The 67923-nt window shown below is 44.2% G+C and overlaps 2 protein-coding genes and 1 non-coding gene across 6 annotated transcripts; all 3 read left to right on the top strand.

Moving 5' to 3' along the window:
- The first annotated feature begins 1730 nt into the window (after nucleotides 1–1730).
- Nucleotides 1731–1803, top strand: trnaa-agc (transfer RNA alanine (anticodon AGC)). Its single transcript has one exon. It is a non-coding gene; the product is annotated as a tRNA-Ala (tRNA).
- Nucleotides 1804–4565: 2762 nt separating this feature from the next.
- LOC135561221 (uncharacterized) lies at nucleotides 4566–7320 on the top strand. Of its 4 annotated transcripts, none has more exons than XR_010459318.1 (5): nucleotides 4566–4692; nucleotides 5880–5987; nucleotides 6088–6261; nucleotides 6366–6467; nucleotides 6592–7319. XR_010459318.1 is itself a non-coding variant. In XM_065002463.1 (5 exons), the coding sequence occupies exons 1-5, from the start codon at nucleotides 5705–5707 to the stop codon at nucleotides 6954–6956; spliced, it is 765 nt and encodes a 254-aa protein (XP_064858535.1). In that variant the 5' UTR covers nucleotides 5411–5704; the 3' UTR covers nucleotides 6957–7320. The 4 variants fall into 4 exon arrangements, 1 of the variants encoding a protein (XP_064858535.1); XR_010459319.1 differs by having other exon boundaries at nucleotides 5900–5987; XM_065002463.1 differs by lacking the exon at nucleotides 4566–4692 and adding an exon at nucleotides 5411–5720 and having other exon boundaries at nucleotides 6592–7320.
- Nucleotides 7321–23463: 16143 nt separating this feature from the next.
- Nucleotides 23464–60639, top strand: pkd1b (polycystic kidney disease 1b). The gene is given in 40 exon segments (XM_065002311.1): nucleotides 23464–23607; nucleotides 28935–29016; nucleotides 29381–29561; nucleotides 30673–30887; nucleotides 31062–31180; nucleotides 31409–31556; nucleotides 40246–40428; nucleotides 40431–40529; nucleotides 40652–41421; nucleotides 41603–41734; nucleotides 41863–42038; nucleotides 42299–42435; nucleotides 44094–47806; nucleotides 47953–48111; nucleotides 49306–49443; nucleotides 49595–49880; nucleotides 49980–50214; nucleotides 50323–50473; nucleotides 50574–50711; nucleotides 50834–50978; nucleotides 51089–51995; nucleotides 52151–52403; nucleotides 52660–52855; nucleotides 53071–53238; nucleotides 53406–53555; nucleotides 53652–53862; nucleotides 54063–54186; nucleotides 54472–54624; nucleotides 54743–55067; nucleotides 55154–55259; nucleotides 55498–55709; nucleotides 55936–56138; nucleotides 56392–56589; nucleotides 56821–56957; nucleotides 57075–57275; nucleotides 58168–58342; nucleotides 58489–58776; nucleotides 58952–59086; nucleotides 59202–59516; nucleotides 59598–60639. Coding segments are annotated over 40 exon segments (12648 nt in total). The 3' UTR covers nucleotides 60438–60639.
- The last annotated feature ends 7284 nt before the right edge of the window (nucleotides 60640–67923 follow it).

Below are 67923 nucleotides of genomic sequence, written 5' to 3' on the forward strand. Positions count from 1 at the left end.
GATTATAATATCCTCTCGTTCTCACCCTCCTCGTCCATCAGTGTGGCATCCCTCAAGCTGGCCTTTTCCAAGATGGCGACTGCCTCCTCACACTGTCTTCATCTGCCATGGTACTCGCTGCCCATCAGAGAATGTTTGACGTTTTAATTAAGGATGAGGATGACCAGGCCTAAGGCAGACAGAGGATCAGGAGTTGCCTCCAGAGATGTGAGGAAACAACAAGAGTATATAATACAGTCATAACACAGTAATAAACAACACTTTCAGTTAAGCTTTAGCTTTACTTTAGCATTAGCCATGATCCTTTAGCATATGCCTATAGCAATGGTTCCCAACTTTTTCACTCAGGCCCCCCTTCCAGCATTGGGGTACATCCCGTGCCCCCCACAGTTTGGGAACCACTGGCCTATAAGACGATTCCACAGCTGCGTAGGCAGAAGATATTTTGGGTATCTCAGATTGTTCTGGCAATCCTCACATAATTTTAGCCACTTTTTAGACCTATACATGCCTCCTGTAAGACCCTATGATCCGTGAACCATACATGATACAGATGTCTTAGTGTCAGTATACTCCTTGTAGTGTGTTCTCAAATATGGAGTATGTCTAGATGAAATACACATTTTCACATTCATTTATTGAACATAAAAAGATATCTCAAAAATACATTTTATTAAATGTAGCTTATTTTCAGACATATTGTTTGGAATGTCAAAGTGTGCTTGCTCTCTGGTACTTTTAATGGCATGGCCCATTTTTATACATAAATGCATGTTATATTTCATTAACCAACCACAGCCCTCCTTTAGGATTGCACATTCAGCAAATCCCCAGCAGAGGGAGTTCCCTTTGAATTCATTTCCCATTCACTGTGGCAGTGCTCATAAAATGCCTCAGAACAAAATGAGCAGAAAGCCTACTCTGGAATTTGTTTACATCCTTGTTAGTGAGCATATGTTCTTTGCCAAGATAATTCATCCACCTGGCAGGTGTGGCATATCAAGAAGCGGTTTAAACAGCATGATCATTACATAGGTGCACCTTGTGCTTGGAACAATAAAAGGCCACTCTAAAATGTGCAGTTTTGTTATACAACACATTGCCACAGATGTCTCATGTTTGGAGGGAGCATGCAATTGGCATACTGACTGCAGGAATGTCCACCAGAGATGTTGCCAGATAATTGAATGTTCATTTCTCTACCATAAGCTGCCTGCAGCGTTGTTTTAGAGAATTTGGCAGTACATAAAATCAGCCTGAATCCCCAGTGGGTGGGCCTGGGTCCCCAGTCGGTGGGCCTATATCTTCACAGGCCCACCCATGGCTGCGCCCCTGCCCAGTCATGTGAAATCCATAAATTAGAGCCTAATAAATGTATTTCAATTTACTGATTTCCTTCTATGAACTGTAATTCAGTAAAATCTTTGATACGGATGCATGTTGCGTTCATATTGTTGTTCAGTATAGATATGATGGTTATTTTATCAATATTTTTGCACAAAGGCTTTTCCTCTGGCGTCACCGACACAAAAAGATCCCACCATCTCGAACGAACAAATATCTGTTGGCTTTTCATTTTTTTTTAACGAAATGTCCTGTTTCCATCACAGTTTTTTGTATATGAATGACTGTACTCGCATGAAAAGTGGTTGTAAACGAACTCAAATACCAGTTTTGTAAACATTTGCATGTGAGTTTAAGTAGTCTAAACTTCCTTATGGTTACAATATGGGGGATTAGCTCAGATGGTAGAGCGCTCGCTTAGCATGCGAGAGGTAGCGGGATCGATGCCCGCATCCTCCAATATTTATTTTCGCATTTACTAAGGAGGTTTCTGTGGTTTATTCAATGACAGTGTGTGTACATATCTAGTATTTGTGTAGTGGATATTTCTGTTCAATACAATAAGTACGGAATATTCTAAAGTTATTACTTGGAATATAATTGCATTGCCTTCAATGTTCTACAGCATGAATGTCCAACTGCTTTCATTGCTTTTGCTCTCGACTCTCTATCCCAGTAGAGGGCGGTATGTTCTCATCCAACTACATTAAATCTAAAATAACGATAGAACCTGTGCAATTTCGACCAATGTTGATCATTGTTCAGGCCTATATCAAGGCCTATATCAAGTGTATTTTCATAAACAGTTAGTTCATGATTAACCCATAAAAAATGTATGAAAATGTTAAATAATGTTTTAAAAATGTATGAAAAAAAAAAATCCAAGTAGAAGGAGAAAGGGAAGGAAAGAGGAGAAGTGCTACAAATTGGTCCCATTGCCATGGGTATGTCTCTCACCATTGCTATGCTGTCTGGAATGTTAAATACACACATGAACACACGCACACACACACTCCCACAGCTAAATTACACATTTGGTACAAATACAAACCAATTTAAGTTCTCGGAAAGGTCCTCTCTAAAATGAAGCTCGGACCTGTTTACATCAGGATGTAGGGATGTGGCCTAGTGGATTCAGTAGCCTAGGAAGAAGAGTTATAGGTTTCCACTGAAATTAGGGTAAAACTTCCTTTTAAATACAATGACAGAGAGTAATAGGATACGGCATGTGTCAAAATTGATTGATTGCTGACCTTATGACCTGATGACATGTACAGAATATGTGCCCCCGCCCCGCCCCCCCTGTTCGTGTGGTCATGTGTTAGAGGGTGTTTGAACTTTTGGGGCCCATGCCCCCCCCCCTCCACCCCCCAGTTTTATCTCCCTTATGGTTGTTATCTATGAAGCAGGAATGTCTGGGGCTATAGATAGCGCTGGGGCCTCAGCATTATAAATGTCCAGAACAAGCCATTTTTTAAGACCTGAATATTAAGCATCTAAAAATATGTCTACAAGGGGAATTCTCGGAGTGCTCTGTAGCTCATGTCACGAACCCAAAGCCAAAAGCTTGGAGGATATTTTGGTAGAGGCTCCCGAATGTTTTAACGGATTTCTGTGTACAAGCGAGGGCCATATTTCGTACATATTCAACCCGGAGGAATCTACGGTTAAGATATTCACAGACAGCGTGTCCCAACCCTTTTATCGTGCAGAACCCGAGCCTTTTTCTCTAGCGCTAAGGATGCGAGAATGGCTTAACCTCTTTAGTCGACCCTCTACTTTTTTGAACATTTTGTTAAAAATCGCGCAACATTTCAGCGCCCTGCTACTCATGCCAGGAATATAGTACGTTCATATGGTTAGAATGTGTGGATAGGAAACCCTCGGACGTTTTTAAAACTGGTTAAATCACGACTGTGGCTATTACATAACGTGCGTTACATCGGAAAGCGCAGGAAAACCTGATCACAGAAAATGGAAATAAATATCCTTGCGCCACTTCAAGCATTTGTTAACAGTGAGCCGAATTAGATAAGACCGAGCATTCAACTCCCACAGCATCCCCATGTTGTCTAGAGTCTTGTGAATTGAATCATCATTGATTCTTGGTTGAACCGAAAGAGGGGCACGACTTACCTCCGGTCTCCGCCCAGATCATTCCGGAAGAGCTCTCTCCTGAAATTTTTTCCAAGACGACAGCTAATGATATTTACATCGCCTACGGATGATTTTTTATCGCTTATTAACGTTTACTAATACCTAAAGTAGCATTACAAACGTATTTCGAAGTGTTTTGTGAAAGTTTATCGTCTACTTTTTGAATTTTAAAAAATGACGTTACGTTGTGAAATCGCTGTTTTTTTCGTTTATCACACAGTCTACATATAACGATATCTTGGCTTTATATGGCCCGATTTAATCGAAATAAAGACCCAATAGTGTTTATGGGACATCTAGGAGTGCCAACAAAGAAGATGGTGAAAGGTAATGACTGTTTTCTATTTTATTGTGCGGTTTGTGTAACGCCGAAATGCTAATTATTTTGTTTACGTCCCCTGCTGTGCTTTTCTGTTGTAGTGTATTGGTGCATGCTATCAGATAATAGCTTCTCATGCTGTCGCCGAAAAGCATTTTAAAAATCTGACTTGTTGCCTGGATTCACAACGAGTGTAGCTTTAATTTGATACCCTGCATGTGTATTTTAATGAACTTTTGAGTTTTAACTAATACTATTAGCATTTAGCGTAGCACATTTGCATTTCCAGAGCTCTAGTTGGGACGCAAGCGTCCCAAGTAGAGGCAAGAGGTTAAAATAAGGCTAGCTTTGTGTCAAATGGAACGTGCCCTGAGTGCTTCAAGGCTGCCAGGATATGCGTTGGAAGAACAAGTCTGTGGACGTCAGGATCTAATGGCCCTGAGAGTCACATCCATGGGTTATACCCCGGACTCCAGAGTGACAATTTTAGCATGTGAACAATTTGACAGGTCAAATGCTACGAAAACGGTCAGTCCATATGTATCCTCCAAAGCATGCAAGGATGTAAATTTTTTTCAAATAATGTTCCGTTTTAAATGGCGCGATTACCACATTTTCCGAACCCTGATGAATAAGCTGGACAGTCTTTTCGAAAATCGTGAACAATTACGGCGATGGCCTAGGTTATCGTTGAGACATACCCCGGAACAACATAGGTTATCGTTGAGACATACACCTGAACAACAACAAGTTCGAAGGCGGATCTTTCCCTGGCAGGAAAGTGGACAGAGCTTCGACGGAGCGCGGAAAAGACTTTGTGATGGGGAATTGGAAACGGATAATGTTCAGGGCTAACAGGACCCCATATATCTGTAAGAAATAGTTAAAATAAATGTTGAATTATAACGTGTGTTAAAATGTAGGTGTTAATTTTTGAAAATGTATACCCCCATTTAACTAAGGGGTAGCGCTCTTTTCTCTCAAGCTAGGGTCTGGCGCAGACAACTGTAAGATCTGAAAAAAAACATGTATTATTTTATAGTCTATTCCTACATTGGGTATGTTATGAACATTACGTTTTATTAAAGTTTGTAATAATGTACAAAGACCTGCATCCAAGTTTTTTTTATTTTTACATAAAACACGTGTGCTGCATGTTTAAATATTATTCAAATGGGTTACTTAATTCAAACATGTCTTAAAGGTTGTACGAAATATTTTGGAATTCAATAAAAGGAATGTTTAAAAACGGTATCTCACCCTTTAACTATGGGAAAAACCTATTTAACAACGTCTTCCAACTCTGTCGCGAAGTAAAATAGAATCAGAGTGTTTGTGTGTGTGTGGGGAGGGGTCTTGAGGCGGAGCAACAGGCGTGTGTGTGTGTGTGTGTGTGTGTGTGTGTGTGTGTGTGTGTGTGTGTGTGTGTGTGTGTGTGTGTGTGTGTGTGGGTGGTTGGTTGTGTGTGTAACATAAATCCTAAGGTTGGGGGGTCCCAGAACTCTTATCTGTAGAGAACCGTTTGAAACCAAGGTGTGCACTATCATGCATAAGGCATGTCGAGATATCAGCCGAACAGCGGGGTTAAACATAGATATCTCTAATCTGCGGCCCCCACACACCCCGTTTGCAGACAGAATGTCACGACATCCCCTCCTGTTGTTTGAATTCACAGCCTGTGTTCTCTAAACCAGACATACATGGGTTGGGGTGTAGCATACATCTCTCAAAAAAACTCATTCCGAACTTTTAGATAGTTAGGGACAGAACTATTTTTTAACGTTGTCAGCATTGCTTTAGCGCAAACATAAAGGCCCGAATATTGAGCTGCACGGACAGATTAAAATAATAATAATAATATTCGGAATAAGGGAATCTCGCATAATGGATATTTCTGGAGGTGAGTAAATGAAAAAAACATATTTTAAGATTTGTTTGAATATTATTGGAATATTAAACCCTAGTTATTTGGGTATTTCAGGCCAAAAGCCCAATATAGGTAAAAAAAAAAAAGTGTAGATATAGCGTATAACTGTTAACATTGTCTAATGGAATCTAGGATCCCCGACATTTACGCAGCTTTTACGCGATTTACCTGATCTGGAACATGATGGGGGTTCGCAGGAGCAAAAGTCTGGCAGACAATCACCAACGGCCTTTTTTCGTTGTAAGTCCTTATAATTAAACACATACCCAAGAAATATTTATATATAAACATTTTAAAAATAGGTTGTACTATTTTTTTAAACTATTTTATGTATTTACAGCCGACATACAGCCCTTTATGATAAAGGATGCGTTACGGACAGCTGACACGCAGGACTTTGATGCAATTCTACCGTTCACTGTGGCCCAAGTACACTGCTCAGAATCAAGCCCACCCGAAAACTACTGTTGGGCCGGGAACTTGCTGCTTCACGAGCCGGCGCTCCAGGGACAAGGTATGGGACCATTATACAGTTTTGTTATTAGTTATCAGCCTTTTTATTAGTTATAGATCTGTTGATAGCCTATGTTAAAACAAGGACAAATAATGTTTTTTCAGACTGCCCGGAGACAGACCCAGCAGAATCTGGAACGCTAGAGGGAAAAAGTCACACACCCCCGGTTTCGGCGATTCGTCACAACAAGCGCCAAAAAAGCCGAGGTATTTTAACTATGTACTGTTAATATATATTATTATAACGGAAAGGTATTTGACATTTGTATGTAGCTAACATATATATTTTTATATCTAATAACGTAATTATGTATGTATTATTTTCATTCAGACTCCGCACCGGCGAAAAACGGCACAGACGACCACATAAATCTAGAGCTGGGGGATTCCGGCGCCCCGAGCATTCCGAATGAAACACCCAAGAGACCTGTTTTTAATGACATGTCAGATGTTGATGACCAGCTATTCTGTGATGCGGCCAACCTTATAGACCCAGTCAATTCTACGCCCTCAATACCTGCAGCCGAACAAGAAAGGTTTTTCACATTATTTTCCAGGGCTTTGAAATCGAGGAATGTTTTGCTATACAAACGACTGGGGGATTTAATTGAGAGACAGTACAGAGACGATATGTTATTCTGGCATAGAACAATTCCACGCATGTTAAACAGCAACCCCATTAAAAAACGCAAATAAAGACGCTAAAATCATACATGTAACACCAACCATTACAGAAAGAAAAAAACGAACACTCTTAATTATCCAAAAATGGCAGAACTAACGCAACACGGGGAGACAGTTGAAAGCCTCTTATCCCAGATTCCAGACGAACTCCTAGAAGTTATAAGACGTATGAACGATTCAGGAACGTTAGATGAAAGCATATTAACACAGATTCCAGCCGAACTCTTAGAAATGATTAATCGTATGAACCAGTCAGGGGGGGGGGTTGAGGAAAACATGTTATCCCAGATTCCCGAAGCCCTCATAACCTTAATTAATCGTATGAACGCGAGTCAGACAATTTCGGCCCCGACAACCCCGACAGCGATAGAACAACCCGTAACGCCTAGGTCCGTATAGTCTGAAACGCCACAAGATGTTTTTGGGGAATTGGACAATTATCTAATAAATCTGGCTGCAGATGTTCAGGATAGACGTGTCAGGGTTGTGTACAGGAATAAATTCAACAATACAGAGATTCGACAGTTTTTCAATTTCCTATGTGTGAATCAGAATCTTGACTATGCTGTATTTTACATGATGATAATGGACACTCTGAATGACCTGTTAGAAACAGCAAGAGATTATGGCGAACCTCGTGATGTCTTACAGTTGGAAATATGTGGAGATAGCCTGCATAATTCAGTATCTCTTATTTTACCCAATGGCGAAGCAGATCTTGAACAATTTACAGCGCTGGTAGAACGCCTTGTTCAGTCAAATTTAGCCATCATAGCCGATCGAACCCTAGAGCTTGTAGTGCAAATAATACGTCAACCACAGGGGGGCGGTGGGCAGAGAAGGAAGCTTGATAGCCTAATGCAGTCAGAAATCATAAGCAATAAAAGGGCCTACCTCATAAACGTTCACAATCCCGATAATAAGCTATGTTTTGCAATAGGCCTAGCGCATTTACTTAACCCCGGATGTACTGATCTGACGGCATTGCAAAAAGCTAGAGAGATCCAAACGGCGGTGGGTCTCGGGATCCATGAAGGCGTGGCATTCTCAGACATTGTCAAATTTGAAAACCTTCTGAATATCAAGATTGTGGTTTTGTACCACAGTAGAGCTAATGCAGCTCTCTTGAAGTTCCAAAACACCCCCCAACCGCACCCCCAGATTCTGTACTTTTATGTGCAAAACGAATATTACTATGCCGTTACAAACGTCACGGCGTTCCTAGGGGCAACCTATGTGTGTAGATCCTGCCATACCGGCTACAGCCGAAAGGGGGGGCACTCGTGCCGTTATAACTGTTCTGTATGTCAGGATGCCGAGTGCCCTATGCAGACCCTAAACTTGACACCATGTGAGGATTGCCATCGCACATGTCGTTCGACCTACTGTTACGATAAACACAAAATTGAAACATGGCACCCTAAGGCCTGTAAATCTGTAAGCATTTGTGCCATTAACAAGAAATGCCCAAAATGTCATTGCAATTACAGCCTTAAAATAGATAGCCCTAAACCACATGTTTGTGGAATCCTACAGTGTCCAATCTGTAAAGGGGGTCTGAAAAGCAGAAATGCTGAAGTGGTTCAAGAAGTGCCACACGAGTGTTATATTCAGCCCTTGGCTGAAGATGAACCTTCAGAGAAATATGTGTTCTATGATTTTGAGACAAATCAACAATCGGGGGTCATTTGCCTATTTTTGTATCTACCATGACATTCACGGGGGAAAAGTGGTCTGCAGAAGGATCCAATTGTGCACTACTCTTTCTAAAACATTTTAGAAAACCACAGTACCGAAACTTTACGTTCATAGCGCACAATGCTAGAGCCTACGACTCGTACCTTCTTCTGAACCCCTTGATACAGCAAGGCATAGCGCCGAGGGTCCTAGCGCAAGGGAGTAAAATCCTGTGTTTTGTAGATCCCGCCTTCAACCAGAGATACATTGACAGTTTAAGCTTCTTACCCATGAGATTGGCTCAAATGCCAGAGGCCTTGGGTTTTGAAAACTCTGTGAAAGGCTGGTTCCCCCACTTCTTCACATCTGAGGAGAATCTACACTATATAGGATCATATCCCAGCCCAGAAATGTATGGGTGTGATCAAATGTCTCCCAAAGAGCGAGAGAGATTCATGACTTGGTATGAGACAGTAAGACATGGCACCTTTGATTTCCATAAAGAGATGGAATCATACTGTGACAATGATGTGGTTATACTTCGTGAAGGATGCCTCAGATTCAGAGAAGAGGTAATCAAAGATGCAGGTATTGACCCTTGGAGTTGTACAACGATTGCATCGGCATGCATGAAAACATACCGTACACACTATATGCCGACATCCTCTATAGCGATCCCCTCGCCTTACAACTACCGACGCCAGTTCAAGGCCTACTCTAGTGGGTCCATTCAATGGCTAGAGTATATGGCCCAGGATAAAGACATTTTTATTCAACATGCTTTGAATCGAGGGGAGAAGGCGTTTGGCTCTTACCATGTAGATGGCTACACCAAGATTGACGGGGTTGAGACCGTGTATGAGTACAACGGTTGTTTCTTCCATGGTTGCAAATCTTGCTTTGTGCCCCAGAACATATGTGTCCTAACCCAAAAGACTTTTGGGGAAATGTACCAAGAGTTTCAAGACAAAGTTGATTCGTTACAGGCTACTTACGGTCTAAAAGTGGTTGTTTTGTGGGAGCACGAATGGACAGCCCTCAAAAGTCTGATCCTCATGTTCAAGCATTCCTTTCCAGCTTTGACATCCCAGAACCTCTGGAGCCAAGACAGGCCTTGTATGGTGGCCGTACCAATGCTTTGACATTGAGGTATGTAGCGCAACCCGACGAGACAATAGGCTATGTAGATTTTACATCCCTTTATCCGCATGTAATGAGTTCCTCATGCTATCCTATAGGTCATCCTGAAATTATTCATCGTGATTTTGACTTACCTCAAAACTATTTTGGTCTGATCAAAGCAACAGTCTACCCTCCAAGGGGTTTGTTTATACCTGTGTTGCCTTACAGGGGCCCTCAAGGAAAACTTTTCTTTCCCCTTTGTCGCACCTGCAGTGAAAACATACAACAAACCCCATGTGATCACACAGATCAAGAAAGAGCACTGACAGGTGTATGGGTCACAGCTGAATTCTCTAAGGCTTTAGAGATGGGGTATCGTGTGGCCAAAATCTTTGAAGTATGGAACTTTCCAAAGAAATCAGACACTCTTTTTAAAGAGTACATCAAGACCTTCTTGAGATGTAAGCAAATGGCTTCAGGCTATCCTGCATCGGTCACAGATCAAGAAAGTAAAGACAGGTACATTCAAGACTATCATGACAGAGAAGGCATCCTTCTTGACCCTGACAGAATAGAGGTCAACAAAACCAAACGAAATGTGTCGAAATTGTACCTAAATTCGCTTTGGGGCAAATTAGCGCAGAGGTGTAATATGTTGACAACGTCGATTATTAAAGACCCTGAAGAATTTTTGGAATTCATTTTTCGGACCAATACGAAATTTCACATTTTCATTCTTGAGTCAAGACATTGCCTTGGTGCAATGGCGACGTAACAAGAAGTGGGTTCTACCCCGGGTAATGTAAATGTGTTTCTTGCAGCATTTACCACGGCCTATGGCCGACTTGAACTGTACAAGCTCATGGAGCAGCTTCAGAGGCGGGTACTTTACCACGACACAGACTCTGTGGTCTATGTAAGCAAACCAGGGGATTGGAGCCCCCACTCAGCAACTATCTGGGTGGCTTAACGAGCGAACTCGCAGAGGGTGACCATATCACAGAATGGTCATCCTGTGGGCCCAAAAGCTATGCTTTTAGAACGCTAAAGAATCACGTGGTATTGAAAGCCAAAGGAGTGACTCAAAACTATGAAAATGTCCAGCGTGTAAACTTGGAATCAATCACACGCTTGGTCGAGGGGTTCCTAAATGACAGGAATAGTGACTTGGAGATTTTGAGCTCCTACAAAAAGATTGTTAGGGATAAAAGGGCTTCCATCTGAGGAATGCCCCACTCATTAAAAGATTCAGGGTTGTCTATGACAAGAGAGTGCTTTTGCCTGACGGGACTACATTGCCCTATGGCTACTGACTTATGCTACAGGCCGCAGTGTGTCAGGCGTGACTCAAAAACTATGAAAAAAATACACCTCGTGTAAAAACTAGGAATCAATCACACGTTTGTTTGAGGGTGGTTCCTAAATGACAGGAATAGTGACTTTGAGATTTAGGAGCTCCTACAAAAGATTGTTGTGTATAATAAAGGGCTTCCATCTGAGGAAGGCCCCACTTACTAAAAGATTCAGGGTTGTCTATGACAAGAGACTGCTTTTGCCTGACTGGACCACATTACCCCTTTGGGTGTTGACTTATGCTACAAGCTACAGGGGTCTTAAAGCTTAAGATATAATGACTGCTGTAGAAGGTTTTGACCCCGGTTGCAACTACCATTTTCGGCCTTAATCGCAGGGCCTTGAATAGTGGTAAAACTTGTTTTGTAAAAAGTATTTTAGAGAATTCTGAACATGTGTTATCTCAAAAGCCTGATAATGTTGTGTGGTGTTATTCATGTTATCAACCTCTGTATGATGAATTGTTGAAGACAATAAAAATCAAGTTTGTTGAAGGAATACCTGATACCCTGTCTGATGATGAACTTTTACCTCCTCATAAAAACAATCTGTTGGTTTTGGACGATATGCTATTTGCAGGTAGCGAACATCCCGAAATTGCCCGAGCGTTTACCCAATATACGCATCATAGAAACCTGTCCGTGCTTTACTTGGTGCAGAATGTGTTTCACCAAGGTAAAAATATCCGCACCATCAGTTTGAACGCCAATTACATGGTTTTGTTCAAAAATCCTAGAGACAAACTACAAATTAACACTCTAGCTCAGCAGATGTACCCGGGAAGGAAATCCTACTTTATGGAGAGCTACGAGGACGCAACCCAAGCGCCATTTTCTTATTTAATCGTGGATTTAAAAGCAAATACTCCAGAACACCTGAGGCTACGAACCGGTCTGTTCCCGTGGGAGTGGCCGGCTGTGTACATTCCTAAAAAAAAGTAGCCGCTATGTCTCTGCGTTTAAAAAGAAACTTGCCCCTCTTGAGAAGCCTAGTTGGGGCTACATCTAATGAACGGAAGACCATCTTGGGTCACTGTTCTTCAGATCTCATATTATCCCTATGTGAGATTGCTTTGAATCTTCTCAAAGGACGCATTCCACTCACCCTGACACAATTGAAAAAATTAAAGAGACAAAAGACCTCGATCAAGCTCTTTGCCAATAAAAGGGTCAGTCTTCAAAAGAAACGACATAGCATACAACAGTCTGGCGGTTTTATTCTACCTTTACTAAGTATAGCCGTGCCCTTCATCACCAGCCTTATTGCAGCCCGACGTGGTGGTTGAACACATAGGGTGATGGCCAATAAAATGTATCTGGTGCCACAACAAGAGTTGGATAGACTTAAAAAAACAAATGCAGGGGCCCCCGAAAATATCAGACAAACAGCGGAAAATGATTTGGATACGGCCATGAAGGATATTTTGAATCAAAAAGGATTGAACCCCTATGATAAGGTCCAAAAATACACAAACCTCTTGCAAAGGTATTTGTCCTTGGTGAAACAAGGGAGAGAGAGACAGGCCATTTAACTATTTCCCTACAGGACCCTTTAAAAGATGACGAGCCTCGCGAGAGCCACGCCCCTGTAAGGCCGGTACCTGCGAGCTTACCATCTGAAGATCAAATGCCTGTTGAAGATAAAGTTATGCATGACTTGTTAACCCATGTTCCGGCACGTAACAGGAAAAATGTTAGCTACATTATGAACAAGCTAAAAGACTCAAATGGGGCAGCTACTTGGAATGACAAAGGAGAGTTTATCCTTCAGGGGGCTGTTGTCAAGGGTTCACATATACTTGACTTGCTTAAAAGTACCACATCTGCCCACAAGGTGGCTGATGACCGAAGACCTCCAGGGTGGCTTCAGTTTCTTAAGGCCCTGGCCATCCTCAACATACCCCTCTCGGGTGTACCCAACTATAAGATTCGGCAACAGATTCACTCTTTAAAACACAAACCGTCACCGAGATACAGCACCCCTAAAGATGCCCCAAAACCCTTGCATCCTTATGAAATGAATGACGATAACCCATTTACCCCCCTGAACGCCTCTGGACCTTTCCCTAATCCCGATCTCTCTGGGTGGTTAGCCTTTTGAATGACTTTTGAATGACTATGATTAAATTCAATAAATTTTATTTGAAAAATAAGCAATTTAACATTTGTGGCATTCTTGAAACATTTGGCGTGAGCATACGCCTTGATTACACGTTCTTAGAGGATACACATTTGAACACTTTTGATATTTTCTAACAAAACAAGCTACAACTTTATCATTACTTCTTAAATCATCCTTATAAAGAGACATAACATCTTCAAAAGAAACTCCCCGGGCTCTTTGGCATAGGTAGAATACACAGTGTTGACTGCATGTCGTTGAAAGGGTATCTTGCACCTGTTTGATATTGTAGTATATCTTTGAGCCATTTTTGGTCAGAAATTCTTTAATAGATTTGGGGAAATGTGAAAAACTGGGTGGGAAACCATAGGAATCAAAAAAAGTTGAGATTTTTCTTCCTCCTTCCTCTTCTAAGGTCACAGCTAGCCAATGTTCACCCGGCATGTTTTTAGGATGGGTATTGACAATAAACATTGCAGGCCGCACCTTCCATTTCTCCATAGGTAATTCATCACAAGCCAACACTCCGCAAAATTGTTTTCCAATCAGTCGGCTCATCAGCCCTTCCAACTCTTGGGTATTCATGTCTTTTGCTCAACGATCCTTAATAATAATCTACTAAAACCTGTCTTCGGCTATTCACCTCCAAGATTGAATCAGAGCAGGCATAAACAATCATGCTAACTGTACAGGCTAAAGGTGTACGGAAACGCATTTCCAGCCTGAGGTTACCTTGGGACACCACAGAAAGATTTCCTGAGGTGTCATCATCTGGGGATAAATTGAAAGCATACATTGTGTAACCCTCGGCAAAATCATTTCTGTCAATAGGTAAAGAGAGATCTTTTAGATGCCTCCCGGTAGCCAGGAATAGATTGTAAAATTCTCGCACAGATATGTTGTTATTAAATTGCGGTTGGAAAGCCTTAGCAGGGACCTGACGTCCGTCCTGACACAGAGCGACATACTCTGCATTGAAGTGTTGAAAATTTTTTTTATTTTTATTTAAGCTGCCCGTATTGGAGGCGTGATCAACCAAACCTATAACTACGTATCGCGGTAAATGGCCTAGAAATAGGTTTTCTTGACTGCAGATTCTGCTGCCCACAGGTATGCTAAAGGTTTTCATGGTAATTCTTTGGAGAGGGTAAAGGGCATTTCCTTTCAGCAAAGCCTGTGAGTGACCCAGACGAACTGCCGGAGATACCGATACTTTTTTAATAAAAAGCGTGGCCCCCAACACTTTTAAGCTAAAGTCCCCATCCGTTGCAGACATTAGGCAAAACTCATCCTTGGCCCTGGTTAATTTTAGTCTTAAATCAACCGCATTTAAGAGTAAACGTTCTTGAAAGAAAATGTCAGAGTGTATAGGGCCTAGCAGATTAAACTCTCGAGATTCTGCACAGTAGCGAGCCCGGGCGGCCAGGCCTTTATTTGCACCTGTGGATGGGTCTGTCGATTCCATAGAGCCTCCTGCAGTATCCTTGCTAAAAAGCCCTGCGCTGAATTGGGTCTTGAGAGTGTCTTCAGAGTAGTTGAGTAAGCATTCCATGATGGCACGGTAGGGGTATGTGGCACTGCTTTGACTGATTAGCCGTTCCCCCAAAGTCACATCCACTTGGGAGAAGATGGTGGCCACTGGGTAATTAATGAGACTCACTTTGGCATCGTTTGCAATATCAGTACCATCTCTTTTGGTTACTTTTAGACGCAAATGCACCAAGGTGTTGTTGAGGTCCAGATAGTTGTCACCGTGGCCTGGTATGAAAAACTCTATGGGGCCGTTGTCTGTAATGGCAGAGAGTGGGGCTATCTCCACATAACTGGACCTCTCTACTGAATGTTGGGTTAAGGGGGCCGTGAAAAGATCGAGCTCTGTTTTTATAGCTTCAGAGGACATGCGGTGTAAAAGAGCCATGGTGCTTGTTCTTTTAGAAAATACTTCCGAGTATTCTTTTTACCGTTTTTGGTCCAGACCTCCTCACTTTACCCCGTCTTTGACTAACTGAGTTTCTTTTAACCGTTAACCGCCGTTTTTAGGCTCAAGTCTTCGCCTTATACCTGGCGGTCTCTTTTCGGTCTTCGAGACAACATCATCAACCCCGAGCCTTCTTGACTCTCGACATCTGGTGACGCCCTTCTGTTTATCGCATTGGCGACAACCTCACTTACTATATTTTTGCTGCTGATTTTAAATGCGGTTTGGCTATGCTGAAGCCTCTCTTCATAAACGGTAAAACCATCCTAAAGAGATTACGAAATATCCCTCCGATCCCCGAACCATACATGGTGGGCGATCCATAATATCCTGGTAACCCATTAACCACTTGATCCACATAGTATGTGACATACCGGTTAGGGTCGAGATGTCGGTGTTCCATAATTTTAATTTAGATGTATTATGTATATAAAATATATAATACTAATATTATATATGTAGAGAGGTTTTGGTGGGTCTAAAGTGGAGTTTTACAATCGTTTTACCATAAGTAAATTCAATGTTTTCGTTCTGATCCGTTTTAAGCTCAACAAGAATGTTTTCAATATATTTCTTGCTTACAGGTACGTAGTGTGGCTTGTCGTAGGTGACAGTGACGATGTCCCCATCCTTTCCATCTATATGAACCGTTCTCAGGAGTGGCACACAGCTGTCTCCGACCCTTTGATAGGATATGATGTCGGTATACACAAATATGTTGTAAAATCCTGCATGTATATCCGCGGGGAATGGGAATAATTTATCTCTCACATACGTCCATGTATTGGGCCCCATCCCTAACATGTAGGCTAAATTACCACTGGTCTTTATCCCCCCGGAAGCATCTCCTGAGATTTGTACCCTTTTATTTATAGGGTTGTACATCAGGAATATTTCCATACTGTTCTGCGATAGCCGTTCATTCAACTCGGAGACGAGCCTTTCGACGGTTCTATAGAACCCTTTTTTAACCTTAATAAATTTAGCAGGTTCCGTTAACTTTTTGAAATAAAATTCCCGGTCCTTATCTTTGATATTATACCAGCTATGGGGGTATGTAATCTCGCTGAGCCCTACTTCCCAGGCCTCTGATAACTCTATAGGCTTTGGAAAATTGGTTGTATAATTAGAACTCTGATTATTACGATATATGTGTGCTGACGCATTACTGGGGAGAGTCAGGTAGAAGCCGCTGTGTTCCATTATGCCCTCCGGTGTATCATGCATGGGGGTTTAAATTAACCCCTGATGCCTCCACTACATCCTTCTCTAATACCCAGCTGTTGAATTTTAGCGGCCAGTTTTTCCAGCGGACCAGCACCCATTTTTGACCTTTCTCTCTCTTTTGATCTAGAATCTCCTCTACGTGAAACACCTTGTCTTTACCAACCGTTACCTTCTGTAATTCCTGCTCATAAAAAGATCCCGTTATAAGTTCCCCGTCATAATCTTTTAATATGTAGACCGGGGGTATGCGCGGCAGACATTCTGTAACCGTGAAAACCTCATCACTGTATCCTTGCACGTATTTTTATCGAAAACACCCCTCAACTTGGATATACGAACCAAGTCCCCACAATAAATTTAAAATGTATTTTTTTCTTACGGCGAAGAGGAGCAAACCATACAGATTTTTAAAGACTTGAAAAGAGTTTTCGAAGAGACTTCGGAGGGTTTCATCCTTATACTTTTATGATAACTATTGTTATACGCAATTACTAAATCTTGAACTATATCGATATATCTATGCGTGTTGTGCGCTGTAAAATAGCGCCACATCCTCTCCTTCAGAGTCCTGTTAAGCGTTCAACCACAGAAGCTTTCAAATCCGATCCTGTAGCAAAATGTACTATATTGTGCTTTTCATTAGTTTCTGAAAGGTCTTATTAAAAAATTATTTTCCGCCATCGGTCTGCACTTTCTTGGGGGCGCCTCCTTCCTTCAAGATAGAGGCAAATGCCCTGGTCACCTCAGCGCCGCTCTTATTCTTTAAGACCCGGACAAAAGCTATTTTAGAGAAAATATCTATGACCGTTAGCATGTAGCGGTTTCCTTCATTTTTATCTGCAAGGGCCTGCATGTCACATAGATCCGCCTGAAATTGGGACAATGGGTGTGTAGAAAAAACTCTATTTCTAGGAAAATGTTTTCTCACGGGTTTATGTAGAGTGTGCGCATCTTGTTCGGATAGCCACTCAGTGACTTTAGCATCGCTTAACCTGTGACCTGTTTCTTCGGCTAAAGCGCGCTGTAAACGCTCCTTACCACCATAAGACCCCGGGTTAGAGGGATTATAATAAATGTTTTTCAAAATCTGCTCTGCCATCCTTCTTGCCTCTCTGAGGTACAATAATGTCAATGAGCCACTTTCAAATAACAACAACATTTCATTTTCATTTTTGGGATTTTTATTTTCATGAAAACATTAGGTATTACGTATACAGACAATCCCTAATTCGTTGCAGGATACATGCCCCCCCTTTCTCTATGATCGAATCATGTAAAACCTTGTATATTTGGGTTAGATTAACAGGTTTGTTTCGCTGAATTTTTACAACAGACACATCCGCTATAAAAGTATATAAACAACAAATATGATACATGGTACAATTAAAGGGTGTTTCAAACAAATAAAGTAAAATCTTAGACAAGGTTGTTTCTAGTTCTTCAGAATCACCACCAAGCCGGGTTACCATTTGTGTCCATTGTAGAACCTCGCCAGCATGGCGTACATGAGTCATGATTTGGTCCATTTTCAAAACACGCTCTACATTAGCCCCGGAATTGGGGGTTTTGTAGAACGAGACATTGTTCACTTTATTTTCAATAATTTGATGCATAACACTTGTAAGTTCTCTCAAAAGAAAAAATGTATTTATTCTATCTAACATCGTATACATATAGTTGCTATTGCTCTACATCTAAATAACAAAAATGTCACTCGGGCTCTTGGGGTTTATTGAGCCAGAAAGCCAACACATCCGACACCACAGCCTCCCTGTATTTGTTATCCTCCACCAGGGTGTGTCGGATTTCTTTGAGTTTCTGGTGTATGTGAATTGCCTCCTTTAGCTCGTGTAGGAATGCTTCGGTTACCCTGTAACCCGCAAGGCCGTCCATTTATACGTTGTAATTTAACTCTGTGAAATACTCTTCCTGAGGTGTCCGGGGTACCTTCCCAACGGGTCTCGTAGCCTGTGAACAAGCTGTAACCCTTGGTGATACGGCTCAGTTCGGGACACAAAACCTGTCGAAAAACCGTCCAGTCTTCAACATCATAAGTCACGCCTAATTTCTGGTCAGTGATCAAACAGATGCCCCCAATGCTGTCCGTTAGACATCAACACTTCATCTTTCAGCGCCGTTGCGGGCGGTATCTGGGTTCTATACACGTTTAAAAACCGCTTTTTTGGTGCATCGTATATTGCGGCTGTATACTTTGCCCTTTCTCGATGTTTCAGACGCGGTCCTGCCTCCGATGCTACAGTCATCACAGCTTTGCCACTGATCGCAAAATCCATGTTTAAAAAATAGGGTTTACGGTTCTGGGTTTCGAAAGCCTTGTTCTGGACATTTATAATGCTGAGGCCCCAGCGCTATCTATAGCCCCAGACATTCCTGCTTCATAGATAACAACCATAAGGGAGATAAAACTGGGGGGTGGAGGGGGGGGGCATGGGCCCCAAAAGTTCAAACACCCTCTAACACATGACCACACGAACAGGGGGGGCGGGGCGGGGGCACATATTCTGTACATGTCATCAGGTCATAAGGTCAGCAATCAATCAATTTTGACACATGCCGTATCCTATTACTCTCTAATGACTTAACCTGACTAACAGGTTGTTACATCAATCTCATTTCAAATTGCATTGAAAATTCCACATAGAATAGTTAAAAATCTCACATAGAATCTACATGGAAACTGCAACACAATTCATGTCATGTGGTGTAAATACCTTGATCATGCAACATCAGATCCATGTCACGGTTTCATCATATTTTAGATGTTTTTTTGTGTGTTTTTTTGGGGCTTATTCTCACAATTAGATCACGGTCTGTTTTCATCCTATATTCAATAGTGTACAAAACATTAGGAACACCTGCTCTTTCCATGACGTAGACAACCAGGTGAATCCAGGTGAAAGTTATGATCCCTTATTGATGTAATTTGTTAAATTCACTTCAATCAGTGTAGATGAAGGGGAGGTGACAGGTTAAAGATGGATTTTTAAGCCTTGAGACAATTGAGACATGGATTGTGTATGTGTGCATTTCAGAGGGTGAATTTACGAAGACAAAATATTTAAGTACCTTTGAACGGGGTATGGTTCAATAAGGGATCATAACTTTCACCTGGATTCACCTGGCCTGGCGCACCTGTTTGAGTGTGTCAAGAACTGCAACGCTGCTGGATTTTTCACGCTCAACAGTTTCCCATGTGTATCAAGAATGGTCCACCACCCAAAGGACATCCAGCCAAGAGCAGGCCAGTTGTCAAAAATGGGTAATTGATGAAAGAGGACAAAGGAGGCTGACACAAATTTTGCAGAGCAAAATATGGGATACAGTTAGTCAACTTACAGTCCAGTACAACATTGGTGTCCAAAGACCCATAAAATAATCCATAACTCATCGTAACTTGACACGAATGGGGTGTCTTCTTTCAGCAAAAAGGTTGCAGTTGCCTAAGGAGCGAAAACACTGGACACTGGAGAAATTGAAAAACATTGCCTGGTCTGATGAATACCGATTCCTACTGTTTTACACTGGTGGGAGGACTAAGGTATGGAGAAAACCAGATGAGTTCATGCATCCATCATGCCGTGTATACACATTTCAGACTGGTGCTGGTGTGATGGTGTGGGGTGTATTTTCATGGCACACATTGGGCCCCTTGATAAAAGTGGAGAAACGTTTGAATGCCACAGGATATCTGAACATCACCGCCTATTAGGTACAACCCTTCATAGCAGCAGTGTATCCATCTGCGAATGGATTTCTTCAGCAGGATATTGCCCCATGGCACAAAGGCTAGGATAGTCCAGGAATGGTTCCACAAACATGACAGTGAATTCAGCTTAGTGCAGTGGCCTACCCTGTCACCAGATCTCAAGCCAACTGAGCATCTGTGGGCTGAGAAGGAACGAGCTAGAGATCCACTAGCAGCCAACTTGACACAACAGTGGGAAGCATTGGCTTCAACATAGGCCAGCATCCCTGTGGACCGCTTTCGACACTTTGTAGAGTCCATGCTCCAACGAATTTAAGCTGTTCAGAATTCAAAAGGGGGTGCAACTCAATATTAAATCAAATCAAATTGTATTAGTCACATGCGCCGAATACAACAGTGAAATGCTTACTTACGAGCCCCTAACCAACAATGCATTTCAAATTTTAAAAAATACGGATAAGAATAAGAAATTAAAGTAACAAGTAATTAAAGAGCAGCTGTCATGAAGAGGGCAGTCGTGAAGAAGGCACAACAAAACATATTCCCCCTCAGGAGACTGAAAAGATTTGGCATGGGTCCTCAGATCCTAAAAAGGTTCTACAGGTAAACCATCGTGGTTGCGTCACTGCTTGGTATGGCAACTGCTCGGCCTCCGACCGCAAGACACTACAGAGGGTAGTGCGAAGGGGCCAAGTACATCACTGGGGCCAAGCTTCCTGGTACAATGGTCATTTACAACATTAACAGTGTCTACACTGTATTTCTGATCAATTTGATGTTATTTTAATGGGTAAAAAATTTGCTTTTCTTTCAAATACAAGGACACAAGGATACAACTTTTGAACGGTAGTGTAAATAAAGAAAAACCTACACCGAACAACATGCAACAATTTCAATGATTTTACTGAGGTGCAGTTCATTTAGGAAATCAGTCAATTGAAATAAATTATTTAGGCCCTAATCTATGGATTTCACATGACTGGGAATACAGATATGCATCTGTTAGTCACAGATACCTTAAAAAAAAGGTAGGGGCGTGGATCAGAAAACCAGTCAGTATCTGGTGTGACCACCATTTTCCTCATGCAGAGATGATCAGACTGTTGATTGTGGCCTGTGGAATGTTGTCCAACTCCTCTTCAATGGCTGTGCGAAGTTGCTGGATATTGGTGGGAACTGGAACACGTTGTCTTACACATTGATCCAGAGCATCCCAAACATGCTCAATGGGGTGACATGTCTGGTGAGTATACAGGCAATGGAAGAACTGGGACATTTTCAGCTTCCAGGAATTGTGTACAGATCCTTGTGACACAAGGCTATTTTTATTATTATTTGATTTATTTCACCTTTATTTAACCAGGTAGGCTAGTTGAGAACAAGTTCTCATTTACAACTGTGACCTGGCCAAGATAAAGCAAAGCAGTGTGACACAAACAACAACACAGAGTTACACATGGAGTAAACAATAAACAAGCCAATAACACAATAAACAAGTCAATGACACAGTAGAAAAAATAAAGTTTATATACAGTGTGTGCAAAAGGCATGAGGAGGTTGGCAATAAATAGGCCATAGGAGTGAATAATTACAATTTAGCTGATTAACACGGAAGTGATAAATGAGCAGATGATGATGTGCAAGTAGGGATACTGGTGTGCAAAAGAGCAGAAAAGTAAATAAAATTAAAACAGTATGGGGATGAGGTAGGTAGATTGGGTGGGCTATCAGATGGACTATGTACAGCTGCAGCGATCAGTTAGCTGCTCAGATAGTTGATGTTTAAAGTTGGTGAGGGAAATAAAAGTCTCCAACTTCAGCGATTTTTGCAATTCGTTCCAGTCACTGGCAGCAGAAAACTGGAAGGAAAGGCGGCCAAATTAGGTGTTGGCTTTGGGGATGATCAGTGAGATATACTGTACCTGCTGGAACGTGTGCTACGGGTGGATGTTGTTATCTTGACCAGTGAACTGAGATAAAGCGGAGCTTTACCTAGCATAGACTTATAGATGACCTGGAGCCAGTGGGTCTGCCGACAAATATGTAGCGAGGGCCAGCCGATCATTACGCACACCTGCCTTCCCCCCGACACGTGCTTCAGAGATTATTGGACTAACCTGGACTCATTCACCTCTGTCATTACCTCCCCTATATCTGTCTGGTTCCCCACTCTGTTCCCTGCCTCAGCATTGATTGTCATATGTCCTTGTATAGCCGTGTGCTGACGCTGTTCATGTCTTGTTTCATGCCTGTTCCTGATTAAATATTTGACTCTCCATACCTGCTTCTCATCTCCGGCATCGGTCCTTACATCCCCTTGTTGAATTTGCGATTTACAACTTGTTGTGTAATGTTTATGTCCAATGGCTAATGAGCACCGTTACGTTTAATTTATCATTTCTCTTCATATGTCGAGGATTGACAAAGGATTTGCCAGTAGATTGTCAACTTGATTCATGGGCATGACTGCTTTTCTAGCTTGCTAGCTAAGATTTTGAAAGTATGATGTTGACATGATTGGTGGATATAATGTGATTTGATGTCATTTCATCTGTGGCCAATGACCTTGAGTCTTCTTGGATGAGCACTTCTCGTGTAAGTCTATGGCAGAACACTGAGCCAATCACGGCACAACTAGAGAACATTACCAACCCCTACGCTCTGTATTTTCTGCTGGCTGCCCCACCACCACAGAAAGCACTGAGCTAGGCTGAAACACCTGCATTTTGGAGCTGCCTTACTCAAGAAAGCAAAAAAGATACCATGTTTGTATGCGGCCCTATTAACTTTTTTTACATAGTTTGCAAACGTATATGTGACACGTATTAATGCCAAAACAACATGCAAAGCGTGGAAAAAATTAATAGATAAAAAAAAAAAAGATAAAAATGTTAAGCTAAACAAGGTTGGGCTCTGCCACTGTAAACAGCCATCCTTGGCTGTCAGAGCTGGAGAGGTGACTCTGTAAACATTCCCCACTTGACCTCTTCCAGGTATTTCTGCAGCTCACATGGGGCACTTCATGCCCTGTGAGGTTGACCCTTCTGGCTGGACAGTGACCTCAGACACAGTCTTCGATGCGAGGACGCTATATTTATGTAGCACTGTGGTCAAGATGCTTGCTGGATTAATCACGCTGGCATCTTCCTGGCATCCTGCTGCTCCACAGCTCTACTCTGATTTGCTGAAGTACAAATGACTCTACTTCCCTCATCAGTGGCTCCATCTCTGAGTGAAGTGCCATAGACACACTTGGATCCATCAGGCAACCTGCTGCAGGTGTTGGATGGAAGTTTGCTTCCAGAGGATACAGTATGCATGCTAAGTGCTCTCGCAGTGACTTCAGGAGGACCTGTGCCAACTGTTTTGGAACAGTAGTTGACAGCAAGTGTGCCTCAAGGTTGAGACGGCATGGCAACACATCAGACAGCGACTGTATGCTTGAGGTTCGTCATGCTGTCAGTTTAGGGCGGCAGGTAGCCTAGCGGTTTAGAGCATTGGGTAACCGAAAGGCCACTGGTTTAAATCCCCAAGCCAACTAGGTGAAAAATCTGTTGATGTGCCTGTGAGCAAGGTACTTAACTCTAATTGCTCTTGTAAGTCACTCTGGCTAAAAGTGTCTGCTAAATGACAAAAATTAAATTCTAAGTTAGTTGGTGTGGATTGTGAATGGCTTCAGCAACTTCACAAGCTGTTCTAGCATGGCCCAATCACGCTCTGTGTTCACCCATGGATTTCTTCCCTGGTAGCTAGTAATAGTGATGCACAAGCTAAGCCTATTTGAAACATTGGCATCTACTGTCAGTATTAAACTGCCAGATTCAGAAGCTTAAAAACGGAATTTAAAAAATAGCTTAACCCCGTTTGATTTTAGCCCAAAGTGATTTTTATTTTATTTGAGGTAGTTTTGTAGTTTTTAGTTTTTTCAGTCTTTCTAAATTATTTTTCAAATGTTTGTTTTTATTTTAGTTTCAGTTTTGGTTTACTATAATAATCTCGATCACCACTTTATGTCCCTCAGTGTAGCCGTGTCAATTTAGATAGATTCAGATGATGACAGGATGAGGCATTATTTTGATTATGCGAAACAGCTGCTGATGCACTTTGTTGACATGAGCAAGAGTGTCTATGGTGATACATTTGCAGTGTACAATGTACATGGTCTCACTCACTCGGCAGATGATGTTGCATTTCACAGCTGCTCACTCAATGACCTTAATTGCTTTGAGTTTGAAAACCATTTTCAGTGGCTTAAATGTGCCATCAAAAGCCCACTGAGGCAACTGTCCGTATCAAGCCAAGTGAAACACATTGTCAAGAACATCCAACCACACATCAAGAATAACATGTGAGATGGTTGCTTCCTCCTCCAGGACAAATACTGTCGATTTGTCCAAAGAAATAAGAAGCGATGGAAACCTTGTTTGTGTGATGTCATTCACCATCCTCAAACTGACAACGTCTTTCTTTCATGTGCCTCCAAAGACTTCAAAATCGCAGTTATTATAAAATATCCACAAATGCAGAAGATACATTATTTCTCCGGAGAACCTCATCAGCAAAGGCAATACATACAGATCCCTCTGTTGCACAGTTTTGCCAAATAAGATCAGATCTATTGGAATAGTTTGGTTTATATTATGTTGTCTAATAATGTCTATTCCCCCAGGTTCTAATCTCAGAAGATGTGGGCCAGAGCAGTGTGGGTGGAAAATAAGAAGCCAAATGTGTTACTCCAGAGCACTGGAACAAATACCAAACTGTGTGAAGGCCCCCAAATCAATATTACAAAGCAATAAAGGATTGGTCCTCACCTTCTCTAAAATTGAAGTCACTTCAGATTCTCAGGATAAAACTGACATCAGGTAAATAGCAGATACATTATACCTGAAAATGCAATAAGAAACTGCTGGTTGTTAAAGATGACTGTTAAATTTTTCGAACCCTCACCCTGCCATTCAGAATCAAAACAGTATTGTGAAGATGTCAATTTCCGAAGCCAGTGAAGTGGAGGAGAACTCCAAGAGAAAGCGAAGGAGAATTACATTCAAATCATGTAAAACTGGTATGTTTAAACACACATTGACAGTCTGCGTACATTCAATTTACTTGCCATGGTTTTAATCTGTATATTGTTGTGTGTTTAGAATCACATGAGGAATGTAATCTCCCACCTCCAGCCACTACTGCCTCCAAGTCATTTAAACCCTAGCCACCGAACAACCACCTTGCCTTTTGATCGACTCAGAGGACCATTTACTGTATTACTTTAACTGATCCTTTCAAATTGACGAGTGTAGCTAGTGGGAAGGTAGCCTCAACCCAGAGGGAATCACTCCATGTTTCACCATTGTTAGTGTAGTGAAACAAATGTGAAACTGAACTGAAATCAGTCTGGATTTCGAAGCTAGGTGGTAGGGGCTTGAGAGGTGAACTATGGCATGTTTTAGAATTTGAGTTTGAAGTTTGGTAATGTGTTGAGGTAAAGTTCTTCTTCCACTTCAGTAAAACGTAAACAAATGACAAATGTGTGTAGAAAAAGGCTGGATGTTATTTGACACTTTTATGTTTATTTTCAGGCAAAGGTCTACACAAGCCCCCACCAAAATATGCCCAGAAGCACCAGAAAACCTGTGCAACTGCTAGCAAGAAGCAAAAGGCTAAAATGCAGCATCCTTCACAATGTAACTCAACTCTTTATTCTTGACCGTTGTATCGAGACAGGTATTCTAATTGTAAAAACAATTGGCATGATGTTGTCCAATCTTTTATTGCAGAGAATCATCTCGGTTTCTCACATGGCTTAACCCTGGAGCACGAGGGTTCGAAGTCTCCTTCTGCCTTCTTAACGGAGGGATTGCCCTCACCAAATCGCTGCAAAGGATCAGACACTTTTCCTGTGAGACGCAAGTATGAAACTCTCCATTTCGAATTTTGGCTTTAACGTTAGTTAGAAATGAGATTGTGTTTAGATTGCCTTTTAGGTTGGCTTACAAATGTGTTTAGAAGGGAAAAAAATGCTGGATGTTATTTGACACTTGCGTGTCTTATTTCTTTAGGCCTACCCAACTCCCACTAAATTCTGCTCCCAAGCGCCAGAACCTGTGCCAGTGCCACTAAGAAGCAAAAGGCAAAAAAAAATTTGACTTCAACCTGAATGAGACAGAGGAAGATTCATTAAAGATGAAAGAACAGCTCATTGGTATGAGTTGAATTACATATTGCCGTGTAGTACGGGATGGAAATATCCTGTGCATGTGTAATGTATTAGTGTCCTTTTGTAAAATGACAGATATCTCAGATCTCAAAGCTGAGGGGGAAAACATCCCATACCGGGTGAAGAGAAAAATGCACCGGTAAACTATTACTATATTTGATTCACCTTTAAATGAGGTCATGGTGTGTTGCTTGCAAAGTCCATATTTTGTGTCCTATACAGAACCCTGAGAAACGGCCTCATGTCAACGATGAATATGAATGGAAACCAAGGGGAGGGGGCTTTTGAGGACTCCAACCTTTGCAGCGTGATTATGCCTACAGTGGAGTCCAAATCATGACATTTACATTGACATTTGAATACCTTCTCTAGCTAATATCTTCTTTTCCCCCTTTACAGCAGGTGTGAGTCTTGGCGATTCAAAGGCTACAGGGACAGAAATACTACAGGCGATGTCAACATGCCTTAAGAAATTAAAAGCATCAAAGCCTGTTCTGACTGTGCCTTTTTTTTGTTTATTGTATATCAAATTTGTATTTCCGGAAGCGAGTGCCAGAAACCATTTTTTTGCAATTATATTTTCTTAAATCTGCTTGTACATCTATTTTGTGTTGCAATACATTTTAATTTCAACCAATCTTGACTTTGTTTGCTTCACAGTTTAACATGGACAAAAGTTTATACAATGCTGTTCCAAGTTACTGCTCTAATTGTGTTACACAGAATGACAATAGCCAACAGTAGTATTAGACCCTAAGTCTGGGAGATACATTTTGCACCATGAGTAGAATTGTATTATACATATCAGGGTGCTTTTCAGGTGTGCAACAACAGAAAGTCCTGGTTGATACAGTTTGTTTTCATATTCTTACCTCAGGCTCGTAAAGAAGCCTACATCACAAAATGGCAACTACTTCCAAACATCTAATCAACACACTTCATGATTGGCAATAATCCCTGTTGAATTCATGGTGTGTTTTGGTCAAATCAGGTCACAATGTGTTCTGAACTGAACTCCAATTTTTAAACGTAGTTGATTATTAGTTGAGTATAGTTTCCAAACTCGATAGTATCGAAATAAATACAATAACTGTTGGCGTTTTTTTTGAGTGGGTGAATCAAAGGTTTAAATCTTATTGATCAAAGTCTCAACCAAATATTAACAACATTTCCACGTTGAAAAGACGTGTGCACAGTGGGCCGTGCTCACTCAAGATAAGTATAGTGGGACAATTGGGAGGTTGAAGTCAATTGAACTTGTTTATTGTGTCTCTGCACTAACAGTGCATGTGCACATCAAAATAAAGACTATTATGCAGTTGTTCACTTGATTTAGAGAAAAAGTTGCAATTTAGAAGGTGCTCCAACCTGTAGCATTTGATATTGCTCTCAGCTGTCTGTTAACTAAAATGAGCTACATTTGATCTCATTCTATCCTCCCACCAAAGCTGTGTTTGGGTGTGAGAAAGAGAGATCATGTTGCCATGGAAATGTCTCCTGTCCAGAAGGTTAATGATGAGTCTCGGCCACGGCTCCATCTGTTAGGTTGCCAGGCAACGCCAATGGCGTCCCTCGTTGAAAAGCCTTTATTTTTGCAGGGCTGCATGTGCGTCACAACGTTTCAGCAAAGCTTTGTAAAGGACTAGATGATTGGACTAGACTTTTTTTGTCAGTGAAAGTGTCCTCTAAGAGTCTGCTGAAAAAATGACTGTATTGTCAAATTTAACTTTTTAAGAATGCTCACAAAAACCTTTCAGAGAGGGCACTTTCGCTCACAAAAAAGCCCTTTGTCTTGGCTGACTTCTTCACCCAAACTCTTTAAAGTTCAAAAGATAAGCCAGGGCTACCGTAATTCACACAACACTGACAACCCAAATCCTTTGTGCTCTGATTTAAGACTGGGAGCAGGGAGCCCAGGGTATGGGGAGGCCCTTGTAGCGGTAACCTGCCTGAGTAGTTTTAACTGTCTCAGTCTCTATTGAGTGAGGAGGGGGTTTACAGCATGTAAATAGCTTCACAGGCCTCCTCTGTCCACTGCTCCTCTGCCTGTTGCTGAGAGACGAGCTAGAAGTCACCAGGCTCTCTGAGAGGATAACACAGGCCTTTAAAACAACATGTCCTCCCCCTCCTCTTTCTTCTCCGCCAACCCCCCTAGAGATAGGGAAAAGGGCAAAGGGAATGAAACAATTGTGTTAAATGTGGGGAGAGCTCCTGTTTCTGAGAGAGAGAGAGAGAGAGAGAGAGAGAGAGAGAGAGAGAGTGAGTGAGTGAGATACGAAGTGAGAGACAAAGTGAGAGAATGAGGGACAAACCCCACTACACGACATTAAACTAGTGGAAAGGAGGGCGGAAGTGGAGTATGACAAAAGGGTCAGAGAGAAAAACAAGACATGATGAGAGGAGGAGGGCCATGTAGCCGATAGTAGAGGGAGCCACAGAGATAGATGAACATATAGAGAGGCATACTATATGTGGGGGCCAGGCCGTGAAATGGAACCCTTTGGAGCTGTGATCAGCTAGCCTAGCTTCCATTCCTCTCCATTCACCTGGGAGTATGACTCACTACAGAAGGTGACAGAGATGACAGCCATTGAAAAACTAGCCCTGATCTGGAGCCTGTGGACAGCAGTGATCTTCGCAGCTGGAGTTGGTGAGGAACTTAATTTGATATCACCCTCAATTACAGGGGGGTGAGCCATAGACATCTTTATGTATTTCTATGGGGTAAGCTTCACTTGCTTTTTAACTTCTCTTCTAATCAGATGTTTGATGCTGAACATTAGTCTGGTTTGATACGGATTAGAATGTATGTGTTTTTCCCCCCAATACTAAACATAAAGGGATATAGGATATCATATAAAACAATAATCTGTTCGTGAGATAACATGTGTGCTTGACTAACAAATACCTCTTCCAAATTGTACAGAATTTACTAATGGGCAATTGTATGATTAATCATGTTCATATTAATTGAATTGGTAATCAAGTGGCAATGGTCAATGTTGTTCCCCCAGATGAGCACCTTTGCCCCAAAGGAGCCCAGGTCCATCTTGCCAGTCTGCAATGCTATTGGCTGTCAGAGTCAGCGACATCATGGCTGGAGGCGAAGGGTATCTGTCGTCAGGTGAAGGGTGGGGATCTAGCCACAGTCCGAAGCACTGAAACTCAGACATTCATCCACAACTCCTTCAAATCGTGAGTAAACAGTTTATGATCTTTCTAACAGATTTATACATTATATTCTGTCACCTGACTACACTAATTCACTTAATTCCCCACCACCCTCTTTTAAATTTTTGGGTATACGGTACCAGTCAAAAGTTTGAACAGACCTACTCATTCAAGGGCTTTTGTTATTTTTACTGTTGTCTACGTTGTAGAATAATAGTGAAGACATCAAAACTACGAAATAACACATTGAATCATGTAGTAACCAAAAAAGTCTTAAACAAATCAAAACATATTTTATATCTTATATTCTTCAAAGTAGCAACCCTTTGCCTTGATGACAGCTTTGCACACACTGCTTGCTTTGGTAGACATGCTGGTTAAGTGTGCCTTGAATATTAAGTAAATCACTGACAGTGTCACCATCAAAGCACCCCCACACGGTCACACCTCCTCCTCCATTCTTCACAGTGTGAACCACACATGTGGAGATCATCTCACACAACGGTTGAAACCAAAAATCTCAAATTTACTCATCAGACAAAACTACAGATTTCCACCGGTCTGATGTCCAATGCTCGTGTTTCTTGGCCCAAGCAAGTCTCTTCTTCATATTAGTGTCGTTCAGTAGTGGTTTATTTGCAGCAATTCGACCATGAACGCCTGATTCACGCAGTCTCCTCTGAACAGTTGATGTTGAGATGTGTCTGTTACATGAACTCTGTGAAGCATTTATTTGGGCTGCAATCTGAGGTGCAGTTAATTCTAATGAACTTATCCTCTGCAGCAGAGGTAACTCTGTGTCTTCCTTTCCCGTGGTGGTCCTCATGAGAAACAGTTTCATCATGGCGCTTAATGGTTTTTGCAACTACACTTGAAACTTTCAAAGTTCTTGAATTTTCCAGAATGACTGATCTTCATGTCTTAAAGTAATGGACTGTCGTTTATCTTTGCTTACTTGAGCTGTTCTTTCCATAATATGGACTTTGTATTTTACCAACTAGAGTTGTCTTCTGTATACCACCCCTACCTTGTCATAACACAACTGATTGGCTCAAACGCATTAAGAAGGAAAAACTTTTGAAAGAGAAGATGTGTCCGAACATTTGACTGGTACTGTATGCATCTTTTTGTATAGAAAATCCACTGAGTGGGTCTGGCTGAGGGACGGCAGGGGAGAAGGGCCGGATAGAAGCGAGGGTTTGGGAACAGGAAGCCACCCTGGGCGGGACAGGGACAGGGGCAGGGAGAGCCTGGGGGGCTGTACCCAGATGGACCTGGCTTCACCAGGACAGAGGAGGAACACAGTGTGTGGTGGACAGTATCTCTTCCTCTGTGATAAGGTGGTTACAGGTGAGACTGCATGGAGAGTGTACTGCATTAATACGTCATCGCAAACTATAATTCAGAATGAATTGTGTTTGTTGTCTTCATAGGGAGACCTAAGGGGTGTAACATTGTCACAAATGAACACATTATATTGCGGTGTGCTAATGGATGTGTGTATGTTACCTCCGTCTCCTGTAGTTTCCCTGCCTTCGTTAGACAGCTACCTCACAGGTGTTCCTCTCATGTCGGGTGTGTACGCCAGGTCACTGCTACAAGTCCTCCCTACAGTCCCAGACCCTGACCAAAAGAGAGTGGAGGTGAGTGACATAATATTTCACACTGATGGAAACGATTACGATACTCTTTTCGTTGTTGATTGACCCACTGGACTGCATTCAAATTAAGATGTTGTCAGATTTCAGGCAAAACCCTTGATATGCATATCATACTCATGGCATCACCTTGTGTCGGCTTTGACCACAGCCATGCTAAAATCCAATTTACAACCCCCCTTGTGTCTGATTACTTTATTATCCTCCCCTCAGATGCTGCTGTTTCCTGGGCTGTGGTTCAGCCATGCTGGCCAGGTGGTATCAGTGGAGCTGGTCAGCCAGCCCAGAGAAGTGTCCACCTGGGTCAGAGTTCAGATCCTCCGGCCCTACTGCAGCCCCCACCATCACCTGGTGCCCCCAGGTAAAAAAGAAAAAAAGAAATTAAACACCACCTTAAAGAGCAGGAAGTTTTTGAGGTAATTAAATATTTTCAGTCTGGAAAAACACCAGAGCTTGAGAGTATACCAGTAGAGGTATATCAGACCTTTGTTGATGTACTCATAGATACATTATTTGCATGTTTTAATTACTCCTATAAAAATGGTAGACTTTCAGGTACTCAATAAGATGACTTGATTTCATTACTGCTGAAACAGGATCCAGGTGGTAAATATAAAGATCCAGTCCATTTAAAAACGGGAGGCCTCTTACACTTCAGTGTTGTGATGGGAAAATCCTGGTGAAATGCATAGCACATAGAACAAACAAGATTTTACCAGATATTGTTCATCCTGATCATGCAAGTTTTTTACATGGACGATATATTGGAGACAGCATACGACAATTACTTGAAACAATTGAACATTGTGAAACATCAAAGATACCAGGCCTGGTCTTCATAGCATATTTTGAAAAGGCGTTTGATAAAGTACGACTAGAATATATATATACAGTGCCTTTGGAAATTTTTCAGACCCCGTTACTTTATCCAAATTTTGTTACGTTACAGCCTTAACCTTTTTTAATCCTCAGAAAATCTACACACAATACCCCATAATGACAAAGCCAAAATAGGTTTTTAGAATATTTTACAAATGTATTAAAAAAAATAAAAAACAGAAATACCTTATTGACATAACTATTCAAACCCTTTGCTATGAGACTGTAAATTGAGCTCAGATGCATCCTGTTTCCATTGATCATCCTTGAGGTGTTTCTACAACTTGATTGGAGTACACCTATGGTAAATTCAGTTGATTGGACATGATTTGGAAAGTCACACACCTGCCTATATAAGGCCCCACAGTTGACAGTGCATGTCAGAGCAAAAACCAAGCCATGAGATTGAAGAAATTGTCTGTACAGTCGTGGCCAAAACTTTTGAGAATGACACAAATATGAATTTTCACAGTCTGCTGCCTCAGTTTGTATGATGGCAATTTGCATATACTCCAGAATGTTATGACGAGTGATCAGATGAATTGCAACTAATTGCCATGCAAATGAACTGAATCCCCCCAAAAACATTTCCACTGCATTTCAGCCCTGCCACAAAAGGACCAGCTAACATCATGTCAGTGATTATCTCGTTCTAGAAGAAAAATCTAGAAGAAAAAGAAACGCACACCTATTAAGACGAGGTGCTGGCTAGCGGAGTAGAAACTTGAAAATAACACAACCTCCAGGGCGCCCTATTGTAGCGGGCATTGATGCAGTAACGGCCCCTCTATCTACTTTTGTTTACTTTTTTATTAGACCACTCGCAGAACAGCTACCCTCCTTTGTAAAGGAGACCAGCAGTATGATCTCTATCATTGAATCTCTTGATCCTCTCCCTGAGAATACCTTGTTAGTTACTTTTGATGTTGAGTCCTTATACACTAATATTCCACACGAGGGCGGTATTGAAGCTATGGAACATTTTCTTCTGCAACGTGACCCTAATGAACTACCTTCCAGTGCATGCATTGTAACATTGGCTGAAATAGTACTCACGCATAACTATTTCATGTTTCTAAATTATTTCTTTATTCAGACTAAAGGGACTGCTATGGGATCCCCCATGGCTCCTAACTATGCTCATTTGTATGTGGGTTACATGGAGAAACAGTCTATTTTCAATCCTCTCAAAAATGTTTTCTTGCCTCACATCATTATTTGGAAATGGTATATTGATGATATTTTTGTTCTATGGAGGGGTGATGCAAAACAGCTCCAGGCGTTCCATGCTTTTCTTAACTCCTGTTCTGAGCATCTGAGATTTACTATGCAATCTGACACGTCTAATCAGTTTTCTTGATCTTCTGATCTTGTGTGAAGATAATGTTCTATACACTGATCTTTACAGGAAACCTACTGATCGTAACAGTTTGTTGAGGGCTGATAGTTGTCACCCACTTCCCTTAAAAAATAGTTTGCCCTACAGCCAATTCTGTCGAATAAAAAAAAATGGCAAAAAACAGTCCGATTTCGACAGAAATATGGCTGAGACGCAAAGAAAGTTCAGGGAGAGGGGCTACAAGAATGATCTGATTAATATTGCCATTGAGAAAATTCAAAACAAAACGAGACATGACCTTTTTCAAGGTCAGTCTCGCAAAAAGACGCATTCTTGCGTTCTAACTACCCGCTATTCAAAGTGCTCTGAACAAATTAAGGGAATTGTTCACAAACATTGGCACATCCTAAAATCCGATGATAGTCTCGGTAATGTGTTTTCGGACCTTCCCTTGGTCATATTCTCGCGGGGCAGAAATCTCAGAGACCAATTGGTAAACTCTGATTTACCACCCCAAGATATTCCTGAACAACGTCTATTTGCGCCCCTACTGGATGGAAATTACAAACGTAATGGCTGTGCTCAATGCAATGGCACTTATAAATGTAGATCCTTCAAACACCCACAAACAGGGAAATCAATCCCAATAAAAGGTGTTATTACGTGCTACACTAAGGCAGTTATTTATCTTATAACTTGTCCTTGTGGTAAAAATTATGTAGGTAAAACAAAGCGCGAATTAAAAATACGTATCTCAGAGCATCGTAGCACCATTAGGTGTAAAAACTTTACTTATCCAGTTGCGGCCCACTTCTTGGAGGCAGGCCACTCGATTTCGTCTCTGCGTTATATTGGTATCGAACATGTCACCCTCCCTAGGAGAGGGGGTGACCTTGATAATTTATTGTTAAAACGAGAGGCTGCCTGGATCTTTAATTTAAAGACCCTTGCGCCCTTCGGTCTCAACGTAGACTTTGATCTGAAGCCATTCTTGTGATTATTGTGACTTGTAAACTTGTATAGTCAAATTAATCTATGATCGTATGCTATCCATTTGTTTGTATGCTGTTCTTTGTATGACATTTTAATATTTGATTATTAACCAATGATATTAGGCCACTCCTGGCCATGATTACAGACACCTGTGTCTTTTGACACTATATAAACGAGTCATCCCGCAGTGTTTGTGATCATACCCTGATGAAGACAGCTTGGCTGTCGAAACGTTGGTATTACATTTTTGCATCTGAGCTCCAAGAGTGTGCGGCTCTCTTTTATTTTCAAGTGATTATCTCGTTAACACAGGTGTGAGTGTTGACGAGGACAAGGCTGGCGATCACTCTGTCATGCTGATTGAGTTTGAATAACAGACTGGAAACTTCAAAAGGAGGGTGGTGCTTGGAATCATTGTTCTTCCTCTGTCAACCATGGTTACCTGCAAGGAAACACGTGCCGTCATCATTGTTTTGCACAAAAAAGGGCGTCACAGGCAAGGATATTACTGCCAGTAAGATTGCACCGAAATCAACCATTTATTGGATCATCAAGAACTTCCAGGAGAGTGGTTCAATTGTTGTGAAGAAGGCTTCAGGGCGCCCAAGAAAGTCCAGCAAGCGCCAGGACCATCTCCTAAAGTTGATTCAGCTGCGGGATCTGGGCACCACCAGTACAGAGCTTGCTCAGGAATGGCAGCAGACAGCTGTGAGTGCATCTGCACGCACAGTTAGGCCAATACTTTTGGATGATGGCCTGGTGTCAAGAAGGGCAGCCAAGAAGCCACTTCTCTCCGTGAAAAACATCAGGGACAGACTGATATTCTGCAAAAGGCACAGGGATTGGACTGCTGAGGACTGGGGTAAAGTCATTTTCTCTGATGAATCTCCTTTCCGATTGTTTGGGGCATCCAGAAAAAAGCTTGTCCGGAGAAGACAATGTGAGCGCTACCATCAGTCCTGTGTCATGCCAACAGTAAAGCATCCTGAGACCATTCATGTGTGGGGTTGCTTCTCAGCCAGGGGAGTGGACTCACTCACAATTTTTCCCAAGAACACAGCCATGAATACAGAATGGTAACAACATATCCTCCGAGAGCAACTTCTCCCAACCATCCAGGAACAGTTTGGTGACGAACAATGCCTTTTCCAGCATGATGAGCACCTTGCCATAAGGCAAAAGTGATAACGAAGTGGCTCGGAGAACAAAACATCGATATTTTGGGTCCATGGCCAGGAAACTCCCCAGACCTTAATCCCATTGAGAACTTGTGGTCAATCCTCAAGAGGCGGGTGCACAAACAAAACCCCACAAATTCTGACAAACTCCAAGCATTGATTATGCAAGAATGGGCTGCCATCAGTCAGGATGTGCCCCAGTTAATTGACAGCATGCCAGGGCGGATTGCAGAGGTCTTGAAAAAGAAGGGTAAACACTGCAAGTATTGACTCTTTCCATCAACTTAATGTAATTGTCAATAAAAGCCTTTGACACTTATGAAATGCTTGTAATTATACTTCAGTATTCCATAGTAACATCTGACAAAAATATCTAAAGACACTGAAGACACAAACTTTGTGGAAATTAATATTTGTGTCATTCTCAAAACTTTTGGCCACGACTGTAGAGCTAGACAGGATTTTGTTGAGGCACAGATCCGGGGAAGGGTACCAAAAAATGTCTGCAGCATTGAAGGTCCCCAAGAACACAGTGGCCTCCATCATTCTTAAATGGAAGAAGTTTGGAACCACCAAGACTCTTCCTAGAGCTGGCCGCCCGGCCAAACTGAGCATTCGGGGGAGAAGGGCCTTGGTCAGGGAGGTGACCAAGAACCCCATGGTCACTCTGACAGAGCTCAAGAGTTCCTCTGTGGAGATGGGAGAACCTTCCAGAAGGACATCCATCTCTACAGCACTGCACCAATCAGGCCTTTATGTCAGAGTGGCCAGACGGAAGCCACCCCTCATTAAAAAGCACATGACTGCCCTTTTGGAGTTTGCCAAAAGGCACCGAAACAAGATTATCTGGTCGGATGAAACCAAGATTGAACTCTTTGGCCTGAATGCCAAGCGTCACATCTGGAGGAAACCTTGCACCATCCTTAAGGTGAAGCATGGTGGTGGCAGCATTATGCTGTGGGGATGTTTTTCAGTGGCAGGGACCGGGAGACAAGTCAGGATTGAGGCAAAGATGAAGAGAGCAAAGTACAGAGAGAACCTGCTCCAGAGCGCTCAGGACCTCAGACTGTGGTGAAGGTTCACCTTCCACCAGGACAACGACACTAAGCACACAGCCAAGGCAGGAATGGCTTCGGGACAGGTCTCTGAATGTCCTTGAGTGGCCCAGCCAGAGCCCGGACTTGAACCTGATCGAACATCTCTGGAGAGACCTGAAAATAGCTGTGCAGCAATGCTCCCCATCCAACCTGACAGAGCTTGAGAGGATCTGCAGAGATGAATGAGAGAAACTCCCCAAATATAGGTGAGCCAAACTTGTAGCGTCATACCCAAGAAGACTGAAGGCTGTAATCTTTGCCAAAGGTGATTCAACAAAGTACTGAGTAAAGGATCTGAATACGTATGTAAATGTGATAGTTCCGATTTTTTTTCTATTTTTATAAATTAGCAAACATTTCGTGACGTCATATTGTTGTGCAAAAAATCTTACACAGGGACACTCAAAGTCAATCTTAAATTAATCATTGTTTATTGTCAGCGCGCTTGTCACGATCGTCGTAAGACGCGGACCAAAGCGCAGCGTGGTGTGAATGCATGATTTAATGAAGACGGAAAACATACGAAATACACTAAAACAAACTAACCAGACGAACGTGACCGCTATAGAAACAGAATGCCAACATGCAACATCACATAGACAATAACCCACCAACCACAATACAAAACAGGCTACCTAAATATGGTTCCCAATCAGAGACAACGACAAACACCTGCCACTGATTGAGAACCATATCAGGCCAAAACACATAGAAATAGACAAACTAGACATACAACATAGAATGCCCACTCATATCACACCCTGACCAAACAAAACATAGAAACAAACAATGCAAATAATGGTCAGAGTGGGACAGCGCTGGAGAGGTTCCAACCAACTCAAAGCACCATAGTACACATGTCAATCAGAAGCTCCCTTTGGACAGACCCAGCAGTTGTCAAATATACAAGTTATATTTGCATGATTTAGCATAATTAATTAATCATTGCTGTTTTGTTTCATTCTTTTGACCGATGAATACTGTTTCATAACATGTGACAGACCAACACCTCACGAGGCCTCTTCTCTCTAAGCTGAGACCTTGAAACGGAGATATCTTTCATTTCTTTCTCAAAACAAGGTCTGGGCGTACTGCCAAATTGCAGATCCTGATAAGAGAGGATTTGTACAGTCAGCCACTTGCAAGAACACAGAAATAAAAACAAGGGATAAAAGCTAAAGTGTCAATGTATGTCGATGACTCAAGTTTTTTCTTAAGACCACAATCTGGATCCCTGCACAATCTCATTGAAGATCTTGATCACTTTTCTAGCCTCTCTGGACTCAAATGTAATTATGACCAGTGTACCATATTACGTATTGGATCGTTAAAGAACACAGTGTTTACACAACCTTGTAGTTGTGTAATGGTGAAGTAGACGTACTTGGTATTCACATCTCAAAAAATAGAAATGAATTGACCACAATCAATTTCAATTGAAAGTTAGCAAAAACAGATACGATTCTTTAACCATGGAGAGGTACATACTTGTTGTTTATGGAAAAATCACATTGATTAACACTTTGGTTTTATCACAGTTTACTTACTTACTAATGGCGCTGCCTACTCCAGACAACTCGTTTTTTTAAATCATATGAGCAAAAAATATTTCATTTTATTTGGAATGCTAAGCCAGACAACATTGAATGTGCCTATTTATATATGAGTTTAAAGCTTTAAATATTACAGCTTTAAACCTCTCACTGTACATAAGTGATACACCAAAATGGTCCTGTAGATCATTACGAAAGGCTCATCCCTTGTTCAACATTTTTATTTTTGCCTTTATGCAGATCACAACTTCTCATTTCCAACTAATTGAAAATTACATGTTGTTTAAAGTATCTCCCTTTCTCAAACAAGCCATACAAAGCCGGTTCCAATTTCAGTTTTATCCTCCAGAAAAGATAGAGCACATATTACAACAAATATTATGTTTAAACTCAAATTTACTCATTAATTTTTAAAAAACATACTTTATGGATTTTTTCAATTTAAATTTTTTTTAATTTATGAATGATATTAAAATAGAAATAGAACGCCGCAGCCCGTCTGGTGTTCAACCTTCCCAAGTTCTCTCACGTCACCCCGCTCCTCCGCTCTCTCCACTGGCTTCCAGTTGAAGCTCGCATCCGCTACAAGACCCTGGTGCTTGCCTACGGAGCTGTGAGGGGAACGGCACCTCAGTACCTCCAGGCTCTGATCAGGCCCTACACCCAAACAAGGGCACTGCGTTCATCCACCTCTGGCCTGCTCGCCTCCCTACCACTGAGGAAGTACAGTTCCCGCACAGCCCAGTCAAAACTGTTCGCTGCTCTGGCCCCCCAATGGTGGAACAAACTCCCTCACGACGCCAGGACAGCGGAGTCAATCACCACCTTCCGGAGACACCTGAAACCCCACCTCTTTCAGGAATACCTAGGATAGGATAAAGTAATCCTTCTCACCCCCCTTAAAAGATTTAGATGCACTATTGTAAAGTGGCTGTTCCACTGGATGTCTTAAGGTGAACGCACCAATTTGTAAGTCGCTCTGGATAAGAGCGTCTGCTAAATGACTTAAATGTTAAATGTATATTATGAATAGAAACAGTGGAGTTATGTCACATATGAAGCAATTGAAACTATATGGGAATGTCTGCTCAGTCCAAACTTAAAACCAACTGATTGCAGCATTGCCACAAAAATGACAAGTGGAAGAGGGAGAAGGTAGGGAACTTGTTTGTCTGACATATATTAAAAATACAAATAGGCTGAAAATAATTGGCATAACTAGAAATGTAAAGTTTAATTTGAGAACAAAAATATTTACAGCTGTGCCATACAGGTTGCAAAATAAATGGGAAGAGATTTTCGATGTACTGATTCAATGGCACATGGTCTATGAACTGATACACAAAACAACCCTTTAAGCAGCACTTCAAGTTTTTTAAATTTTAATTATCATACAAAAGTCTTGCCACCAACTGAAGGCTATATAATATGGGGCATACAACACTCTCAGCTCTGTACATTTTTCTGTGAAGAGACAGACTCACTAGATCATTTATTCTGGTATATGTCAAATGTACATGTATGTATGTATGTATTGCAGAAAAGCTGTAAAAACTAAAAGGATTTGTGTCCTCCGAAGAGGGGATGGGTTAATAAGAAAAAAGGAAAAAAGAAACACCACCTCAGGTTATTCATAAAGATGTTGTTGTATTGGAAGACTTGCCCTGTGTGCGTTTGTGCTGATTCATTCCTGTTTGTTTTTGTGTTTCCCTGATGTATGATGATCGATCTTTCAGTATACATAACTGGTACTCACTCTCCTTTCTCTCGCTCTCTCTTGTTCACTCTCATTTCTCTCACTCTCTCTCTCATTGTCTTTCTTTCTCTCTCTCTCTCATTGTCTTTCTTTCTCTCTCTCATTGTCTTTCTTTCTCTCATTTCTCTCTCTCTCTCTCCATTGTCTTTCTTTCTCTCTCTCTCTCTCTCGTTCTCTTTCTTTCTTTCTCTCTCTCTCTCTTGTTCTCTCTCTCTCTTCCATATCTTTCCCTTATCCATCTCTTTTTCTATGCAGGTTGCAGTTCTCTCCTGAACCCGTTCAGTTGTTGCTCTATCACCCCTCTGTGTAACACTACGGGAGGCTGTGCCCTGGGACAGTACTGGTGCCACCTGTTGGAGGCCTGTGTCCCTGTCACCAGCCCCTGCAGTCCCTACAACCAGTCCCCCTCTACAGGGGAGCGCAGCTACCCCCTGCCCCCAGATACCCTGACATACCCCCCTTCTACCACCTGGTGGCAGACCTGCCCATGAGAGTGGCTCCTTGCTCAGAGCCTGCTCATATTAGTGTATGTGTGAGACGTTCTTATTTACAGAGGGTTTCTTATGTACAGTTCTTATTTACATGCTTTATGCTTTGGATAAGTTGAATCAATGAAATTCAAATAACTATGCTTCATTCTCTCTCTGTCAGATCCTGCCAGAGAGGGAGATCAGTGTTTACCCAGATGACATTCTGTCCATCCAACACACCGGGAGACCTGGAACCTTCCTGAGTTGCCGCGACAACGCCTCCTCATCCTCCTCCCCCTGGCGACAAAGCTACCTCTCCCTGCAAGGGGCGGAGTGGGGGGGCTGGTGGGAGGGGGGCCTCTCGTCCCAGCCGGATGGAGGGCAGTGGGTGGACGGGGTGGTGTGCGACCTACGGGTGCTGTACGTCGACACACTGCATGGGCATGGCTATATTTCAAGTTCTGGCCAGAGTGAACTTAGTGGCTTCACTCACATTGGGAACATCAGTACGCCCATAAGTATGACCCCTGAAACCTCAGCTCCTGCCCCAGCAAAAAGTCACATTTCTGGCCTTTGTATGATCCATCCTCTGCCTGATGGAGACAACCAGATCCATGTATTGGTTGACACTCCTATACTCATTGTGGTTAAAATATTCTCTGGAAAAGGGGCCACCAGCTCCTGGTTGGCTCCGGTGCTCCAGACAGGGGTCCCCTTCCTCCCGTCCTGCCCAGGAGAGTTACCTGACTCCTGGCCTGGTTGTGAGAGAGACTCCCCTGACAGCTGGTTCTCCCACATGTCCCTGGTGCTACCCTCAGTGGGCGTCCACACTCTAAACGTCAGTGCTGTGAATGGAGTGAGTGAACAGAGTACCTGTGTACAGGTGTGTGTCTATGAGCCGGTGGCTGGGCTCAGTGTAGAGCCACATGGACATCTGAGGATGCTGGTGGACTTGTCACAGGTGAGTTAGCCCGACTAGTTGTATTGTTGTATTGTATTTTATAGTATTTATTTGAAAATCTGTGTTTTCTTTGTGCATCTTTGAAAATAATCAGATTTTCTTTTATTTATTTGTTCTGCTGATCACGTCCCTGCTACTGTACTGAAATTATACATTGTCACCGTTCCCTGTTTTTTCTAAGGCATTTACAGCCACGGCGGAGACTGGTTCCTCAGTAAAGTACACCTGGGTGATTGACAAGCTGGATACGTTTTCCTATGTGGGAGACACCTATAGTGTGATGTTCAAGAAGCCAGCTGAGTACAAACTGAAGGTACTAAGCTCATCCATTTCATATAATTCATATTAAGATAAAACAACCTTGTTTTTTTAATATAATACCGATATAACAGAGTAAAGTGCCCATAGAGCCTCACTAATAACTTGTCTCTGTTCCTCCAGGTGACTGCAGCCAACCCTGTGAGCTCCCAGACCCTAGAGGTCACTCTGACTGCTGACACCATGACACCTCTGGCCGACCCAGAATTCCTCTCTGTCAAGGAGGTTATCGCTGTGGCCGCACTGCATCTCTACACTTTCAGGGTCAAAGTTGATGTCTCCCTAGGCGTCACTTTCAGGTTAGGGTCATTTTCTGTTTCGCAGAAGTATTCGCTTGGAGTGATATTACATCAATGAGGGTAGCATATCTGTATACTCCATATTTTCTCATTAACTACTGCTGGAAGTGGGTTGGAGGTCCAGTACGGGGCACTCTTCCCTCTGGTGTAAGGAGATCCCATTGCCCCAGGGCAGTGAAGGGGACATTGCCCTACATAGGGTGCCATCTTTCAGATGAGACTTTTAAAAACCCTAAGCTATTGAATATTATTTCCTGTAGGTGGTCTTTTGGGGATGGCAGTGCCCAGGAAAACCACACCTTTCCTGCCCTGTCTGAGTCCCAGGCCAGGCAAGTGGAGCGAGGAGTGAGACAGGTGTATGTGCAAGACTCTGTGAGCCACGTCTACCTACAGCCAGGTAAACATACCTCTACCAATGTGTAAATGATTGGAATTCATTCTAATAGTATAGATGCTTGCATATCACTCCTCTTTCCATTCAATACAATAGGGTATGTCTCCATTAATCTACAGTGCGTTCTGAAATATTCCGAGCCCTTGACTTTTTCCACCTTTTGTTAGGTTACAGCCTTATTTTAAAATGGATTAAATGTAATTTTCCCCCTCATCAATCTACACACAATATCCCACAATGACAAAGCAAAAACATTTTTTTAGTCTTTTATAATTTATATAAGAAAACAGAAATATCGCATTTACATAAGTAGTCAGACCCCTTACTCAGTTCTTTGTTGAAGCACCTTTGGCAGTGATTACAGCCTTGAGTCTTCTTGGGTATGACGCTACAAGCTTGACACACCTGTATTTGGGGGAGTTTCTCTCATTCTTCTCTGCAGATCCTCTCAAGCTCTGTCAGGTTGGATGGGGAGTGTTGCTGCACAGCTATTTGGGCCACTCAAGGACATTCCGAGACTTGTCATGAAGCCACTCCTGCGTTGTCTTGGCTGTGTGCTTAGGGTCATTGTCCTGTTGGAAGGTGACCCTTCGTCCCAGTCTGAGGTCCTGAGTGCTCTGGAGCAGCTTTTCATCAAGGATCTCTGTACTTTGCTCCGTTCATCGTTGCCTCGATCCTGACTAGTCTCCCAGCCCCTGCCACTGAAAAATATCCCCACAGCATGATGCTGCCACCACCATGCTTCACCGTACGGATGGTGCCAGATTTCCTCCAGACGTGACGCTTTGCACTCAGGCCAAAGAGTTCAGTCTTGGTTTCATCAGACCAGAGAAACTTGTTTCTCATTGTTTGAGAGTCTTTAGGTGCCTTTTGATAAACTCCAAGCAGAGTTTGTGCTTTTTACTGAGGAGCGGCTTCGGTCTGGCCACTTTACCATAAAGGCCTAATTGGTGCTGCAGAGGTTTTGTCCTTCTGGAAGGTTCTGCCATCTCCACAGAGGAAATCTTGAGCTCTGTCAGAGTGACCATTGGGGTTCTTGTTCACCTTCCTGACCAAGGCCCTTTTCCCCCTGATTGATCGGTTTGGCTTGGCGGCTAGCTCAAGGAAGAGTCTTGGTGGTTCCAAACTTCTTCCATTTAAGAATGATGGAGGCCACTGTGTTCTTGGGGACCTTCAATGCTGCAGAAATGTTTTGGTACCCTTCCCCAGATCTGTGCCTCAACAAAGTCCTGTCTCGGGGCTCTACGGACAATTCCTCCGATCTCATGGCTTGGTTTTTGCTCTGACATGCACTGTCAACTGTGGGACCTTATATAGACAGGTGTGTGCCTTTCCAAATCATGTCCAATCAATTGAATTTACCACAGGTAGAAACATCTCAAGGATGATCAATGGAAACAGGATGCACCTGAGCTCAATTTTGAGTCTCATAGCAAAGGGTCTGAATACTTATGTAAATCATTTAAAAAAAAAAATTATGTAACATTTGCAAACATTTCTACAAACCTGTTTTTGCTTTGTCATTATGGGGTATTGTGTGTAGATTTTCTGAGGAAATTGTTTCATTAAATACATTTTCGAATAAGGCTGTGACGCAACAAAACGTGGAAAAAAGAAAGCGGTCTAAATACTGTGTATCACTCTGTCTCTCACTCATACAGATGACTACACACTGACTGTACAGGTCTACAACCAATACGACAGCATCAAGGGGGCCATATCACTGAAGGTACGGCCTCCATTGACTCGTATACTCATCTCCCCATCTCCTCCGGTACCCCTGGTCAACCAGACCTTTCTTCTTGAAGCCTCTTCATACCCATCTCACTACGGAATCCTGTACACTTGGAACTTTGGGGACGGTTCAAAGGAAATCCAAGGATTCCACGGCAAAGTTAGCCATGTTGCTCGGACCACTGGGGTCTATAACATGACTGTGTGCGCTAACAACACCTTGACTGCACTGACAGCCTGGGTGGCCGTGGCGGTGGTGGAGAAGGTATCTGGACTCCAGTTGAGCTGTAGTGGACCCAGTGAACTGAAGTCTGTAACTGAAATCAAGGGCAAAGTGGCTTCAGGTTCCAGGCTTCACTGGGACTGGGACTTTGGTGACGGGTCTGGACATAAAAACATCACAGACAACTCTGTATCCCATGTCTACGAGTCCCCAGGGAGTTACACAGTCAAAGTGACCGTGTGTAACGCAGTTAGCCAGGCTAGTCAGTCCATCCGTCTGGAAGTCTACAGGTTGGCCATCAGTGGAATTCTGCCATCGGAGTGTTCCGAGACAGAGAAAGAGATACCGCTCCATGCACTGGTGAACGGGAATGTTTCCATGCTGACTTTCCATTGGAATTTCGGGGATGGATCACCTTTGTCAGTACAGAAGGGAACGTCTGTTGTTACTCACACTTATTCAAACTCTGGGGTTTATAACGTTAACATAACTGTTCTCAGTATAGTAGGATATGTCTTTTATGATGCCAACGTTTGCATTGAGGCCCCCATTACCGGGATAACCATCCACCCATCGCAGGATGCTGTGGCAGTAGGAACAGAGGTGTGTTTTAATGCAGTTGCTGCCCCCAAAAGACAGCCCACTGGATATCAGTTTCTGTGGCTCAATCATTCATCCAACAGCTCTCCTATAAGAGGACTGGCTCATCATTGCTTTGTGTATAAGGAGGAAGGGATCCATGATGTTTCAGTGATGGTAAGTAACAAAGTCAGCCAGAGCATAGCCAAAGCCACTGTTGCTGTGCAGAAGCCTGTGAGTAAACCATCCATAGCACATAGCAGTCAAAGCAACACACTGACTGTCAATGAGAAGATGACACTTTGGGTCAAGAGTTGCCCTGGGACCAATGTTTCTGTGCAGTGGGACTTTGGTGACGGCTCACCACTGGCAAAGAGTCTAAATGTTTCCCATGTCTTTACTTCCGCTGGTAGGTTTACAGTCAAGGCCACAGCTTCTAATGCAGTTAGCCTGGATTCTGTTAACCTGGAAGTGAACGTACTGCTTCCTGTGTCAGACCTGAAGCTGAAAATCAGCCAGCCATTTGCAGTAGTAGGAGAAAAGACTGTCATAACAGCAGTTGGCAATGTTTCAGGTAATGTCAATTTCTACTGGTCAGTGGATGGCCCTGATACCACCACTGAGCTTGGGATATCTCACTTTCAGTATGTGTTTCTTAAAGCAGGTGTGTATCAGGTCAAAGTCACAGCCCAGAACCTGGTGAGCCAACAGGAGGCAGCCATTTTGATTATAGTTTTAGAGAGAATACAAGGGCTTCAATTCTCAAGTCTGAGCCTGACATCCATGAGCTACATACCAACCAGAGAGAGTGTCTTGCTCACTGCGTCAGTAACACATGGCTCCAATGTCACTTACCATTGGCTAGCCAACCAGAGAGGTGTGACCCAAACTGGCAGTGTTGGTGAGCACTTTGTGTGGTTCACTGAAACTCCAGGTAATATATCTGTTGAGTTGACAGCTTCCAACGGACTTGGTAAGACGACCAGCCGTATTTCTCTAAAGGCAGTAGAGCGAGTTTCAGGGGCTAGAATGTCAACAGCTAGAGACACCATACCATTAGAGAAGTATACCAACATCTCTGTAACTGTGGAGACTGGATCTGACCTTCAGTATCTCTGGAATGTGAACTCAGACCTTTCACCCTTACAGACTGATGTTCCTTTTCTTCTTTACATGTTTGAGACTCTGGGTTCTTGTTCTGTCAGTGTGTCGGTCCAGAATGTTCTCAGTTCAAGCAACGCCACCAAACATTTCACAGTTCAGGAGGAGGTTAGAGAGGCAGACTTTCAGCTAGGTGGCAAGACACATCCATTCTTTATAACGTCCAATACTCAAGTTGCACTCTATGGATATGTCAATAAAGGGAATGATCGGCACTGGGAGTGGAGAGTTGTTGGGTGTACTGGAGGTGCTGTGGTTTTGGACAACAATCAGTCAGTTATCTATACCTTTACAGATGTAGGGGTCTATAATGTCTCTCTGAACGTCTCTAATGGTATTAGCTGGCAGGCAGTCTCATACAGAGTCACCATCCAGGATGCTATTCAGGGCTTGACTCTAAACCTTAGCAGTTCTACGGTCTGCGCTGAAGATCATATTGCTTTTACACCATTAGTTTCCAAAGGAACCAATGTCAGCTTCTCTTTAGCCTTTGATGAAGTTGAGGCATCATATGACCTTGTTGAGGTAAGCTTCACCACCTCCACCCTCCCAGTTGGGTCTCACTCTGTCACAGCCCGAGCCTGGAACAAGGTGAGCAACTCCCAGGTGTCATTGACCGTCCAGGTGATTGAGAGGATCGGGGGCCTACGACTGGTCAACTGCTGTTCCACTGCTCTAGAAGCTCTAAAGGAGGTCCCTTTCCAAGCAATTGTCATGAGTGGTTCTCCAACCGATTACACCTGGACGATCCAATTAGAAGGGTTCCAGCCCTTACAGGTCATTGGACAGGAAGTGATATATACCTCACCCGGAAGTGGTTTGTTGTCTGTGGGTGTGATGGCCAGTAATGGCTTCTGCTCTGAAACCCTGAATGAGACAGCTATTGTTCAGTTGCCTGTGAGGGAGGTCACGATTGTTTGTGATTCTACAGAAAACTTTAGAGGCTATAGTGTCAGATTCTCAGTCACAGTAGATGATGGCAGCAATTTGAGGTTTCAATGGGGCTTTGGAGACTCAAGTGAAGGAGTTGTCGTCACAAAATCCAATACAGTGGACCACACATATCTCACTGCTGGAAAATATATTGTTCAAGTCACAGCCTTCAATAACGTCAGCCAGGTCTCCACACAACTGCTCACTGAGGTGAGAGAACTCCAGTGCTCACTCCCTCAGGTCACTTTATTCCAGGGCCAATCCATAATCGTCAAGTCTAGATCCAGCTACTTTGAAGCAAGCGTAGACATCAAAGGCTGCACCGCATACAAGACCATGTACCTATGGGAAGTGTTTAGGGGGAGTGGCTGTGGAGCTGACAAGACTGACGACACTCTGGTAACCCAAAGCAGTGGGCACCCAGCAATCCAGGACAGCAGTGGACATCCAGTAACCCTGATTAACCTGATGGGTGTGACTACACCACTGTTGTCCCTCCCTAAGCAGGCCCTGGAGGTGGGCCAGTACTGCCTGGGGTTCACTGTCTCTCTCCAGGGAACCCCTCTACGTCTGTACAGGACGTCCAGGCTCTCTGTGGTTCACAGTTCCCTGGTACCCATCATCAGGGGGGGATCGCATAGACTGGTGTCAAGCCACAGTGACCTGATCCTGGATGGGTCAGAGTCCCATGATCCTGACGGAGAGGAAGGGGAGCTGAACTACCACTGGGAATTCATCACTGAGGTCATTTAAATCAGAATTAGGAACCCTTCATTGCCTTTCTACTATTTAGGTCGAGATTGTTCACTTACATTTATGTTAACTTATATTGCTGTCTCACCTGGATGTTTTCTCATAATTGTACCAATGGTGTCCGTTTCTGCCTGTAGAACTCTACTGGGTGGTCGTCCCAGGACCAGGATCAGCTTGTAGGGTATGACAGCAGCAGGTTGACTGTCCCCAGCAGGAAGCTACAGCCAGACAAGCTCTACCTCTTCACCCTCACTGTCCAAAAGGAAGGGAGGAGACCTATCTCTACTACACAGTCAGTGAGTCCCACATTATCTCTACACACCACAATATCTTGATGCAACGAAGGTGGTTCAGCGAACCATGCTCTGTAAATGGGTTGCTGTGAATTTGACAGTAACTTACAGGCTAGTGGTAGGTAAGTTACTGTTTTTCATATTGCAGTACAACTACTGTAATCTACATGCAATATCAAAGCAAGTACTGTGTAATGACGCACAGTAAAATACCGTATAATTGACGTACTCTACTGTAAAAAGCAAATGCTACTGTCATCGTAATGAATGAATGAACGGATGGATGAATTAATTAAATTCATTGAAGGGAGATGGTGTTTGTATTTTACAGGATTTTACTGTAATTACATGAGATTGGTGCAAGCAGGTTGGCTGCTAGGTAATGTTTTACACATTACAGCATATCAATTAATATTTGGTGTTTTATATAACTTGCACTTGTAGAGGCCTTAATGGTATTTTTCTATTTCAATATCAAATCATTTCTGGGTAACAATTAAGTACCTAACTGTGATTGTTTTCAAATAAAATGGTGAAAAGACACAAAAATAGAAAAATAGCTTCTTAGCAAAGAGCAATTTCTCAAGCAAGAATTTTGCTGGGACTGTCTGGGAGTGGTCTGAGTGGGGAGGGGAAAACTAGCTTTTATTGGCAGAGAGGTTTGGAACGCTCTTTCTTATTGGTCTATTAACTAATTTACCAACTGGTGATATCATCCCACAAAAACAGGCTGAAATTTCAGCCGGTCCTTTCAAACAGCTCTTAAACTACAAGGGCTTTTTCACAGCATTATTCCAACCTCATAGTGTGAAAATATATATAAAACAGAAGAAAAACTAAATGTTTGACTGCACTGGGCCTTTAACAAAGGTTTCCAAACTGGAAGTGACTGCAGGGCAAAACAGACAAATGCTCAACCATTAAAAGTTTAAGACTAGCTGCCTCTCCAATCTGTCCCCTATACATTTATAATTGATGGGGCACTACTACCACATACCAGTTAAACCCATTCTCACTAATGGGTGCAACAAATATAGCCTCTTACAAGGCAGGCCTCAAAATATGTTAATGAGCCAGAAATAACAATACCATGCACCCGCTAGTGTTCAAAATGACCATATAAAGTTCAGTTTCAGTGTGGTTGTGTTATGTTTATTTGAGAGGATATACATGTCAAATACTCCTCCATTCCTCTAGGTGGCGGTATCTAAAGTTGCAGTGCTTCCTGTAAGTGTGGAGTGTGTTTCCTGCAGTAGTCTCTCTTCTTTCCGTGTCAGCCAGAGTCGCCCCATTGTGCTCTCTGGTCGTTGTGACAAGTGTGGCAGCCATGTTCAGGTAAGTTCCCCTCGACGTAGCTAATTGGCTGACCTAAACAACATTTACCATTTGTGACAAATGAAATAAAGTCATGCACCATCAGCTGTCATGGCTGCTTTCTGTAGGACTTATGGCGGAAAGTTGATGTATGGTCTTTCTCTTTTCACAGTACAAATGGAGCGAAAAGGATCAGAACGGCATGACCCTTGACCTGAACGAGGTGACCACTACGGGCAGTCTCTCTCCTGAACTGGTGGTCCGACCGGGGGTGCTGCAGGAGGGGTGTAACTATACCTTCACCCTAAATGTTACCCACCCTGCTGGGGGAAGATGGGGGTTTGCTAGCCTGACCCTCCTGCCCAACCCTCCACCCCATGGAGGGGTGTGTACTCTTACTCCAGGCCCTGGGGAGAACATACGCCTGCTGGAGACTGTGGTAACATACAACTGCTCAGGTAATAGAAACAAAGACTCAAAGATACAATCACATCTTCTTTTGGTGTCTTTGCCATGTTTTACCATGCTGTACCAGATGTTCTGTATCTACTCCATAGGTTGGCTGGATGAGGATAGTGAGTCCCCCCAGATGATCTATATTCTCCAGGTGGCATCGTCATGCCCAGGCTGGGGCCAAGCCTGTCCCCTTCTCACCCTCTACAGGGGTACGCAGCGTACATTTGGCAGCCTGGTTCCTCTGGGGGAGGCGGGGCCAGAGAAGGAACGGTCAATCATCTCTGTGATCCTGCAGGTAGAGGACCACCTGGGTTCAAAGGTCACAGCACTTAACAGGTGAACTGGAGATGAGTTTAAAACTGAGAATGCAGGGAAGAGGTTCCGACCTCAAGAGACCCATGGAGGTTGTAAAAAGACAATTTATGGATGCTTTTGTTTTTTCAGAACTATAACAGTGCTGAGACCTGTGGATGGAGATGGGATCACAGAGTGGTTGAGGAACAAGAGCCAAACCGAACTATCGGGTTTACTTCAACAGGGTAACCCACAGCAGCTCATTCCCTATTCCATCGCCCTCACCAGCCAGCTCAATCAGGTATGAACATTACCTTTGTCTTTACCTGGCTGTGTCTCTCTTCTCCTTAACGTTATCTTTCCTTTACCTGTCTATCTCTCTCCTCTCCTCTTGGTGACAGGTGGATCTGACTTTGAGTGAGCAGGATCTCAGGGACAGGAGGGAGATCAGGGGGAATGTGACACAGGCGCTGGCCTCTCTGTCTGTGTACTCTCTACAGGATGCAGCCCAGATCAGCTTAGCCCTGGCCCAGTCCACTGTAGGTAACCTGGCCATAGTCTACACAGATGGAGTTTGTGCCAATAAAAGCCTGGCAAAAAGACCCACAAATGATACAGATTTGTCCTCGACGCCTGAATGCCTGTGTGTTGTCTCTTGCAGGCAGTCCCAAGTGAGGTGGTGTGTGAGGGCTGTCAGGAGAATGTTCTAGATTCTGTGGGGAGAATGATCAGGGTTATGGAAGAGCAGACGGGACTAGGAGATGACACAGCAATAGACACGGGCAGAAATATCCTCCATGTGATAGGTACGGTACCAACTTCTGAGTGGGATCGACGGATACATGCTCACAGAGCAACGACAGGTATTAGTCCAAGATTTTTGACCAAAAACGTTTATTTCTCTCTCTGTCTCCAGGCAATTCGTTGGCTGCTGTGTCCGAGTCCAAGCTCGTCTCCTCTGGTCCTCACACTCACTCTAATGTATCTGAAACTGCAGTGTCAGCCCTGGACCATGCCAGGGCTCTCATGCGTATTCTGATGCGCTCGCGGCCACGCGACGAGGAACCCCTCTCTCTCTCTGCTCCACAGATCAGTGCCGTTGGTTACCACGGAAACCCCTCGGAACTCCTCTGCACCACTGACCCCTCGGTCAACACCCGCCAATCAAACCAGTCCAACAAATGGCAATTAAACCCTGACAAGCCAGAGTCATACCCAGCACATCCACCCTGCCAGTTCCTCATTCCCTCCTCTCTCAGTGCCCAGCTCCAGCGTCAGGTCCAGGGATCTGAGGTGGTACAGATTCTCCTGGGTTTGGAAGGGGGGTCTGAGTTCTTCTCAGCAGCCAACCCACCTATTTCTACTTCTCTGGCTGCCATGGAGTTCACCACGCCCCAGGGACAGCCCATACCCATTGCTAACCTGGACACTGACAGATCTATCAGGGTTACTTTGCCCTTTATATATATTGTAGGAAGGATCGGCGCTGGGCATCGGGCTAGTGGAAGTGGGTCTGGGTCTAGATCTGGTGGAATTGACAGAGACGAGGAACGAGCCCCAATGGTTAACTTTACACTCCGAGCCAAAGGGTGGCTGGATTTTACAGTGAGGGTGATGAAGAATATGGATCCCAATGCTGGACTGTACGTCTCCTTAAACTTCAGCCTGCTTCCAGGAGCTTCTCTGGTGGGCTCAGGACATGTGAGAATCACAGTGGCCACCCAGCCAGGTCATCCTGCCTCCCATGATTCCCTAGTCAGAGAGCTGACCCTCTCCCTCTCCAGCCAGTCATCCGTGGAGGACACCATCTTCCTCTCTCCTCTGTGAGTGTTCTGTATCTAGACAGTTATGTTTTCCAAAACCTTTTACAAGTTGTTCACTTTTACACCGACAGAATGTTGTGAGGCCTATGGCGTATGATGACATGCCAGTCATTTACTAATGCAGCTTGTTGCCTATTATTTCTCTTCGTCCCTAGACTTAACAACACAGTACAATCTGTCTTTGTGAACCTGACATCCAGTCTGAGTGGAGCTCCAGTCCAGGCCTCAGTGTGTGTGTTCAGCTCTCTTTGCCAGTACTACAGCCTGAGGAAGAGGCGCTGGAGCACTGAGGGCCTCCGGCCACTGGAGGGCAGCACCCTCCACTCAGCACACTGCCTCACCCAGCACCTCACCATGTTCGGGGCCAGTCTGTTTGTCCATCCAGACGCTGTGGTGCTACTGCCACCGGTATGTTTGGGACACTCCTCAGGTTAACACAAGAATTGGTATAGCTCATTAGTACATACAGGGAAAATACATGTCAGCAGCCTTAGATAGATGCACATACATGCTGAAAAGGTAGAGGGACACAGAATTCCGAGACATGATCATACATTCAATATGGCCACCTGTTCACACACCTTGGAACACCGTTTTTTAATTGGAACCTCCTACTGATTCTACTAATTTGTATTACATGTCCCCCTCCATCTCACCACCCCAGTCCAGTGGTCCAATGCGTAATGTGGTAGTGGGGATTGTGTGTGCTGTCCTGGTTCTGATCCACTTCCTCCTGGGTCTGATCGCCCACAAACTGGACCACCTGGAGAGCCTGAGACTATGCCATGTACCACTGTGTGGCCGACCTGGACGCTACAGCTACAGAGTCCTGGTCAAAACAGGCTGGCGACGAGGAGCAGGTAAAGGGACTCGCAGATCTTAGACGACTGGGTAGGTGTAAGCAATAGATCCACTTCTTTTCTGTCGTATTGCTGACAGTTCTCACCGAGCCAGTCCTAACAGTCCTAACGTCTGGGAGGGGACGAGGGTAGGAGAGAGAGAACATCTGGCTGAGAAAGCATCGTGTCAAAGTGAAACGCAAACCAGGTTCACGTTCATTTGTACTTCCCATCAGGCACGACGGCCCACGTGGGCATCAGTCTGTACGGCGTGACTAAAAGCGGTTCACGCCACCTGCAGCGGGAGGGGGCGTTCCAACGAAGTGGTCTGGACCTGTTCCACCTGGAGACGGACAGCAACCTGGGAGAGGTGTGGAAGATACGCCTCTGGCATGACAACACAGGTAACCATGACAACACAGGTAACTACTGTAGTCTCGCATTGCAAGACTTCGTAGTCTTGTATTCACTCGCCTACTGGAACACAAGGAAAGCAGGAGATCGAGGCTCCAGGTAGTAAGATTCCAAACAGGTTGACACAACAATACCTGTTCGTGTGTATGTCTCCCAGGTCTGGACCCATCGTGGTACGTGCAGCATGTGGTGGTGTGGGACCCTCAGACAGACCACCTGTTCTACTTCCTGGTAGAAGACTGGCTGTCTGTGGAGAACGACAGGAACAAGGGAGGAGGGACAGTGGAGAAGGAGATGTTGGCCTCCTGTAAGTGCTACAACTCTCTGTATCTGTCTTTACACTCAGGGAGAGCATGACCACCTCCAAGACAGATTTCTCTCTCTCTCTCCATCTATCTCTCAGGTCCTGAGGAGCTGTCTCAGTTCCAACGTGTTCTCTCCTCCCAGCTGGCGTTTGGAATGCTGGAGCGCCACCTGTGGCTCTCTCTGTGGGAACGCCCCGCCCACAGCCGCTTCATGCGGGGGCAGAGGGTGACGGTGTGTGCCCTCCTGCTACACCTCTACCTTGCACTAGGGGCATTGTGGTACGGGGCTGTGGGCACAGAGGGGCATAGGTGAGATGGCAGTCTAACCAGAACATTCCAGATGACAATAGTGTACACAATAGAAGGTTCTTGTGAAAGTGCTCAGGTGGGATTCAATCAATCTCGCACTGTGGACAACTCACTGTGCTGAACAACATTGATGTTTTGCCTGAGACTAATTAACTCTGTTAAGTGAAAGAATCAGCCATTTTAAGGGTGTTGTGTTTTAGTGTACCGGTTTCGGCCCGGTTGCTTGTAACCTGGGAAACGGTTGCAGTGGGGATGACTATTGCCATCCTGGTGTTTCCTCTCCAGTGTCTCCTCTGCTTCCTGTTGCGAAAGACTCACAGCCAGGTACCTCTCCTACATCTCTCTCTCCTTCTCCATCCATTTTTCCTGTTGCCCCGTCAACAACAAAAAATCCTATGACTGCCTATTAAACCACACATTGTTATCATTTCTGTCAATAAAAAACTTAGTCGATCAGAGGTCAATGTGAATGTGTATTGTATATTTACTCTGTTGATTTGGAAAGTGCTTCCAAATCAACAGAGTCATGTGGAAAATCCTTGACGGAGATGATGCTTGGTTCAGCTACAAATGTTGGGTTGGGTTTCCCTTTCCCTGTGTGCGTTTCAGGTAGCGGTGGATATGTCAGTGCCTCCATCCCCTGTGTGTCAGTCAGTGGAGATGGGCGTCCATCTCGGCCAATCAGATCTTTCCTGCTCCTCCTTCCTGTCTTTGCCTGAAGGACCTGATCCGTCAGGCCTGGGTGGAGACACACCCTCTTCCGTAAGAGTGCAAACTCTCACACGTGTCAATGCATGCACGTACACAGATTCACAAGAGAGCCAGAAAGCACTGTGTAAGTTGTAAACTGAAAAGCTATCTTTTTCTTCTTCTCTCGTAGCTGATGGGAAGCAAGGCATTCAACGCTGAGTTCTGGAATGCCACTAACCTGGGAGTGGAGAAGGAAGGAGATGGCATGACCCTGTGGCCCTCCTGGGAAATAACCTCTGACCCCTTGGGATCATCCCTGGGTCATGCCCGTCTGCTGAAGAGGAAGAAAGCCCTGACGAAGCTATGCCTAGCCTCACCCTCCTCACCCCGATTTCTCATCTCCAACCCCCCACCCTCCTCTACTGCACCTGTGGGTCCATCCCAATCCCTGTCTGGCCTGCATCCAGACCACAGCCACGGACACAAACTGCAACCCAATGTCCTTACCCTGTCTGGTGTGTGTGTTTGTGTGTGTCCCATATGTGTTACTATGACTCCTGTGTGAATACGTCTAAAATGATTGTCTCTCATGGTGTTTCAGAGGAGGACCTGTTGAGGTCTATAGCAGCAGACACAGGAGTGTCCGACAGTCCCTCAACATCAGACAGTGGCCGCTACTCCCCCAGGACCATCTCTCTGTCCCACAGGTAAGACCTGCCTGACCAGTACACTCCAGACCCAAACCTCAGAAAATACCGTATCTGGCCCGGTCTACAGTATATGCTCTGAATATACAGTCCTCCTCCTCCCCTCTTTCAGTGGAGATCAGAGTTGATCTGACTGGACTAGATAGCAGGGAACAACCAGTCCTATTAATTTGTATAGCACTGTTGCCTGCTGGCAAGGAATACTTCTGAGTCTTACTCATCTCTCTGTGGGTTTTAGCCAGAGCCGGGGTAGCTCCTGCAGTGGCTGGTCTGAGCTGAGTGTGGACAAACCACTCTATGGGACAGAGATCCACAACCCCCCCTGCTCTCCCATCTCTCTGCATGGGACAGGGCTGTTTAGGCCTTCCTCATCTCTCTCTGTCTATTCCATCGCCAGTACCTTCCTCCCCAGCCCCTCCCCTGACTCCACAGACTCTACCACACGCATAGGTGAGCCACTACACGGACTTATCCAAACTTTGTTACGATTCCCTCCTCTTTATGCCAAATGTATTACTATGTGGATGCGAGAATTCACCCTTTAAAACTTTCTATGAATGATGTCTATTTTGCACGAATAATCCTCTGAACTATCTGAATATTCATATCAAACAACTTGATCATATTTTCAGACATCATAGAGCATAGTTTCCTCCATGTTTTTCACCCCACCCAGGTGTGGCCCGTGGCAAGCCCAGCTGGCTGCTACCTCCCTTGGCACTGCAAGTCATTTACCCCCTGGTTGTGTTGTTGCTGGGGGCCTGCCTGGCGGTAGTAGGCCTCTATGGGAGTCACTTCTCTAGCTCAGTGGTCCTGATGTGGCTCATCTCAGCCCTGTCTGCCTTCCTCACCTCCGCTCTGCTGCTGGAGCCTCTCAAGGTAGGCAGATAGAGACATACACACAGGGAGGCTCAATAGTCAATGCAACAAATTGTCAGCAATGAATGTTTTCACCGTACCAGAGAGAGAGAGAGATACGCAACCATATGGCTTCTCTATTTCCTGTAGACCCATGTGATTGTAAAACGTAAGTTGCTGGCTTTGAATCTATTGAAATCTGTTCAGTCTAAGCGGGACTAGACAGGTATGCACCTTATAACCTTATTAACTAATGGTACTGTCCTCTCCTCAGGTGTGTGTGCAGGCCTTGTTCTATGCTGTGGTGTTAAGGCCTGTAGACCCCGAGGTGAATGATCGGCTGGGGCAGGAGACCGTCATTAAGAGGGAGTGGGGCAAGCAGGGGGGCAAGGTGCACCCCCCTTGTGGGTTCGGCCTACTGCAAGCCAAGGAGGAGGCCAGGAAAGTGAGAGCGCTACGATCCCTCATGAAGGTGAAACAGGAAACAAACAAAAAACAGCTCCCACACATCCTTATGGTAACCTCTGGAATGAACATATGTGGTGCACTGTTTATGTTCCTAACAACCTAGTACCATTTGGTATTGTACTGGAATTAAAATAACATGCATCTGAATGATTTATCTTCCCTTCTCCTCTCTGGTTCATTCCCTCTGTATACTCACTCTCTCTTTCATTTTCTCTCCTCTCTCCCCCCTCCCCAGCACTGTGTGTGCCACATGTTGTTCCTGTTGGTGGTGTTGATGGTGAACTACCAGGACAGTGTTCAGGAGACCCAGGGAAGACTGCTACACTCTGCCGTCAAACACTCACTGACCACCAACCTCAACACCATCACTGGGTAAGGGCTGCGTGTGTGGTGTGTGTGTGTGCATGTACCCTGTACTGATTTGTGTATTGGTGTGTGTGTGTGTGTGCAGGGGCTGTGTCCACATGTATCTCTCTGTGTTGGTTTCAGGTGGGAGGGGGCGTGGCAGTGGATGGACAACATCCTGGTGCCACACCTCCATCAGAACCCCGCCCTCCACCTGGTGGGGTTACCACGGATACGCTGTATACACACTTCAGACCATAATAATGGAGTCTTTCTGGGGAACAGCAGTTTTACCACACGTCAGCTTCTCTCTGTTCTACACAGCACACATTGGACCACAGCACAGTGAGTTACACACATACGTACACAGACACACGCCAGCTTCTCTCTGGCCTACACAGCACACGCTGGACCACAGCACAGTGAGTTACACACATACGCACACAGACACACGTCAGCTTCTCTCTGGCCTACACAGCACACACTGGACCACAGCACAGTGAGTTACACACATACGCACACAGACATACGCCAGCTTCTCGCTGGCCTACACAGCACACACTGGACCACAGCACAGTGAGTTACACACATACGCACACAGACACACGCCACTGGACCACAGCACAGTGAGTTACACACATACGCACACAGACACACGCCAGCTTCTCTCTGGCCTACACAGCACACACTGGACCACAGCACAGTGAGTTACCACAGCACACAGTCACACGCCAGCTTCTCTCTGGCCTACACAGCACACGCTGGACCACAGCACAGTGAGTTACACACATACGCACACAGACACACGCCAGCTTCTCTCTGGCCTACACAGCACACACTGGACCACAGCACAGTGAGTTACACACATACGCACACAGACACACGCCAGCTTCTCTCTGGCCTACACAGCACACGCTGGACCACAGCACAGTGAGTTACACACATACGCACACAGACACACGCCAGCTTCTCTCTGGCCTACACAGCACACACTGGCACAGCACAGTGACCACAGCACACAGTCACACGCCAGCTTCTCTCTGGCCTACACAGCACACGCTGGACCACAGCACAGTGAGTTACACACATACGCACACAGACACACGCCAGCTTCTCTCTGGCCTACACAGCACACACTGGACCACAGCACAGTGAGTTACACACATACGCACACAGACACACACCAGTTCCACACAAATGATCTTACATGATTCTTTGTACTCTTTTCATCTCTCAGGTTAAAGGCTGTGTCCATTGACTTCACCCAGTACCACAGAGAGACGAGTCTGTTTGTGTGTGTGTCTGTTCTACTAGAGAAGACCCAGATACACACACTCATCTCCTCCCTCTCCATCCATCCTCTACTCATCCCCCCATCCTCCTCAGGACCAGACCTGGAGATTGCACTCATGGTAACATTTGATAAACAATTTGTTTGTATAAAACAACACTATTATTCCCATTCATTAGGGATTTCAAAAATGTAAGATCGTCAAGAGGCTCCGTTCTGAGACACTCAGTTGGCCACTCGGTTTTGAAACCTTTCTCCCCCACCAAGGTGCTTCTGCTCCTCTCTGCCCTCCTCTTTCTGGGGGTGGAGCTATGGGTCATGGCTACTGACCGTGCCCAGTACATGCGTCAGGGCTGGCGCTGGTTACAGTTCCTCCTCGCCTCTTTGTCCCTGGCGATGGCCGCGCTGCGATTCTGCTTCCTGTCCCAGGCTGCTTCCTGTCTGTCTCAGCACCGCTCCAGACCAGACTCCTTCACTGAGTTCCACAGCGCAGCCCTGCTGGCCAGGAGGTCCACACAGATATCAGCCATACTGCTCACTCTGCTGGTACTCAAGGTACTGGACAACTTAAAGATAGTTCCTAAAGAATGACATTATTTGAATAGTTCCTAACTCCATGGGTTAGGAATCCACATCTTGTGCCAGACCATAATAATGGAGTCTTTCTGGGGAACAGCAGTTTTACCACACGCAATGCAAAAATGCAACAATGCAATAATGTGTGTTTCAGATGGTGGGTACTCTCAGGTACGTGCGGAGGTGGGTGGTGTTTGGTCGAGTGCTTCAGCGGGCATGGAGAGAGATGGCTGCTGTGGCTCTACTATTGATCTTACTGCTGCTGCTCTTCGCTCACACTGGACACATGGTAGGAAATGGAAGGTTATGTAATGTAACCAAGGTTCTCTGAAGGAATATGCGAGACACAGCTCACTCTATGGGAATATGCATTTCCTATTCATGCATATATGTTTGTGTCTCAGCTCTTCTCCAGGTCTGTGGATGGGTTCCTGTCTGTGTACCAGGCTGGTGTTTCTGTGCTGTCTGTGCTGCGTGGTCGCCTGGTCCTGCAGAGGCTCAGCAGGGCTCACCCTGTCCTCGGACCCCTCTACGCCCTCTCTCTGCTGGCGCTGGGAGGTTGGCTGCTGGCCCGTCTCTCTGGAGCTGTTCTGCTCCGCACATACAGGGTTGTGCAGGCTGAGATGTACAGGCCAGCCATGGAGTCCCAGGACTACGAGATGGTGGAGTTCTTCATCAAAAGACTGAAGCTCTGGATGGGACTCATTAAGGCCAAGGAGGTATGGAGGAAACTCATTACTTAATTTGATTAAACCCAAATTGAAACTTCTGAAATCTCCCTCCCTCCCTTCTCTCCACAGTTCAGACACAGGGTGAAGTTTGAGGGCATGGTGGTGCCTCCCTCCAGATCATCCCAAGGATCCTGTCTCTCCACCCTCTCCTCCCCCCATCCCCTGTCCTCCGCCCTCTCCCTGGGTTCCGAGGACTCGGGTATGTCCGACGCTCCGGGTTTAGACGTTCAGCTCAACCTGGACCGCCTGTTGTCTTGCGTCAACGGTCTGCTTTCATGTTTCGACCGCGTCAACCAGCTGACTGCAGACGTTCAGGGTCTGGAGACCCAGCTAGAGGAGGTGGAGAGCAGGAGGAGGAAGAGGAGGCCGCAGAGATTTGGAAGAGGAGAAGAGACAAGTGAAGAAAGAGGAGTAGGTGGAGGGGCGATGGGCAGGAGGACAGCTCTGCTACCCCCTCATTCTCGCATCTCCCTCACTTCCTTATCTCCTTCTTTAAACCCAATTACCCTTCTCCCCTGCCCTCCCTCCACCAATCCTTCCCTCCCTCGTGTTCACAGCTCCTACTCTGAGTCTGTCGTTCTCCAGCTTCACCCACACCCACCCAGGGACACTCACCTCTCCGAGGCAACCAAACCCACACAAAGGAGCCCTGGCCTGGGCTTGGGCACCGGGCGTTTCTGGTGTCCTGGAGCCAGGCAGTTTCCTAGACGTCGAGCCTGGCACTCAGGGAGTTCTCACTCAGCTGATGCAGCTCAGAGGCCCCCCCAGGCCCCTGGTGGAGGTGATAGTGGGGTCAACACGAAGGCCAGGCCCTGTAGTGAGGAGGGGGACAGGAGACGCGCCAGTGAGGGAGTGCCTGTGAAGAGACGGGCCTGGATCTCAGAGGGGCCTGAGACAGACATAGACTGAAACTGAGAAAGGGACTGAGACAGAGATTAAAGTGCCTATTACTGTGGGTATACAGTATCTAGTGTGTGAACCTCTAAGGTTCCAGCTATGAATTGCGCAGTACTACTTCAAGAGACAGGTTTTCCCACTGTTGTCTACCTCTTTACTAGAGCTTCTGCATTAGGTATGCTACATACGTATGCTGAGGTTGTATACCTTGTACTTCTTGTGCATCTACTGTATAATAAACATTTAAATAAAGGATTATTTTGTAATCTCCAAGAACTGTGGAATATATTATCCTCTATCTGTAACAAGTAGTGACACACCGCATTAAATAATCACCAAGTTATTTGTTTACGTTGTGAATTTCCTCAAATGTCAAAACAAATCACATTTCATTTGTCACATGCTTTGTAAACAACAGGTGTAGACTAACCGTGAAATGCTTACTTACACGGAAGCCTTTTTCAACAAAAACACATGACACGAGGAATAAATACAGTAAATAACTAATAACAATGACGTATTTCAATACAGTATTTCTGTCTGTATTAAAGCCCTTATGTGGGGAAAAACTCATTCCGATTGGCTGGACCTGGCTCCCCAGTGGGTGGGCCCGGCTCTCAAGTGGGTGGGCCTATGCCCTTCCAGGCCCACCCATGGCTGCATCTCTGCCCAGTCATGTGAAATCCATACATTAGGGACTAATTAATTTATTTCAATAAATTATCTTATATGAACTGTAACTCACCAAAACCTTTGAAATAGTTTAATGTGTATTACTTTCTAGCACGTCAAGCTAGCTTACAGAGTAATAAGTACAGCCCCATCGATGTGGGTGGGTGCGTGCTTGTCCCTCCATCTCCTATAATTCACAATCAGCTCATTTGTCTTGCTGACGTTGAGGGAGAGGTTGTTGTCCTAGCACCACACAGCCAGGTCTCTGACCTCCTATAGGCTGCTTCATGGTCGTCGGTGATGTCACGAACCAGCTCAAAGCCCGTAACAAAAGGGAGACAACGTGGAGATAAGGAGTAACAAAACATATATTTATTAAATAAAGCAACTAAGTCCCAAATTGACACAGCCTCTGCGTCCCAAATTCCAGACCTCAGCAACCTTTGTGCATAGGAAGCAATGTTTAAGAGCAAAGAAGAACACAAGACCAGGAGGGAACAGACAGGAAAGATAGAACATGACAACCCCAAACAATGGTCAGTCACATAAACATTCAGGAACATGGCACAAAAGACCACAACAGCTAAACTCCAACGAAAAGAACATCAGTGTCCTTCTTAATTTTTACAACAACTCCCAACGATTCATAGTCACTTCCAACGATTCATAGTCACTTCCAACGATTCATAGACACTTCCAACGATTCATAGACACTTCCAACGATTCAATGACACCTTCAACGATTCATAGACACCTTCAACGTTTCATAGTCACTTCCAACGATTCATAGACACTTCCAACGATTCGTAGACACTTCCAACGATTCGTAGACACTTCCAACGATTCGTAGACACTTCCAACGATTCGTAGACACAACGATTCGTAGACACTTCCAACGATTCGTAGACACTTCCAACGATTCGTAGTCACTTCCAACGATTCGAAGACACTTCCAACGATTCGTAGACACTTCCAACGATTCATAGACACTTCCAACGATTCATAGACACTTCCAACGATTCATAGACACTTCCAACGATTCATAGACACTTCCAACGATTCATAGACACTTCCAACGATTCATAGACACTTCCAACGATTCGTAGTCACTTCCAACGATTCGTAGACACTTCCAACGATTCATAGAAACTTCCAACGATTCATAGAAACTTCCAACGATTCATAGTCACTTCCAACGATTCATAGACACTTCCAACGATTCGTAGTCACTTCCAACAATTCGTAGACACTTCCAACGATTCATAGACACTTCCAACGATTCATAGACACTTCCAACGATTCATAGAAACTTCCAACGATTCATAGTCACTTCCAACGATTCATAGACACTTCCAACGATTCATAGTCACTTCCCAACGTAACAGAATTTCAATCATTCAACCTTGTAGTGTTCAGCGATCTTCAACAGCTGTTCTTTAGTGCATAATTCTAACAGTTCCTCTGATGGAAAACGAATTAACTTGTCTCCATGAGACACCATAGTCATAAGTAAATAATCTTGCTCAACCCCTCTGCTGAGCACATCAGACCACAACCAGAGAAATGACAAATCATCCTGAGCACCACAGAAGAGAGATGAGATACGGAGCTTCCCCAAAACCTACAATAACTCAACCCTAGTCTTCGTGCAGATTTGCGGTGGGTATTTACGTACTGTAGCCCGCTGGCAAGGAAATAGAACTCGTGCCCTCGAGACAACTGCTCAGTCCACAGACACCACACAAAAATAACAAACATTTAACCAAGGGCTTGTGACCTACTTTTGTGTGTATATGTACTGACATGCATGTGATAGACACATGTACATACAGACAATGTATTTCAATCGTAAAGTCTTTTGTCTAATGTCTTTTTTTGCTGCGTCAGACCTGTGTAAGATTAGTTGTCACCACTGGTGTCTGCTAACGGGGATCCTAATAAAAATCTAATTAAAAAAACCTCACACAGCAAAAGCTGTTTAAGTCATGGTCTCTTCTCACTTAATTCCTCTCTCTCTCCTCCCTCTATTTCTCCCTCTTTTCAGAATGTAGTGAACTTGCCTATGCCGTTCTGTACCATCCCTCATTCATATATCGTTATGTACATATTCTATATCCCTTCACACTTGTGTGTATGAGGCAGTTGTTGTGGAATTGTTAGGTTAGATTACTCGTTGGTTATTACTACACTGTCGGAACTAGAAGCACAAGCATTTATCTACACTCGCATTAACATCTGCTAACCACGTGTATGAGACAAATACAATTTGATTTGATTTGTAACATTATCAAGCCAGTAATGGTCTTCCACATCCACGGGCAGCCTGTCTCCCAGTAGAGTTGAAATAGCCCTGAAGTGACCATAATATTGTTTTGACTAGTTCTCTCTCTCTGCCACCCATGCAGTCCCCCTACTATGGCTGACGCACTGGTCTCCATCTGGTCACTCCAACCTGCGAATCGTGGGTGGTATCAGACAGTACTATTCCATCTTCAACAGAGCCCAGAACATGGTGATCCTTGGCTGGATAAATCGAAGACTTATCAGCGATGGATATCCCGTAAATCCATAGGAGCAAACATTGTGTCTCTCAAGTGCAATATCTATTCTAAAGCAAGTTTGGGATTGGAAGTGAGGCATAGGGCTTTATGTGTATCATTGATTATTAGTTCACCAAAAATGATCAACTAAGGCATAGCATTATGAGTAGTTTGATAGTATTCTGTTTGGTTCATACATACTTTGATTATGAATAAAGCATGCACTGCATGATCAAACCAAAAATAATGTGCACCCATTCCCGTTCCTATAGTGCCACCATGTGGCCAATCATGTAACTACTCAAAGGCCCTAAAGTCAGTGTTGCCAATTTAGCGACTTTATCTCTATATTTAGCCAGTTTCTCTGAACCCTCCAGCGACTTTTATCGGTAAAAAAAAAAGAGACTAGCAACAAATTCAGCTACTTTCAGGCTGCCTTTGGGGTGTTTGCCACCGAGAGTTTCTACATTTACATTTTAGCCATTTAGCAGACGCTCTTATCCAGAGCGACATACAGTTAGTTATTCATCTTAAGATAGCTTGGTGGGACAACCACATATCACAGGCATAGTAAGTACACTTTTCCTCAATAAAGTAGCTATCAACAAAGTCAGAGCTAGAAGTGCTGTATATATTTTGTTGTGGGGGGCTATTTAAAATACTCTTTGAAGAGGTAGGGTTTCAGGTGTTTTCAGAAGATGGGCAGGAACTCTGCCGTCCTAGCTTCAGAGGGAAGCTGGTTCCACCATTCGGGTACCAGGACAGAGAAGTGCTTGGACTGGGCTGAGCAGGAGCTGCCCTCCTGTAGGGGTTGCTCAGGTTGGGGTGTAGGGTTTGAGCATAGGCTGAAGGTAGGGAGGGGCATTTCCTCTTGCTGCTCCATGGACGAGCAGCATGGTCTTGTAGTGGATGCGAGCTTCAACTGGAAGCCAGTGAAGTATGTGGAGGAGCGGGGTGTCATGAAAGAACTTGGGAAGGTTGAAAACCAGGCAGGCTGCAGCATTCTGGATAAGTTGCAGGGGTTTGATGGCACAAACAGGGAGGCCAGCCATCAGAGATTTGCACTAGTCCAGACGGGAGATGACAAGTGCCTGGATTATTAGGACCTGCACCGCTTTCTGTGTGAGCTAGGGTCGTACTCTACGGATGTTGTGCATGAACCTGCAGGAGCGAGTCACTGCTTTGATGTTTGCAGAGAACGACAGGGTGTTGTCCAGGGTCACGCCAAGGTTCTTTGCACTCAGTGATGAAGAGGTCTTTGAGCGGTCAAGCCTTCCCCGGGAGGAAGAGCAGCTCCGTCTTGTCGAAGTTGTGCTTGAGGTGGTAGGCAGAGATGCGTGTCGCCACCTGGGTGTCAGAAGGGGAAAAAGGAGAAAAGTAGTTGAGTGTCATCCGCATAGCAATCATAGGAGAGACCATGTGAGGATATAATGGAGACGAGTGACTTGCTGTATAGAGAGAAGATGAGGGCCTAGGACCAAGCCCTGGGGGACACCAGTAGTGAGAGTATGTAGTGCAGACACAGATCCTCTCCACATCACCTGGTTGGAGCGGCCTGCCAGGTAAGATGCTATCCAAGAGTGTGCAGAGCCTGACACTCTCATCCCTGAGGGTGGAGAGGAGGATCTGATGGTTCACGGTGTCAAAGGCAGCGGATAGATCTAGGAGGATAAGACCAGAGGAGAGAGCATCAGCTTTGGCAGCGCGGAGAGCCTCCGTGACAGCGAGAAAAGCAGTCTTGGTTGAGTGACCCATCTTGAAGCCTGATTGGTTAGAGGCAAGAAGATCGTTCTGACAGCGATAACGAGAAAGTTGATCAGAGACAGCATGCTCAAGTGTCTTGGAAAGAAAGGAAAGGCATACAGGTCTATAGTTTTTGACGTCAGATGAGTTGAGTGTTGCTTGAGGGAGGTGACAGGCCATTTTGAAGTCAGAGGGGATGCAGCCAGTGGTCAGGGATGAGTTGATGAATGGGAGAAGGTCTCCAGAGATGGTCTGGAAAAAGGAGAGAGAGAGAGAGAAAGAGGTCAAGGCGTAGGGTAATTCTGTGTGAGTGGGACCAGTGGACTCAATAGGCTGAGTGAATGTCATCAATCTTGTTTTCAATCTTGATGACAAAGTCATCCACAGAGAGGGAGAAGGGAGGGGGTGGAGGATTAAGGAGGGAGGAGAAGTTGTAAAAGAGAGTTTCCTATTGTTAGAGGTAGAAGCTTGAAATTTAGATTGATAGAAAGTGGCTTTAGCAGCAGATACAGACAAAGACAAGGTATAGAGGAGGGAGGGAAAGAATGATAGGTCCTCTGGAAATATCGTTTCCCCCCCATTTTCACTCAGCTGCCCGCAGCCCTGATCTGTAAGCTCGTAATGAGTCACTCAGCCATGGAGCAGGAGAGGAGTGCCGAGCCGTCTGGGAGGAAAGGGGACAGTGCGAGTCATAGGATGCGGAAAGGGAGGAGAGTAGGGTCAAAGAGGCAGAATCAGGAGACAGGAGGGAGAAGGATTTAACAGGAGGGAGAAGGATTCAGCAGAAGGAAGAGATAATAGGACAGAACAGTGGGAGAGAGAGAGCGAAGATTGCGACCGCGCATTACCATCTGGGTAGGGGCTGAGTGGCTAGTGATCAGAGACCTGGACGGGGGGTTGCAGTGAGTCTGTTAGTAGGTGTATTGCCTGTCTTCTGAGTCGGAGGGGATTAGGAAGGGGTGAGGTCAAAAGAGGCAAAGAGAGGAAAGAGAGAGTTACAAAGAAATGAATCGAAGGCAGAAGACAGGAGGTTGAAGTCGCCAAATACGAAGAGCGGTGAGCCATCGTCAGGAAATTAGCTTAATAAGGTGTCAAGATGACAACAATGTTAAGCTTGAGTGGACAAGTGAAAGTGATGGACAGGTGAGGGGTAGAAAATATAAAATCTCCAGTTATGAGGGGCCCTGTGCCATCCCCGCGACAACCATTTCCTCTTGGACTATGAGAGAAAACATAGTCAGATGAAGAGAGATCAGCTTGAGTGGCAGTGTTCTCTGGAGTGATCAGGGCCAAAAATTAAAGAGACTGAAGGGCAGCATAGGCTGAACTCTGCGTTCTTGACCACAGATCGGCAGTTCCAAACGTTGCAAAGAGACCCATAATTCCACATGGGTTATGCGCACAGGTACACTAAATTAGAAGGGCTGCAGCTCAGGGTTGGGAGCGTCTATAAAGCTAACAGGGAGAGGAGCGAACAGGTATAGAAAACACAGTTGCCAAAGCTACAAAAGAGCAGAGAATAACTAAAATACTCAAGTGAGAGTGGTGTGGAGCCTTCCTCGAACAACTACGCAGAACAACTCAGCGGAACCGTCTTTGATCGGCGACGGTCTTATCAAATTGCCATCGATAAAATGCAATTGTGTATGTTGTCTCTAGCGTATGTCTGCCTGCCCATACCATAACCCCACCGCCACCATGGGGCACTCTGTTTACAATGTTGACATCAGCAAACTGCTCGCCCACACAACGCCATACAGGCTGTCTTCCATCTGCCCTGTACAGTTGAAACTGGGATTCGTGAGGAGCACCCTTATTTGATGCCAGTGGCCATCAAAGGTGAGCATTTGCCCACAGAAGTTGGTTACCGAACTGCAGCAAGACCCTCGTGAGGACACTGATCCTACAGATGAATCTCCCTGGGATGGTTTCTGACAGTTTGTGCAGAAATTCTTCAGTTGTGCAAATTCAGTTTCATCAGCTGTCCATGTAGCTGCTCTCAAATGATCCCTCAGGTGAATAAACAGGATGTGGAGGTCCTAGGCTGGCATGGTTACACGTGGTCTGTGGCTGTGAGACCGGCAGGACGTACTGCCAAATTCTCCAAAACAATGTTGGAGGCGGCTTATGGTAGAGAAATTAACATTAAATTATCTGGCAACAGCTCTGGTGTACATTCCTGCAGTCAGCATGCCAATTGCACGCTCCCTAAACTCGAGACATCTGTGGCACTATGTTGTGTGACAAAAGTGCACTTTTTAAGAGTGTTTTTATATTGTCCCCAGCACAAGGTGCACCTGTGTAATGATCATGGTGTTTAATCAGCTTCTTGATATGCCACACCTGTCACGTGGATAGATTATCTAACAGGAATGTAAACAATTTTCTGCACAGAATTGGTGTGAAATAAGCTTTTAAATTGAACATTTATGGGATCTTTTATTTCAGCTCATGAAACCAACACTTTACATGTTGCATTTATATTTTTGTTCAGAGTACATTCACAAATCCTTGTTGATCATTCTGCACGTTATGAGCAGTCA

This window comes from Oncorhynchus nerka, linkage group LG16 (genome assembly GCF_034236695.1).
Source record: "Oncorhynchus nerka isolate Pitt River linkage group LG16, Oner_Uvic_2.0, whole genome shotgun sequence".
Lineage (NCBI taxonomy): Eukaryota > Metazoa > Chordata > Actinopteri > Salmoniformes > Salmonidae > Oncorhynchus > Oncorhynchus nerka.

Coding starts and splice junctions, on each gene's coding strand:
- LOC135561221 (XM_065002463.1), top strand. Junction 5,988..6,087: donor ACCAACGGCCTTTTTTCGTT/GTAAGTCCTTAT, acceptor ATGTATTTACAG/CCGACATACAGCCCTTTATG. Junction 6,262..6,365: donor GCCGGCGCTCCAGGGACAAG/GTATGGGACCAT, acceptor ATGTTTTTTCAG/ACTGCCCGGAGACAGACCCA.